General features: G+C 33.6%; 5 protein-coding genes across 5 annotated transcripts; all 5 read right to left on the bottom strand.

Moving 5' to 3' along the window:
- Positions 1–2,690: 2,690 nt before the first annotated feature.
- Positions 2,691–3,146, bottom strand: LOTGIDRAFT_116459 (hypothetical protein; the record flags this gene model as incomplete). Its single annotated transcript, XM_009055363.1, has 1 exon — positions 2,691–3,146. A coding segment is annotated over one exon (456 nt), but the record flags the coding sequence as incomplete, so codon positions are not given.
- Positions 3,147–9,929: 6,783 nt separating this feature from the next.
- Positions 9,930–10,565, bottom strand: LOTGIDRAFT_66582 (hypothetical protein; the record flags this gene model as incomplete). Its single annotated transcript, XM_009055232.1, has 1 exon — positions 9,930–10,565. A coding segment is annotated over one exon (636 nt), but the record flags the coding sequence as incomplete, so codon positions are not given.
- Positions 10,566–25,707: 15,142 nt separating this feature from the next.
- Positions 25,708–26,274, bottom strand: LOTGIDRAFT_84535 (hypothetical protein; the record flags this gene model as incomplete). The annotated part of the gene is made up of 1 exon (XM_009055239.1): positions 25,708–26,274. A coding segment is annotated over one exon (567 nt), but the record flags the coding sequence as incomplete, so codon positions are not given.
- A 280-nt stretch (positions 26,275–26,554) lies between these two features.
- LOTGIDRAFT_89386 (hypothetical protein) lies at positions 26,555–28,040 on the bottom strand (the record flags this gene model as incomplete). The annotated part of the gene is made up of 2 exons (XM_009055244.1): positions 26,555–26,676; positions 27,941–28,040. Coding segments are annotated over 2 exons (222 nt in total), but the record flags the coding sequence as incomplete, so codon positions are not given.
- A 14,315-nt stretch (positions 28,041–42,355) lies between these two features.
- On the bottom strand, positions 42,356–60,192 carry LOTGIDRAFT_160309 (hypothetical protein; the record flags this gene model as incomplete). Its single annotated transcript, XM_009055362.1, has 5 exons — positions 42,356–42,696; positions 44,489–44,636; positions 56,015–56,016; positions 57,737–58,030; positions 60,180–60,192. The coding sequence occupies 5 exons, from the start codon at positions 60,190–60,192 to the stop codon at positions 42,356–42,358; spliced, it is 798 nt and encodes a 265-aa protein (XP_009053610.1).
- Between the last annotated feature and the right edge of the window lie 11,897 nt (positions 60,193–72,089).

Here is a 72,089-nt window from a genome sequence, read left to right as displayed (position 1 = left end):
ACTGTATCTGCAACAATGAAGACCTACTGGAAGACTTTATCGTCGACAAATGAAGACTGGAAAACTGTTTCTGTCAACAATGAATAATTATATATCAAGAATGGAGACTGGAAAGACTGTATCTGCAACAATGAAGACCTACTGGAAGACTTTATCGTCGACAAATGAAGACTGGAAAACTGTTTCTGTCAACAATGAATAATTATATATCAAGAATGGAGACTGGAAAGACTGTATCTGCAACAATGAAGACCTACTGGAAAAACTTTATCGTCGACAAATGAAGACTGGAAAACTGTTTCTGTCAACAATGAATAATTATATATCAAGAATGGAGACTGGAAAGACTGTATCTGCAACAATGAAGACCTACTGGAAAAACTTTATCGTCGACAAATGAAGACTGGAAAACTGTTTCTGTCAACAATGAATAATTATATATCAAGAATGGAGACTGGAAAGACTGTATCTGCAACAATGAAGACCTACTGGAAGACTTTATCGTCGACAAATGAAGACTGGAAAACTGTTTCTGTCAACAATGAATAATTATATATCAAGAATGGAGACTGGAAATACTGTATCTGCAACAATGAAGACCTACTGGAAGACTTTATCGTCGACAAATGAAGACTGGAAAACTGTTTCTGTCAACAATGAATAATTATATATCAAGAATGGAGACTGGAAAGACTGTATCTGCAACAATGAAGACCTACTGGAAGACTTTATCGTCGACAAATGAAGACTGGAAAACTGTTTCTGTCAACAATGAATAATTATATATCAAGAATGGAGACTGGAAAGACTGTATCTGCAACAATGAAGACCTACTGGAAAAACTTTATCGTCGACAAATGAAGACTGGAAAACTGTTTCTGTCAACAATGAATAATTATATATCAAGAATGAAGACTGGAAAGACTGTATCTGCAACAATGAAGACCTACTGGAAGACTTTATCGTCGACAAATGAAGACTGGAAAACTGTTTCTGTCAACAATGAATAATTATATATCAAGAATGGAGACTGGAAAGACTGTATCTGCAACAATGAAGACCTACTGGAAAGACTTTATCGTCGACAAATGAAGACCTACTGGAAAGACTGTTTCTTTCAACAATGAAAACGCGAACGATTGTATGTTTCTTTCAACAATTTGTATAAGACAAACTGCCGAGGGATCACGAACATATACTGTAGCACACGGAAACTCTGATTTTGTTTTCACCCTAAGACATTTTTCCATTCCAGCCCCACAAGCAAGGGAAAATCACCTAAATGTAAGGAAAGCTAGTCAAACATTAGTCGATTCTGGGAGTGTATAAAGTATCTCAAACAAGATTCATTTGGTATTCACGTTATCATATATTATTATACAATAATATTATCTTGTTAGGCTTAAAAACAAATTTTATTTTTTGTAAAAAGAAAGAATATTATTGATAACCCTCTCATATCTTTATTATCGGAGTTAACACTTAGTCATAAATCATTGCAATATAAACAAACATACGATAAATCACTTCTTTAACAGCTTCATTTAGGATAATGGACTTCATTGAATGTTTAAAACTGACACATCCTGTTGCATTCGATTTCTAAATTCATTCACAACTAGATTAAAATACAGATCTGGAAATGGTGTCCTTATCTGCTTAGTACTAATATTACGATCTGAAGACATTTTTGACGGTAGAGTGCTTACACCTCATCCAATGAACGTGTTTCGTTAGAGTTTAACTAATGCTAGAGAAATTTTGGGATATTTAAGCATAGATGTGTAGTATAATAAAAGTTAATCTTGGGTTTATATACATTATTAAGCTGATCGAGACTTAAATTAAAGAAGGATTAATTTATAAAATTGGCTTTCGCTTTAAAACAACAATCGCCAATAGATTCACTTCCTTAGCCTTTCTTACAATCAAACCATATCAATATATTATCCAAATATGCTCATTAATCGCTCCGTACTGTCACTTTAAGTCAAGAGATATGAAGTAACATGCTTGCAATTTCCCGAAACACAAACTGATTTGGCAGCGATAATTTCGTCATATTACTTCATACATAAATAAGGACCTTATCATCTGTCGAAATTATTATGTTTTTTGATTTGATTTGCATATAGATTTGATGTCTAAATTAAAATTGTCTGAGATGTCTTTCTCTGAATCAACATAGTTGACGTGGATAAGACAAAGCATAAACCTTGAAAGTTCCGCTAGTGCTCTGAAATATATCTCACTGTTTAATGTCTGCTCCAGCAAGTTTTCATGTCAAAAGTTACTTTTGCATTTATCCTGAAAAACCAAATTTAACAAGTGCTTTATGTTCTAAAACCCAGTGATACCTCGTAAAACAAAACTTATTGGTCAAGATATAAGAGTCATTTTAGGCTCATACTCGTCTCTTTCTTGAAACCAGCAATATTGTCTGGTAAAATGAAAAGGGTATCGTGTTTTCCAAATGACCCAGCGAGATGAGATATTCTGTAATATTATTATCTCAATCGAAGAAAGATTGTGTGATTTATTTCTGAATTCTCAGCGAAGTCGTAAATCTTGGAGCCAAATATTTTAAAGTTGCAGTATTAATAGCACTTATCCCTGTTATTTTGGAGCTCGATTATATTTTGTTCCTACTGCTTGATACGATATGTTCATGGTTTTGATCGAGAAATGTTTTAACCGCACGAAACCTTTCTATGATAAAGTGTACAAAGCAAAAGAATTATATGATTATAGGTACATGGCAACAAAATTATATGATAATGGGTACATGGCAAAAGAATTATATGATAATGGGTACATGGCAACAAAATTATATGATAATGGGTACATGGCAAAAGAATTATATGATAATGGGTACATGGCAAAAGAATTATATGATAATAGGTACATGGCAAAAGAATTATATGATAATGGGTACATGGCAAAAGAATTATATGATAATGGGTACATGGCAAAAGAATTATATGATAATGGGTACATGGCAAAAGAATTATATGATAATGGGTATATGGCAAAAGAATTATATGATAATGGGTACATGGCAACACAATTATATGATAATGGGTACAAGGCAATAAAATTATATGATAATGGGTACATGGCATAAGAATCGAAAATGATGAAACTATGTCACGATAGCCTGGCTTTAGTTGAAACAGCTACTAGGAAGTCTGAAGGCATTAAGCAATAAAACATATCTTTAATTTCAATTGAAATATTCTGCCTGTCTGTTTTATGTATCTCAACATATAATTAGTCCGGAGACTTTTTAAATATTTACTCAGTCAGATTAAAACTAACAAGATAAATAACTTTTATCATACATCCAATATATAATATAATCTGAAACTCATTTCTTGTCATAAAGTTCTATACATGTTAAAATGCAATTTAATGGAATAGAGTTTTACGTCTCATTTTTCTGCACCCGGGAGACGATCAAAGCTTTTAGTGTGCAATGAGGGACATTGTGCCAATACAGCGGTATTATCGTAATCTTTAGTCCAATTCGAACTGTCGGGGTATCTTTGACATGTTCAGCCTTACGCACAAGGGGCCCCTTGTTTACCGTCAAATACTTCCCATTTCCTACTTGGCATTCGACCGTCCGTCATGTCTGCTCTGACCTCCCTTCGTCCAGATGTAGGATTGGTTTAATTTTGACTAAAAGTAGTCGGTTTGTTATTATTCATACAGGTCAAGGGTCACCCAAAAATAAACGACCACACTGTTAAAAATTGTGTAAATCTGTTAACGTCGAACTGGAATGAACATCGAATCATCAATGTTTCTTGTTGGTACGAAAGAAGCCACTCTTCGTCTAATTTTGATGAAATTTGGTACAGGCGTGTAGAATTTTCCCTTCAAAATCAAACTGCGTTCGACATAAATGAAACATTCTGTTTACGTTGTTGTGACAAATGAATTTGAGTTATTGCCCTTGATGTAATAAAAATCAACGCGAGATGTGTTTAGTTTTCGGAATCACACTGATATGCTCACAAATCTTAAACGAGTTCAGTTATTCTTTTCTTTGCGTTTGAGTTATTGGCCTTGACTTACCTAAAATACACTTAAGAGAATTGTTCTTTTTATGGACGACAGTATCCTCAACCGATTTCAACTCTCATTATGATAATTACTGCTGGAAAAACAATTCGATTTTTTTAACCGCTGCTGTCTGTGGGCGTATGTTATAATGTCTAACAAGGTATATTCATTTTAAAGTCTGTACATTTTGGGAGATGTTATTATTTCAGATTGATTCTTTTGGTATTTTTATGGTCCAAAAGTATTGTACTCGTATCCTGTGAAATTAAGTATAGAATATAGGATAGAATGATATTCAAAATGAACGATCAGTATAAACCGGCAGTTAAAGTCTGTTATTTTAAAAAAAGCATATTAATAATCACATTTGATAAAAAAAGGAAATCCAATTTATTTAACGCTGACAGAAGTACATTACCTTGTAACTATAAACACTGGTATTTTTGCGACAGAAAATGAACTGTGTCTGATTTTGACGTATCTGACCTTTTCATGCAGCAAATCTGTATAAAGAATTCAGCTTTTATAAAAAATTGACGAAGTATCTCCATATCCAAACACTGAAAGTTGGTCATTTGTTGCTCCTGAATTTTTCAATTATGTTAATACCTGTGTAAGCATAACAACAATTGAATTTATGTAATATGTGGTAAAAAATATATCGATATTTATAAACTGACTGCTTTGAGAATCCTTATTACAAAGAGTTTGATTCTTTAATATCTTTTAGCTTGTCACTTAAGATGTTTCAATTTTGACAGAAAAACATCGTAATTAGTTTCATGTCTTGCTTCTTTGATTGTTAGGCTCTAAAAATATACACATGTTTTAAAGGCAAATATAGAATAATTGATCTGATATCAATATCGTTGTCATGATATTACTCGAGTTTTTAGAGAAAAATATACAGTATGTTATGTAGATAAATAGTGTTTATGTTTGTGTTTATAAATTATGTTTATTTATTTACCTAGTTATTTTATGTTCTATACCAGTCTAATTCAAATTAGACCTAACTTCCGTTCGTATTTTATTAGTTTCGTTTTCCTTCATATCTCCTCGATAGTTGAATTATCCTCAATATATTGCTCTTTATTTCAAAATAGAAGTTCAAAATAGCTAAAAATCCATTTTAAGTCAGAAAAAAACAATATTGGGATATTTTACGGAATGTAGATCTGTTTTTAAAAGGAATATAGCAAGTTCGTCATTTTCAATACCTATTTTGATATTCAGAACATGGACGTATGGACTTATGTTGTATGTTTCGGACTACAATTTCTAAAGTGTTTTTCTGTAAGCTTTCGTAGAAGATAGACTTATGGTCTAATATCTATCAACAATAATATATAAAATCCTTTTAAGAAAATAATCATACATTGCTTCAAAGCAATTTTTGGTAATTGACTTGTTGAGTGATATATATTACCGAATAAAGCCAAACTGTATGTGAATTGTCTACATTGTAGCCATTGTGTACTTTCGATATTTGTTCTTTGGGGAGTTTTTTTATATACCGAATTTATATGGAAATTAACTGTTTGAAAAAAGTTGAAAGACCCAACTATTAAACTAAAACCCCTTGTGATATTAGACTAAGACCCAACTATTAAACTAAGACCCAACTATTAAACTAAGACTCCTTGTGATATTAGACTAAGACCCAACTAATAAACTAAGACTCCTTGTGATATTAAACTAAGACCCAACTATTAAACTAAGACCCCTTGTGATATAAAACTAAGACCCAACTATTAAACTAAAACCCCTTGTGATATTAGACTAAGACCCAACTAATAAACTAAGACCCAACTATTAAACTAAGACCCCTTGTGATATAAAACTAAGACCCAACTAATAAACTAAGACTCCTTGTGATATTAGACTAAGACCCAACTAATAAACTAAGACCCCTTGTGATATTAGACTAAGACCCAACTATTAAACGAAGACCCCCTGTGATATAAAACTAAGGCAAAACTATTTAACCAAAATGTTAGGACGGTACTAAATTTCTATCTCATGTTTAACCTGCAACATTTTTTCTCGTTGTACACTAAATGATGCTGCAATTCAATTTCTTTAGAACGTTATCTGGGTAAATCGCTCTAAATGTCTAGATAGAAATATCTAATTAAAATATGATTACATTTTCATATTTCTATTATTTATTAAAGATAACATGTATACGGAGACCACACATGAGATCAGATGATACAAGGCACTGTTGGTATTGTAAATAATGACATGTCTGGCGCTTGTCAAAAGTAAATTGCTCAATCCAATTTAAATGCAGATTTGGATGTTTGGTATATCTGCAGGTTACTACAATTGTCATGAATGCTCTGACGATATTCTTTGATTTAAATTGAATTCTGAGCTCAAAAGTTGTCATTATTTATTTGAACTATTCAAAAAACATTGTTAAACAATGGTTTGACATAAAAGCCTTGATACTCAAGATATATACTAATCATTTTGGTGCTCCACTTTACAAAATAAGATGTTTCAAGAGAATAAACAAAGGCAATGATGTAAGGTATATTAAAAATTTATAGAAATACATCAGTTTTATCATTGGTATTGACATAATGGCGAATAAAGTTCCGTTGTATATTTTACTGCTGTCATAAAATATGCCTGTGTGCTCAAAGGCTGGTAAAAGTCACATTTTCTAATTGTAAATAGATAGTGCTTCTACAGGAGGATTGGTAAAAGGACCATCATGTAGACCAGATCCTTGAGAAGCCAAAATTTTATCCTTGTAAAGAAGGTTGCTACGTTCTTTTGTATAACTTTTTAAACCAAGAAGGTTATACGATGTTCAAATGGCTTGAAATGTCTGTCTTAATAATAATAGTAATAATAATAATAATAATAACAATGTCTTTATTACAAAAGGTTACAAAAATTAGCCCATACAATATCGATGAGCATCAAGATAAGTACCCAGTGAGTGAGTGAGGAAAAAGAAGAATAAAAAAAAATAAAAAATTTAGAATGTACATATTTCATCAAAAAACACGAGAAGGTGTCAATAAACTTGACAATTAAAGTGTAATAATACTTTGTCTTAAAAATTCTACTTCCATAGGGACAATTGGTTTCTTAAAGATGTAAAATTTAAATGTAATAGAAAGCCTAGCTCCAAAAGAAAGCAATTGGATGTCATAAAGTATGCGGCCAACAAATAACAATGAAACCCTTTTTGCAATTCTTTGGCTAAACAAAGGTAATAGGTAAATAATCATTTCATTTTGGTATTCACACCATCATTGTTGCACGTTTCATAACCCAGAGTTTATAATGTTGATTTTATAATAACGATCATTGTCATTCTTTGTTGAAATTGAAATTGCAAGCCAAGCGTCCTTTAATAGTAAATTTCAGCTGTTGTTGGACTGCAAATAAGGTTTTTAATGTCGTTTAATCGAAAATTGTTCAATTTAATTGAAGGCTTTATAGAGTTTTGGCTTTTCAATTGAAGAAAATTACACGTTTGAATTGAAGTATAATTTATCTTTATTGGTGTATTTCTGATTATTTTCTCTCAGAGTTTTTACACACACGAATAATGTGAATATATTGCTTGCTGAACACCGGTTTATTTTTTCCTCTTATACTTAATCAACTTTAAAAGACCAAGCAAATGTAATCTCTTCTGAGAAGCCTGCAAACATAGAAAGCAATACATATGACTACAGCAAAGATATACATGAAAGGTAACGGAAAGATAGGTCGGATTTTGAAGCAATTATGTAGACGATTGTATATCATAATTTAAAGTCTTACCGTGTGCCATGTTGAAATTTATTTGCTTAACTTCTGATCAACTGGATACGTGGAATATCTCATTCAAAAACCTGTCAATCTCTGAACGAAAATCCAGATTACAATCAACCGTTTTAAAAGAATATAATCACACGAATTCTCGTAAGATTTAATATTTGAAAGAGTATTACCATAGTTGATACACAGACAAGTCAAAACTTATGTATTATAGTTAACCGAGTCATCTATTATGTCGTTGTTAATCTATTAAAAATGACGTCGACTTCTCGACACAAAAAGTACTTACAATGTCTTGAACATTTCTTAGAAATCCATTCATATTAGTGATAAAATACCCTACCATATTTCTATATGACTCTACAATTGATATATTGAGCATTATTACATAATGAAAATTCTTTTTTAATGGTTATATTCTATGTAAAAAAAAAAAGATTAAGGGAGATAAGTTATGATTTATGCAAAGAGCCGTGCCCAGTAAATGAAGACTTTAGTAGAATTTCATATAAATTCATATTATAAATTTGCTGTGAATGAGATAGGCGCTTGCAAGCATGGAAAAGTTGATCAGAACCAATTTTGTTGAGAATCTGTTTGCATCATTCAGAAACGTTTCCAATTTTTGTTCGGATTGGAAGTAAATCGAGACCTCGTGTGTCCAGTCTCTTCTCGACAGTTCGAATTCAAGATAGGAATTTGTCATGTCCCTGTCCAAAATGTCCTTTATTGCAGAATGCGTTATAAACCGACCATAAACTGCAAATTTTCACACTAAATTTCACATTAAAGTTAGTTTATTTTGTATATTGACATGGACAGTGGGCTAATTTGTGCATCATTTGAATTACTAGTTTTTTTATATTTGGAAAGAAAAGCCCATGAGCCCTTCTCCCAATTCAGGATTTAATAATAATTTAGGGAGGATATTCAGCAAAAAAGACTTTTCTGTAACTCACGAGTCATGTCCCATTTCGAGATCATTTCAATCCCATGAATTTATTTTATTATTCCTAATTAATATCATACCAGGGTAGGGTTAGAATAATTTTGCTATTAGACTTTCAAAATTGTACTGTCATGGGTTATCTCCCTTATATTAGAAAATTGAATCCGATGGAATACCTTTTTACCAATCTTTTTAAAGAAGTGTGTTATACAATAATATATTCTCTTGTGTTTTCTGTTACATGTGCTCTCAGCTTGTAAGTACCGTTCAAACCTTAATCTTATTAAATAAAATATACTCGTCTTTGCTTTTGATATCTAAAGGTTTGTGGTATAATATTCTGATTCGCAGTGTCGGACTGGCCAGCTCTACTTCCAGATCCTTGTGTCTTTATTGCGGAAGGGATGATCCCTTTGGGTTTTTTAATTAACGCGTTTTACTTAGTACGAAAATTTCAAAATAGTAGGGAAGCGTCTCTCGACCAATAATCAGACTGCTTCATCGGTTTAAGAAATAGTCTGGATCCTGCAGTTTAATTGGCTATACTAGGCCGCTCTATAATTTGAATAGGATGTGATGTGCACTGCGAACTGAGCAGCTCTGGATCCTCGGACCAATGGGTTTCCAACTCATCGTTTATATGCTACTGACTCTAAAGATATTTCAGAGTTTTTAATGTAGTTTAATCGAAAATTGTCCAGGCTTTGAGTTTTCAATTGAAAAAGAATACACGTTTATTTCGGGGTATTTTTATTGATGTATTTATTTATTTCTTATTTTCTCTTAGAGTTGTTACACAATCGAATAATGTGAATATATTGCTTGCTGAACACCGGTTTATTTTATTCTTATACTTAATCATCTCATTCTGGATTCTGAGAGGCCTGCATTCCAAAAAAAAGAAAAATACATACGACTATACAAATGATACTGAGTTGTTTTTCAAGAAATTGTCAATCTGCGATAAAAGTTCTGGAGAGACACGATCTAATACTGTTTTATTTTCAAAATCACGAATGTAGATATCGGCACCATGGTTTAGTAATAATTTAAACATCTCAAAGGCTTCGGAATCTGATCGGCGTGCTATTTTATGGACTGCCGTTTCTTCTTGCTTATTTCGTGACACCGTATTAGGATCTGCGCCGTATTTTAGGAGTGCCTCAACACAGGAGATGTTTCCTTCAGCAACTGCTTCCTGAAGAGCAGTCAAACCAAATCTATTGAAATGTTCAATATCTGACTTCACCTCAAGCAGTAACTGAAGTATGGTGCTACTGTTCGCTACATATTCCTGACAAGCAAACATCAAGGCTGTCATCCCATCATCGTCATCTTCAATAGTAACATCAGCCCCTTCCAATAACAATGATCTTACTGCTTCCACATTCCCTGCCTTAGTAGCCAGGTGAAGAGGGGTTAGACCAGACTTATCCTGTGTGTCAATATTTTTTTTGTTACTGCCAAGAAGCAACTTGATGACCTGTGAAACGCCGTGACTGCAATGACGAATTTCATGAAGCGGCGTCTTTCCTTCATCATCTTGAATATCTGTCCTCGCACCGCTCTTCAGTAAAATTTCTATAATTCTTTGATGCTTTTCATCACCTATATATTCCACAGTATAGTGCAAAGCAGTTCTTTTCTTATTGTCACATTTGTTAACAAATTCTGTTTTATCCCCACATTTATTCAGAAAAAACTCAACAGCCTCATATTTCTGTTCAATACACGCAGTATGTAGTGGGGTACGACCGTTGATATCAGAATCTTCTTTAATGAGCCATATCAAGTATTCAAATTGTAACATGAATTCCAGGCATCTTATACCCCGTCTCTCTGCTAGCAAATGGAATACATTACTGGCTTGAGGGTCCACATTCATGTAGTTCAATTCATTTAATATTAGGACCTTTAACTTTTTATTAACTGTGTCATCATCATTGTTTTCTGAAAAGATTGTCACTTGATATGGTGATCTACCTTTCTCATCAGTGGGCTCATCGTGTGGCTGAAGGTACTGCATTGCACATCGTAAACATTCGATATCACCATCCCAACAAATCTTAGTAATCAAACGTTTCGTTAAAACGTGCGATTGTTGCTTTGAAAATTCTGGCAATATATGTGCCAGGAATGAACCATAGCGTAAACACTTGTATTTTAAAACCGCATCGACGGTTCTGTGAGTGACAGAAATGTCTTTTCGGATACATTTTACAATGCTTCTTAAATCGTCTTTTGTTAGTGATTTAGTGAGAACTTCATCAAGATATATTAGCTCCATGATAACATCCAAGGAACACCATTCAAACGCTATTTTCCCATATTTATCAAACGCCTTCTTCAATGTGATAAATTCAACCACAGGTTCTACGAAAGAAAACTTGTTATTCTTTTCTGATTTTAGAAAGGTACCTCCAAACATTTCACAGCATGATTTTGGATCAATGTTTTTTATACCAGAAAATACAGTGCATAGCTGTTCGAAGCGTCTTTTATTTTCAGAGTCTTGTAAGGTAACATCAACTTGGCCCCCCATAAAAAGCACAAAGGACAAAACCTCGGATTCCTTTTGATACGACGATAACATTTCATCCATGTATTTTTCAACAGAATCTAACGGCAGTTTGAAAGTTGCTCTAAAGTCAGCTGATCTCAATGATTGGCTCCAGAACAGAAAACCAAAGTTTGAAGAAAGTTTACATGCTTCCTCTATGAATTTTGTGCCGCTTCCATCCCGCGGTACTTTTTTGTGGTTAGCTAAAATCTGTCGTTTGAATTCTTCATCCATGGTATATTCGTATAGTCGAATTATGTTCTTAAAAAAGGGTTTGTTTCCGAAAGTCGTCTTACATGCATTGTAAACCAGAGAATTCATAGTGAACACAATGCCCAATTTCTTAGACTCTACCAATTTACTAATGGTTTCAAACTTTCGAAGCCAATTTTCACCTGCTTCTGACGTGTATTTATGTATAGCAAACATGTTATCCAATATCAATACACATTTATTAACCTTTTTCAGTTCCATTCGAATTTCGTCTAATTGTGTAGATTCTGTGACCCATACGATGTCGAAATCATTAACTTTCTTAAACTGATGCAGAATTTGAGCTATCAATGTCGACTTTCCGGTATTTGGACCCCCAATGATACCAAGGCATAAATCGTCTATGAACATTCTGTTTCCATTTTTATACGCTGCTGTTGGTATAAATTTCGATTCGTCTTTAAAAGTATGTTTTTTTATAAAATCTTCGGCCTCTACTGAAAAAAAGAATTTAAGCAAAATATAAACAATGGAATATTTTTAGCCATATTGATGAAATCTCATACGGTATCGCAGAGTGACAATCTCAGTATGATTGTCCGGAAATCTGACGAACACAATTGAAAAAAGATTGGAAGATTTCTTACTGGAACTTTAGTCTACTGAATTTAAGTGCTAGCAGAATATCTGTGAACGTTCACAATATTGTAACTGCAAATGATCAATCAGATGACAGTGACGCTTAAAAAGCGGATAATATTAACTTACTTATACGATCTTCCAGAGATTTGGAATATTGCTTTTTCAACCTATTCCTTTTACCTGGAAAAATAATATCAGACATTAGTGTTGACTTGATAATCCAATCGTCCGGGTAAGGTGTCGCTTCAAGTCTTATTATATTAACGGTTCCTAGTATCGATCAAGGTGAAGGTCTAGGAGAATACAACATGAAGTATTGGTACTATACTAGTCCCATGCCTTTGAGTCGCCAAAAATTGACCTCTTAGTGCTCGATGAATCAGAAAATAATTGCGGTAGGTAGGCCTCGTCAGCATATTTACATCTGAATGAATGACAAATAATATTCTACAACTTCGACAGACGAAGTGAAATGTTGTCTCGAGATGGGCAATAGTGTACAGTGATGGACATTTTGCCAGGAGATCGATTCTGTTTGATTTTTTGGTAGTATTTGAAAGTAAAAAGTAAGTTTACTCGAGGGGTTTCCGGTAGTAGGAATATCTTCTCTGTTAACTGATTGTTGTTTAAATAAGACCAAGTCCTGTGCTGTAATGATAAGGAAACTGTAAGTCAGTAGACAATGGATACATTTAAACTGTAAGTCAATGGGCCGTGGATACATTACACATCGCTACCTTACATTTTCAAATAAAGTGAAGTTTTATCGTGTTTCACTTTATTTTTGAGTTACTTCCCTTTCAAAAATCTATACTGTACAGATAAATCTATACTGCTGCAATAAATTACTTCCAAAGATGTATTTTTCAACTAATACGGACCACGCTGAAAGGTAGGGGAACTACAAGTCGGTTTTCAACCTGGGGGTAATTTTGAAATATTTGGGGGTAATGAGATGCTTTGAAGGCAAGCATAACAGTTTTGGACGATTATAATAAGACGCTCTACTTGGTGGACACACAACAAAAAACCCTCTGCAATTTGGCACCAGGACAAAAAAAAAAAAAAAAAAAACACCACCCATATATATATTATTATATGCTTAAGAAAACGCGAAATTAGATTTATAAGGGGAAGAGGGGTAAGAGTAAGGATTTTAGTGAGCATTCTTACCATGGGCCATGTTGAATTTTTTTTTTAACTTCTGATCAACTGGATACGAGGAATGTTATCTCTGAAAGAAAATCTGGATTTCAATCAACAGTTAAGAATATACGCATATAATGCTTGTTCTCTTAAGAATTTCTTCTGTTTTGGGGGATTTTGGAGTAAACCTAGAAAATACACATTTTTTTAACAGACATGAAGATATTATGAGGATTTAGATAATCCTAGGATTTTCAAGTTGCTTTTTGTCAATATTATATAGGTCCTAAATACTGACTATCGTCCTTAAGGAAGTAGATACTTGAAACCCTTATGACTTGAGAGATAGAATTCTTGTGTGATTTTCTGGAAACGCGACACAGACAAGTGAAAAAGCTAGTACAAATTTTCTATTGTAAGCCTGATTTATTGTTTTGGTTACTAACTAAATATCAATTATGTCGTTGTGAATTCATTCAAAATGGCGTCGACATCTCAAACCGAAACTGAAAGTAGCCTTTCAATTGAAGATATCGTCACGAAAATTGTTGAAATTGAATAATATTTTAATATTTTCTAACATAATTCAGATCTTCCTGTATAAAGCCTGCTAATTGCTGTTAATGTCAACTTGACATGTGTATTATGGCGAGGCACATCACCAATAACTTACACACGTATAGAATCGACTACACTTGAACCGGTGGCTGACAAAGAAACATCAATAGAGGGTTTCATATTAATACAAAACTTACCTACTATAGGTTAGCTGGAATTGTTCAATATTCAGTGTGTTAATTGTCTAGAAACTTTAGTTATTTACATAAACCTGTACGTAACTCAGTACTCACAATGTCTTCTGTGTATAGTATTTCTTAGAAATCCATTCAGGTAGAAGCCTGGCCTATACACGAGTACACTATGTAGTGAGTGACGCGATATAAAAATAGGACACAGTGCAGTATAATAGTGATATAATAATGCTATGTTACAAAGATAAGGGGAGATAAGTTATGATAGTAAATATAGAAATAGCACGAATAGCAGTAGTCGTTTACTTAAATACATATACAAAAATTCTGTTGTGCTACAGGTTGTGTAAGTCTAATAAGCCTACCCTTAACAGTTGGAAATCGCAAAAGTAGAAGGCTATCTGGCGCAAATGTTGCAATTGCGAGACATAGCTGCACATTTAAAGTACTGATTTTTTAACGATTGAGCAAGTGTTTTCTGATTATTTGTGTTGAACTGTCTGATTGACTCTTAGCTTCAAGGTGTTTCCATCATGAAACGGTCAACGGGCGATCCTTATGATTTTGGCAATAAATGATTAGGTTATTGGCGTTTGGAGCCGTCTATGGTTATGCGCGAGAAATGTTCGTGTTGGTAGGCTTCATGTATATTGGAAATTATTAAAATTAACAAATTTACAATGTAATAATATGTTTATTTCAATACAAGGACCAAGCACAATTCGTTGAAATATTGATATGTTAAAGGTAGTAGCTCAAGTCAGATATCCATTAGCCTGCAATGTAAAAAAAAATATGTGATTGCAAAGCAGATTTGTTTTTTTTTTCAAATATATTTTCCATTTAGGAAAATTCATTAAGAAAGTATAACATCTGATAGATGCACATTTCCGATGCAAAATAGATGTAGACACAGGTTCGTAGATTCATTTCCCATCTGGAGCAACAAAATAGAATGTAAATTTGGTAAGGAACAATCAATTCGTGGAAGTACTTACAAGTTTTACATTTATGTGGACATTTAACACTGCTTGAAAGTTGTTTACATTGTTCTGTGACATCGTCACTTCGTATAAACAGGTCACAAATATAAACATCAGCCTTATTACAGTCACCTACAATGTACCGTAAATACAATTGAGAAATCTAAAAGCCTTCTGTTCTTCCGAGATACATTGTGCTACAAGGCGTGTTCTTTAAAGATCCATCCAAAATCTAACACGAAAATACATGAAATGTTCCTGTAGGTTCAACGCATTGTAGCGTACCGTGTAGCCTTTGTGTCCTGAAAATTCTTTTCGTTGCTTTTTGTGTGGCCCCAGAGCAATAATGTTGATTGATTGACTGTTAACCTAGTTCGGGCTGTCTTCGCGCAAGAATTCGAAATTACATATTCATATGGTCAACTAGGGTCAATGTCAGACTCCCATTTTATAGAAAGTGTTTAAAGCCATTCACTATTATTATTGCAGAGGATCACTGTGATCAAAGCGTTGTTTTAGTACAAATAATTACAATATTTACCCATTGGTTTGCACGAACAATCGTCCTCCATCAACAACTCTCCAGTATTACACACTGTATTTGGGCATTCTGTAAATAATCATTAAAGCGTACATCCAAATACAGTAAAATGAGGTTGTTGAAATTTTACGTGACTTCGATCGCTTTCTTCGGATAAGGCCAAGATGCATTAAGTTTTAAGCATATAGTTAGTAGCATGTTTTCGGTAATCATTTAGAATCATGGTCATATATATGTTTGGCTAAACCTCGAACGTACAGTGCAGCTTTATCTTTTGCAATTTCTATAGAGATAAAAGATCATTCCCTTACTTTCTGGACATAGACCACAGAAATCTGGACAAAAGGTTTTGACTGGTTCAGGACATGTTGTAGGTGTAAAGGTCTGATGGGGACAGAATGCTTCATCTCTAGTAGTACATCTATCTAAAAATATCAGCCTTATCATTTCAAATTTAAAAGTGTTATATAGTCATAAAGTATAATTACAAATGGATGTAACTTGTATACTGCAAGGTAAAAATAATAACTGCCTATTTATTATGGTTTGTTAGTTCTTCAAAATGAATTAAAATGGTTTTTGTGAAGGGTGATTTAGAGCTAAATGGTGTAATTTTATGATTGATAGTTTGATTACAAAACTTGTTATAATAAATGGTATTTCACATTTAATAGTGTCTGCTAATTTGTATATGAAAAATGACGGGAAAAAGATAGCGAGGTTCCTAAACACTTTGCAGTAAATATGTTGCATTATTTTATAATCATTTTGGAAATTACAGAAAAATTCCTTTTGCTTTTTCAAAGTGACCTATTCAACACAAGACCCATCAATATCAGGAACATCAATAAATCACTTACTAAGCTCACACTCTCGTCCATAAAATGGTAACGGACAGTCACAGGAGCAGTTACTCATGGCCAAGATTCCACCATTTTTACACACTTTTGAACAAACAGGAGCTGTAAAATGTTTTTAATTGGATAAGTGCTGGTCTTCCAACAGAGCATGCCATCACACAAAAAAAAATCGCCACTTTTCATTATGAAATACTTACTCTCTTATGATTGGTATACTTCCTCTTGTGAAATGTTGTTTTGCATTTCGTGTTTACGTTATATTTTTCAATAGTCTACAGTGCCGCTAATTGACAAGAGTGGGTGAGTAACACAAATCTGGAACCGAAACCGCTGAGTAACAATTACAAAACTGCATGAATAATACAAAGCACAATAATACCTGCACAATGACCACAGCTGTTTGGACATATGCTGGCACCATTCTGGCTAAAACAGAACTCATTAGGGTATCCACTTGCAAAAAATAATGCACAGATTTGGTTGTCTATAACGTTACAATCAACTGCAAATAAATATTATTGAAAAATACGTTATGCCACATTCTAGGTAAAATAAATGATATGAAATTTCTCCTCCTACGATTAAGAGTGAATAAAGTCGATGAAGAAATGGGGACATTCGTCCTATAGGTTTTGAAAAATTCAAACCTTTTAGTTCTAACATGATCTATGTCTGGAGTCAAAGGAAAGTGTCGATGCCAAAATTATGACTTACCATTTAATGGTACACAGCCACAAGAATGGCTATTAAGATATTCACCAGATGGACATGTCTTTCCATTACAAGCTACAATAAGAAAAAGGCAAACGAAAATCATTCTTTTTTAAATGCTGCATTAGATATTACGATTCGTCTAAATGTATAAGTGAAAATTTTTTCTAAGCATTACTTTATTCATTGTATTAAAGTTTTCAATGAACAGAAACATATATAGCTTGTTTACTATGAATTGAAAATAGAAAATATTGCCATGACCCAGCCGCCAACTGCATTCGAAGAAATTCAGAAATTCCCATCGAATTTTTGAAAAAAAAAGTCATGTGTGAAGGCACAAAAATGAAAAAAAAATGTATCGTTAGCAAAAATTTAGCAATCTGAGAAAAAAAATAAGAAAAATGAAATGAAATAGAAAATATAAAGATACGGAAAATAGCAACAAATTAAACAAATTAAACCTAAAAGTCATTGGCCAAGAATAACATAACGCAGATGGACAAAAAAAAAAAAAAAATGATCGAGAGACCGCACTGATAGCAATCAAGGAAAGGGACAAAAGTTTCATCAAAATGAAAACAGTTAGAATAGAGGCATATACATATTCCGAAAGAGAAAAACGATCACATATAGAAGAAAAAAAAACACGAAAGACCCATACTCCCGAAATAAACTGAAGACAAGAGCAAACGTAACCAAGTACTGTAATAAAGGCTTACCCGTCGTAGAAGTATTAAATACCACTTGCTAACGTATAACGTATGTATCGGACTTCAAACGTTTAAAATGTACAAAATGTGAATATTTGGGATAATTTGAATTCAAAACGGGCCAACCCCAAGGTGTGTGTTAAGAGCGAGGAATGCGGACCGATCTTTTTTTTTTTCAACTTCTATTGTCAAGGCAACTTTAACATATGTAGACCGTAGAAGACAGGGCCTCGGCAATTGACAAAATTCTGTGAACACAACTGCTTGTAAAAGCGCTTTTATTGGGAAAGTGGCATTCATATTTCTATATAATTAGCTCTACAAATTTGATGACAAGTCTAAGCGTTTACAACCCAAATTTATTTCTTCAACTACAGTACAGAAATATTATGAGAAATTCAGATTGCATGACAGAAAATTGATGATAATGGATAAGGTCATCTCAACATTATCCATAGATAGACATTTGACAGACAGGACCCCAGTAGCCTCTTGGACAGCGGCATCTACAGGTACGAGGATCAAGTTGACCATTATTCCTACACACTAGCGGGCACTGCTGGACTGTAACAGGAAATTATGGTATATAAAAATAATGTGCAAGCAAATGTTCAGAATTAATATTAAGGTAATATCAACATGCCATGAACTAGTTTTGTTAGTAAATATTTGTTAATTTGTTAGCAAAAGATTATTGTGAAAAACTTTGTTAATATGAATGCTTTTGAAATGAGAGAAGAATATTAACAACAGGAAATGAATACTCTTTGTTTACAATTGTTTAGTAAATGATTTCTAGTGTTAATGTTAGTAAATATTAGCATACCCTTGTTAAAATTAAATTTGTATCGCAAAAAATCAAGCGTGAACTCGAATTTCCCGCAATCAAAAATCTAGATAAAAAGAAACTTTACCTGGACCGGGGCAAAGACCACATTTCCGTGGACAGATACTTTTCAGAGCATCGTTACATTGTGCTGGCTGTACTTGTAAGTATTGGCAGAATGGTAATTGTTGTCCGGCACACCTATCTGGAAGAGAACAATGCAGATTGTTTCAGTGGTTGTTTAAGGGCTTAAAACTCCTTCAAAGAATAGTGTTTTACGACCAAATTTGGCCGAAATTTTATACAGGTAGAGTTAGTATATTTGTTTTCAGACACTATACTTTAACCGATAACCGTTTAAAATATCAACCAGATTTGTTTCGGTAAGCAAGTTTAGAATAAGGCGTTGTTGTGTGCATGTACTTCACGAAACAAAATAATATTTGCAACGTTTGAAAGAAAACCAGTAAAACATCAACCATTTCCTTTATTTCGGATGACCTAAATAATTCTCGAAAAAACATACACACAGAGTTATAATCCTTAATTTAAAACTGACATATCAAATAGAAACATTCAACCAACAACCACCGTCAAAAACTGAAGGTTGTGCATCACCTTTTTCTGCAAACAAATCTCGAGCAATTTCGACTTTTTGGAAAGGTTAAAGAAAGAAAAACAAACATGAAAATTTTATTCGATACTTCGGTTTAATAAAATTGTTAATTGTATTCTATGGCACAAGAATGGCTATCTATATCAAACCATCTTTTAATATTTAATACCAACAAATACAACAGAACTAAATAGGGTTTAATGAATAATGAAAAATAACAAACAACTACACATCTATTGACCACCATATTAAATAGTAACTTGCCAAAACTGCAGGTTATTCCAGCGTATCTATGAAGACAATTGCATTTACATCCCGACTGAGACAAAGATCCTCCGTTTTTACATATAATACCACATGTAGTCGGGTTAGCTTTAAATAGAAAAATATTAAACCGATATTACATTTTGCATTAATAACCATCGATGATATTATATCAAAAATAAATCCTGAACACTGGTAATCAAAAGGAGTAACGACTTTCAGTTCATGATAGCACACACGGTAATGCCGGAAAAAGTCAAACCAAATAGTTAGGCTACATCAAATACAAAAACAGATAAAACTAAAAAAAAAAAAATAATTAAAAAAAAAACACCCAAAAACTGCAATGCGGCGAAGCAATATTTTTTAAAAGAAATAATTGTATTGAAATATTTTTTTTTAAACTACAACCAACTATCCACTTCCATCAACAAAACAACAAAACACAAACGACATAGCCAGTGTATCTAAAACGAGTCACAACATTAAGATGATTCAGATTAAAACAGACAAAACATAAACCGACAAACAACACAAAACTTGCCGATCTCACAGCGGTTTCCAGAGTAACCTAAACCACAGCTGCATGTACAAGTTGAGGTGTCCATTAGACCACCATTGTAACACAAAATACCATTACAGGTTCCTAGCGGGGCTGTCGAAAAAAAACCATCACATACTTTCAAGCAGAAAATCTTATGAATTTTATGTTAAATATTTCTGGATGATTTTTGGTAGCATGGCGCCCAACCTACGATACACATATTGCCTTCTACTATATTTATTTGCCATTTGCAGATAAATAATCGGCTCCATTTAGCTATATCTCAAATAACTTAATGGTTACTTAATATAATGAGAATGAGGCTTGACTCAATGGAAGTTTTTTTTTTACGGTCTTAATGTCTTAAAGCCAGATATGTTAAAAAATTAAAGGGTTACACCATATGCAAGAATAGATGTAAATTCCATTTAACATTGTTCCTCCATTAAATATGGCAGATATGAATAGACATTTTCAGTTATCATTGGAATGATACGATATAAATAATATTTACATTGACCCGCCACCAAAACTTAAGTTATTAACTTGCCTGTTTCACATCGAGTGCCTGTGTAGCCATTCAAACAATTACATTTACAAGCCACGGCGTCAAGTTGACCATTTTGTGCGCAAGTTAAACTACACTGGGGAACTGGAGCTGTTAATGTTATACCATAATCGATTATAATGGTTAAGTGAAGAAAGAGATTTTATGATATTCTTTAATGTCCAAATGTGTATTTATATACGATATGTTTTGATGGATTCTATTTTATTTTGGGCATTATCTTAGATTTCTTTTTTAGACCATAGCATCATTAATTTACATTACAATTCTTGCAAAATTTACACAAATTACTTTTCATTCTCAGAGATCCCATCACCGACTTTATAATGACTTGCCTGTTCCACATCGAGTTCCTGTGTATCCATTCAAACAATTACATTTACAAGCCACGGCGTCGAGTTGACCATTTTGTGTGCAAGTTAAACTACACTGAGGAATTGGAGCTGTTAAGGGAAATAAGGTTTCACATATATAATATTAGTTCAAGTAAAATAAAAATTTATATCATTGTTATTTTTAACAGATAAATGAATTTAATATTCGAAATTTTTAGACACTTTTTACAGATCAGTCGAATCTGTGCTTTTAAAAATGTCAATGAACATAGAAAATATGTCATTATTTTTAATTGATTAAAAAAATTTACTCGCATAAAAACCAACATTTTGTAAAAGACTTAACTTGCCCATCACCACCATAATGACTATTTGCCTTGAAATGTTTGATCGAGTAAGAAAAAAAATATGTCTACGATTGATTTAGAATTATTGTCAGCAAGCTCATCATTAATATTGTGTCAATTTTGTGCGCATGTTAAACTACACTGGGGAACTTTAGCTGTTAAAGAGTGAAAAAAAAGACACTGTTTCGTCAATTTACACAGAAACTATATCATTAAAATAGTTTTAATTGGGTCAGCCCTTCACTTACTTTATAATGAGTTGCCTGTTGCACATCGATTGACCGTGTACCCATTGAAACAATTACTGAGCGCAATTTAGATACTGCACTGGAGCTTTTAAAGTTTTAGCATTAAACGCCACGTGAATTCACATAGTAAAAATTTATATTTGTCATTAAATTATTATCAATTTATTAAAAAATTATTATCCGCAAAAGAAAACTAATCAAGAAAAAGTCCCATCACCGACTGTATAATGACTTGCCTGTTCCACATCGAGTTCCTGTGTACCCATTGACACAATTACATTTACAAGCCACGGCATCAAGTTGACCATTTTGTGAGCAAGTTAAACTACACTGAGGAACAGGAGCTGTTAAAATATGTTAAGCAATAAATTCAAAAGAGGTGAAATATACCGTTTTAAGTCATACTTTTCTACATTTTGAATTAAATTTTTAGAAGAAATGAATTGTTATTGATGATTAATTGTTATAAAATCACAACAGTTTATCGTTTGTGAGTGATAACATTGTAACAATATTTTATCAAACTCGAATGACTTTTCCAAGTCGGTTTCAAAACGTTTCTTAATGCCCCTTGGGGTAAATTTATTAACCATAGTATTAAAGGAATAGGTTGTCATAAATACCAAACACCCAAGCATAAATATTACCCATTATACCACAGAAAGTAAGGGACATAAATAACCAGGAATCACCGACACCAAATATACAAAATGTTTTTTACACGAACAGTAACTTAAATCATAAACAAAAACAAACGTAACATATGATATGATGGTGATAAACATTCAACCACAAAACAAAACAAAATTTTATATTTTAATATTAAAAGTGCTCCCTATAAACCAAATTTAAAGTGATATTTAAACTTTTCTAAAAGCAGAAGTGAAAAGTGCAGACCCCATATACCATACTGAAGTGATTCTCAACACAGAAACTTGCCAATATCACATTGTGTTCCCGTGTATCCATTTAAACAATTACAGACACAGTTTGTTGAATCCAATTGTCCATTAGTAGCACATGTTAATGAACATGACGGACCTAGAATTTTGAGTAGAAAATTTAATTTGTAGAAATGTTAAAGCGTTCTTTTAGTGATAATATCATGGAAAATAATGAATTTACATTTTTGTTTGTATATTGTTACCAGGGTGACGAAGATAAATGGCAAAACCATGAATCAAAATCGTGGTTACTTTTCTTTTTAAGTGATATTGTTTTTGTTGCCTTTTCGAATGGATATAATATAAGTTTCAACTAAAAATAAATTTAAACCATCGTATTTCAAGACTGTTTGGTTTAATAAGAAAAAAACCTTTACCATACTCCAAATTTCTACTGAAATCTCCAACATTGGTATTTTAATCAATACAGTTATTTAGAAGACGGTTTGATTTGATACATAGATTTGAAAAAAATAAATCAAACGATAACATAGATTTGAAAAAGGCGACCTTGGTCACATAAAGCGGTTTGAGAACTACTTGAAAATTAATAAAGATGTAAGGTGATCCCCGAGTCACGCCTTACAACTTTTTATTTCTAAGAATTATTTTACATAGAATGTCTTTCGTAAAAACTTGAATTTGAGCATGATCTGTTAATCACGTCTTTACAGTAAATAGGTAACCTTGAATCCAAAATCCAAAATATTTTATCATTTAAGGAGAGGAAGAGTCGAACATAAAATTTAGCGTATAATGTGTTCACAAATCACACAATAGATTATATATAAAAAACATATGCATTTTGGGGTGTTTTTATGTTCATTTGATGTGAACAACATTCAGTTTTACGTTAACCTTGAATTAAAATGTTTCAAAAAATATAAATATATCACAGACACCTTAAACATGTTTAAAACACCTAATATTCACTTGAACACTCCACCCTTTTCCTCAGTCGACCCAGATGTAAATGGCTACAGCTAAAATCGGCAAGATCAATGTCAATAGGTCTTGTCAAGTTGGGACCGGAAAACAAGCTATTGGTAACATAATAGAATATTACGGTTGTTCCTCCCACTTACTACAATATATTCTAGCGAGAAAAATCTAGCCAGTTCTTTGGCGAACTTGTTGGTAACGATATAGGGTTTAACCATTTTAATGAATCCATCATGACGTTTCTAGAAATTTTACAATTTCCCCGTGTGTCAATAGCTATGATTAGATTAGACTTAATTTACGAAGTTGTACCCCAGATTCGTTGGGCTAAATACCTTCGTACTATTTTTTTAAAAAAACGACGGATCTATCTGACCTCTTCTATAGAAACGATGATAAAAATACATGCAACTATAAGCGTAATTATAACATACCAAGTTGACAAAGGTCACCAGAATATTGTTTTGGACAGTTACACCGACATTTTCCAGTGGATGAATCGCTTTTCCCCCCATTTTGGCATCTCTTATTGCAACCTCCTGTTGGCATGCCAAATAGATAAACATTGTATATAATTTATGACAGTTGTTCCTTAGGTAGTATTTATATTACGTTAAGTAATAACAGTATTCAACTGTATTATTTCCTATTACACAATTTTTTAAATATATTATGTTGTTTCGAATGGTAGAAAACGAGAAAAAAATGCTTAGTTTCACAATAGACTGTTTAGCGAATTTTAGGAATTTAAGATTGAAACATGCATTTGAGATAATTGTTAAACATCTCAGACACACATACCATGCAATGAGATATATGTCGAAACCATGCACGACCGTGGAATGTCAAGTATTATTCAGATTTAGGCTTAATTCACTGAGACATTACCCTGGTCTGTCCTATAATGTTTTTGGCATATTTAATTTCGGTTGACGGCGATGCCTCGTAGTCATTTTAGTTCTCGACAAAAAAAAATAATTCTTCGATCAAAAACATAACTATTGCATAGATATTCCTACCGCAAAGTTTTATAGTATAGATTTACAGAAGCGATTACATAAACCGATTTTCCTTTCACCAGCGTTTGATATAAGAAATATCTGACATTGAAGTAAATATTGAATCCTTTTAGTCTTTTGGAGAAAGATGATAATAGACCAACAAATACACAAATCTTATTTTGTGAATGTCCTCACATGCTCTCATTAATGAAATGAATGGAGTTTTACGTCCTATTTTGCTCTCATTAATGCTCTCAACATTAACTAATATACATGATTCCGCCACTATGGTAATACTTCCGGTTGTATTGATCTAAGATAACCGCGTTTCAAATACAGATAACAGACAAATAAATTGATTACCAGCCAAATTGACCATAAAATACAAAATGGTAATTGGAACATTGGCCCACGCTTCACAAAATATCTGACGATCATAAGCTATGTTAAGTCTTTTTAAAGCGATATAGCAATAATTGTTTTCTTCGGATACATTTCAAGCATCAAAATGTGACGGCAGTGTAAACCTGACCGATCGTGATAATGATTTTAATAATGGTTGCTGATATGGAGAGCTGGAATTGAGTTCTATCCGTCGGCAGAGTTAACGTCTATATTCATTAATTATATTCACTTTTATGCTTTACATTTTGATCTTAATTTGTTTTCGTATTTATTCTAATATACACACACACAAAAATATGATGTACAAACGAACCTGTAAAACAAATGCACTTGGGCGCAGTAAAATAAAAAGCTAATACAATGTATTTATATATACATGAGATGAGTATAAGATTAGAAAGAAAGGTGCTTGGGGATAATATAAATAAGGTGATATGTAATAATGAAAACAGGTGATTTGGAATAATAGAAACAAGGTGAAGTGGGATTTGGGATAATAGAAACAAGGTGAAGTGGGATAATAGAAACAAGGTGCAGTGGGATAATAGAAACAAGGTGAAGTGGGATATGGGATAATAGAAACAAGGTGAAGTGGGATATGGGATAATAGAAACAAGGTGAAGTGGGATAATAGAAACAAGGTGCAGTGGGATATGGGATAATAGAAACAAGGTGCAGTGGGATAATAGAAACAAGGTGAAGTGGGATATGGGATAATAGAAACAATGTGAAGTGGTATATGGGATAATAGAAACGAGGTGATATGGGATAATAGAAACAAGGTGAAGTGGTATATGGGATAATAGAAACAAGGTGAAGTGGGATATGGGATAATAGAAACAAGGTGATATTGGATAATAGAAACAAGGTGAAGTGGGATATGGGATAATAGAAACAATGTGAAGTGGGATATGGGATAATAGAAACAAGGTGCAGTGGTATATGGGATAATAGAAACAAGGTGAAGTGGGATATGGGATAATAGAAACGAGGTGATATGGGATAATAGAAACAAGGTGAAGTGGTATATGGGATAATAGAAACAATGTGAAGTGGTATATGGGATAATAGAAACAAGGTGATATGGGATAATAGAAACAATGTGAAGTGGTATATGGGATAATAGAAACGAGGTGATATGGGATAATAGAAACAAGGTGAAGTGGTATATGGGATAATAGAAACAAGGTGAAGTGGGATATGGGATAATAGAAACAAGGTGATATTGGATAATAGAAACAAGGTGAAGTGGGATATGGGATAATAGAAACAAGGTGATTTGGGATAATAGAAACAAGGTGAAGTGGTATATGGGATAATAGAAACAAGGTGAAGTGGTATATGGGATAATAGAAACAAGGTGAAGTGGGATATTGGATAATAGAAACAATGTGAAGTGGGATATTGGATAATAGAAACAGGGTGATTTGGGATAATATAAATAATGTGTTTGGGATAGTAGAAACTAGGTAATTTGAGATAACAAGAATTAGGTGATTTGGAACAACATAACCAAGGTGAATAGGGATAGAATTAACAAGGAGATTTGGGATGCAAACGGGCGTTACAAGGACAACCATAAACAACCTTACCGGTTTTACAGAGTCCACACATGTAGGGACAATCTGTTGGAACATTGCTGAATTTCGAACAATATTCTGGAGGCCATTGAGTTCTACAAAATTGGCCATCCTCAGCTGGGCAGTTCACTGATAGTAAAAGTAAACATTCATATAACATTAGTAAATACTTAAAAAAAAAAGTTGACCAGACATAACATACGCTCACTAGCAGCTGTTTTCTGAATCTTAAATAGGTAGTCAAACTACTGCTATTTTCCAACCTTTCAAAAAAAAAACAAAACAAAGAGTAAAACCGTGTCATCACGAAATGGATTATTTCCCAATCCGTCGAATTTTAATAACTTTAAATGGCATTTATGTCTTATCAGCTTCCAGCAGCGATCACTGCTGATTTTTTGATTTGTTTTTTTTTTTTTTTTTTTTTAAGATTCTATAATACGTCTTAATTTATCATTTCAATGTAATCGTTGGTGTGCATCATCGACTGACCATCAAAATCAAGCATCATTTTTTCAATATTTTGTTACATTGTGGAAGACTAAATCTTGTTTGGATGATACGATCTACTAAACAGTAGCCGGCTTATTTGTTCTGGACGATAAGTATGATGCTGAAGCCATCTGTTTGTAAATATACCCTCATGGGAATGATAACCATCTGTTCAGTAGTGGTGTGAGTGTATATTTATCCAAGCTCTTCATTCGGAGGTTATGCATTTAAAGGACCATTTATGGTCATATATACGAGTTAAAATATTGAGGGTAAAACATGAAATTTTGAAGTGTTGAATGAAGCACCATATGAAAGCAAAGTATAAAAATCTTTGCATAGGGCTTATGACTCAAATAATCATAAACCTTATATTTGAAACTCCTTTTAAATGGCTTCTTTGAGAAATTTTATTAATAATAATTTTAAAGAAGAAACTTCCTTTTAAGAGTAATTTAATTCTTCTATTAGTCAAATATATTTCAAGAATGCCACAGTACAAACTAGTGAATTAAATGTTGAATTATACTCTTTTTTCAAGTACCATACATTATGTTACGAAGAGTACAAGGGGGTATTATGCCTACCGTATTCAATTGAAACTGTAGACCACTTCATATAAATAACACATCAAGAAACGGGAAGTAGCTTTAATATTTGAAATTGTCAATATTTGTATAAACTGTTGCTAAGAATTTCTATGTTCTTTTTTAAATTTGCACAGAGAACTTCACATGCGTTTCATCTCATTCATATTTTAAACAATAGAAACATTGGCAGTTGCTTTACAAATAGTATTGATACAATTAGGTTATGTAACAACACATGAAATTTGCTCAGACTTCTTTGGCTTTAGAAAAAATCCAAAGGAAATATAATATTTGAATTAAAAAATACATACGTTGGTCACAGGTGGTTCCTTTGTATAGACCATCACATGAACATGTACATGTCTTCAAATCAATCGTACCTTTATTCAAACATATTAATCCATTACAATCTGAAAAAAAAACCATGAACATAGATGATACAAGTATTAATATTTGTTACATCCGATCCGATCAACTTTCGCTATAGATTAATGTTAAAGAATGTGATATTAAGGGGTTCGGCATATTTTGGGATTATGCATTTTGTAAAGTTACATAAGCTTTCTGTGGAGATTATTAATCTTAAGATGCCTTCTTGAACGACTGCCGTATTTTACATACTGAGATATTTTCAGTTGCTTTGGAAATATCAAATTTTTACGTTTAACTTCCTTGCAGTTTATTTAAACTGTAACGCTTTATTGTATTACGAGTGAATTTTATTTTTATTTCGATTCTTTTCCGATTTCTATCTGTTTGAGATCTACCAAGTTCAAGAATCTTGCTTTTCCCTTTCCAAACAGCTTTCTCGTAATCAATGCTATAAGTTATACTTTAGTTCAAACTAACCACAAAGAGTTCGAGTTGTGTCTCTGTGGTTGGGACACTGGTCACCGTTTCCAGTCTCGTAAGGTGCTTTCATTTCATCCATCATCTGGCTGAAAATTTTAAAAGAAAAGACGCTAGATTAATGTAACTGCAGAATTTAAGAATTAAAATTAATGCATTTTCGAATTTTATATCGAGAAAGTGTCTGATGTAACCCAGGAGGATCAGATACTCAAGCTCAGAGCAATAATGGCAATAAGTATACACGATTCCATTATAACCGTAATTCTATCACCATCTATTCATATAATCAAATTAAATCTTATGGAGCCAGAGACATTAAGTCGTTCTCGAATTCGTTTGATGAAGTGTTTGATTTTATCCCGGAATATCTGATTCTCTAACGTTGATCAATATTTGCAATATTTTAGAATATACTATTCTATTTTGTCTAAAATTCGCCATATATTGATATAATAAATATGAGTCTTATTGAGCCAGATCTGTCCTCTGGGAAGTCATTGTAAACTTAAATGTACTTTAAAGTTTAATATCTCTACTTACGCTTTAGCATAATCGCATACATAATAAGGCTTGGAGTTACACATCGCCTTACCACAACCAATTCTGGCCACTTTTGCATTTACAACCTAGACATGAAATAATCGTTGCAATTAACATAAACAAGTTGCCACAAAGTGTCAAAGTTGGCAATTTACATAGAAATGTCTCTTTTAATATTCATGGACCATTATGATTGAACTTTTATTTATTATAATATTTTGTTTTTCTATATGTTCATTGAGTGCTTGGCTACTTCGGTCGATACCCGGTCACCCGGTTCTGAATTCTGACTCATGGAGATATTCGCTGATATCTCCAATGAATTTGTCTGAATGATCCTCATAAAAACCTTTCAGTGCATTTTAAGTGTGTCTTTTCCAACGACCGGTCGTTTTGACCTGAGTCAAATATAGCTTTGAAACATCCTACAGACAGTTGTGCGGGACATACTGCCATGAAAGCAAAAGATCATCATACTTCAAGAACATGAGTTATTACCTGGGTATAATGTCCAATCACAGCACCACTTTTAGTAGCACCAACACCATATTGAAAATCTGATACTTCGTCATACCAGGCTTGAACGGCATCTTCAAATGTTGCAAAACCATTGGCTGCATTTTGTCCAATAGGCACGCCCGGCAAAGCTGCAATATGTTAAGAATGATATGCTATGAATTGACCCAACAGACTGAAGGTAAATTAAAATCTTAGGGCATTGTTAAGAATTGACGGCTTACAATGGTATTTAAACTACACGCACTCTGTCCTCATATGATTTATGCAGCTCAAAAGCAATGAACTCACAAACGATTTTGATTTATCACTGATGATCTGTTAAAGAGATAATCATAAGGTTTGTCTTGTAGCGGAGGCAATTTAAATGTTTTCACCAACTACTCCAAAGAGTCAAAGCTTTTATGATAAATAACAAAAATGACTCACTTTTAACGCTCCTAAAGTTAGCATCTGATTCATGAGCCGTACTTCCACTGCCGCATTGACGAACCCATTTTGATGCAACCTTTGCGATTTCGTCATCCCAAACCTACACGAAAAATTGATAAGCGGACTTAAATTTGTCAAACGATGTTGTTTTTTAACCTCTTATGTACATCGGATATACTACTGCACCATTCCAATGATTTTAATTCTACTAAAACTAAGCAAAGTTCATTTACAATTAATTGACCCCGGGTCTGGCAAATAGATATTTTGCATTGACGTCCGTCAAATGTCAATGCTTAGTGTTCATTTTGTTATAAATTTCAACAAAACTTTTTTAAATTGGAATTTTTACCGTGCTAAGTTCTAAGCACAAGAGGCATTGGTAGTAGGCTATAGTTGAAATAGTACAAGGACGTCATTGCCTCACTGTTAGAGGAAATCGTTCTTATACCAATTCTTAAGAAAAAACTTGAAGTCGAAAAAATACTGCCAACGAATATAATATTCTATTTAAACACCATGCTTACTATTTTCTGCATATTTGTGGCCTGCGGTTGCCCATTTCCTTGTACAGCTCGCAGTTGATTGTGCTGATCAACGATAGCTTGTTTTTCTGCTTCTGATAATGCAACTGCTGTTCCTTTATCAGTTAAACACATAGAATGTTGTGGACTGATGGTGTAATAAGCTTGTTCACATGTCTAAAAGGAATATAATCAGAAATAATCCAGGTAAAAATATTACAGATTAGATGTATAGCAAAAATATTATTGGCCATGTAAACTCTTTCAAAGTTTTTAAAAAAAAACATTCCCGAAAGAAAAATAGGAGGTATAATTTTATGAAGGTCTTTATTTCTTGGTACATTTTTCTCGTTCAAACTGACATTAGTCAAAAAAGAAAATAAAAACATCTAGTTCCCAAAATGCGAAAAGGCCTCAACGCATAATGTAATCAAGACTGAAAATATGCTTACTGCTCGTTTGCTTCTGAGATGGGCTTCCTCACCTGGAAAATTAAAACGAAAGCAAATGCTTCATCTGGTAATCTTTTTTTTCTAAATTAACAAAAATTATTCTATTGTTGGGCATCGCAAACAATGAAGTTTTTTCCTTATAAATTGTCTAACTTTTGATTATCACGATCCATATAAACAGTTTCTAAATTTTATCGGAAGCACCTCCATGCAACATTTAATAGGAAAGTACTTTCTCATCGCCGAATCTTTGCAAATAGATAATTCAAAAAATCTTATTTGCTAAAAGTAAAATAAAAACATAAAAACTAACCGTAAACATTTGCAACCAACGTCCCACAAAGTAAGAAAAAAATTGAGAAATTTGAACACGGCATGTTGCAAGTAGCACTGCTGAAACCTTGTCTGTTCTGAGGATGTAGTAAAAATACTCTTATTAAGTTGTTATCTATTCAAATTATCAAATGAGAGGGATGGATTTAAACAGTTGGTGTCACGTATTATTGTGTATTTTATATCGGTCATTATTTCTACTACACAATGGGGCCAATTTGTTTATCGAAGGAATTTACTATATCTTTTTTATTTATTTTATTGTGAGACCATTTCTTTTCATAAGGAAATATCAGACAGAGAGTAGATAAAGGTTAGGTGGTGGGGTTAGGGAAACTGGCAATATCTATAAGGATTTTTCTCTTTTTTTTCTATGAACTCACCTACTTGTCAATTTTACAATGTAACACTACATGCGTTGCTCTTTCTGTACCCAGATGATGCTCGTTGCCAAATTGTGACTTTGAAATCGTTCGAAATGGGCGTCTTAAATCACTGGTGCCTCTTGCTTTCAGTGACAGATTTGTATAAAACCAGACAGACAACATCATGTGCAATGTAGGAAATTCACCATGACTCATTATCAAGGCATACTTCTGTAAATAAGGATCTTTGATGTGCACATCCTGTAGCTTACGGTGTCTATCATCCCTATCATGAGCGAATTGACGCTTTTTCCATTGCAGCTTCCAAACCACATTACTGATATCTGGAAACCACCCGGATTAGAATTATTTGGGGATACAGATTCGTCCTCTATTCTGATAAACCACAACGACGGTTTTTTAGTCAGCGGTTCGGTGGTGACAATAATAGTTTTCTATAATGTTTATCATGTTCAGTTTTCCAACATGTTCAGTTTTCTATCATGTTCATTGTTTAGTTATCTATGATGTTCAGTTTTCTATCTTGTTAAGGTTTCTTTCATGTTTAGATGTTAATCATGTTTAGTTTTCTATGTTCTTTTTTCTACCATGTTTAGTTTTCTGATATTGCTTATCATCTACAATACTAACTTCTTATAAAGTAATTTTTCCATTGATAAACACTATTACTGATTAGCTTGGCAAACAAGGTACGGATGGGGACCTGTCATTTTTGTGAAGCTTTTTAACAAGTTTTTTATGCTATATATGTACTACATACTTCAACTGGATGTAAATTAATGCATCAAATATAGTCACCAAAGGAACAGTTTGTAACCTGCGGGATGTAGGCTGTCGAACAAAAGCGTTTCTTCACAAGTATGCTGCTCGACTCATTAAGAAATAACATTATTTTTCTTAATAATGTCCTTTCTACAGACGAAAATGTACCTTTTAAAAAAAACTAAACAATTGACGACAAGTACCCTAGAGTTTTGACAAGAAAGAAAGAGGAAAATGTAAGAGACATTGTGTAAAAATGTAAACATAAAAAAGTCGACATGCCTGTTATTCTGGTATATCGGAGATTAAACTGGAATAACTCTAAAGGCTCTGAGAATTCTGAAAGCAACTGGTTATAACTGGAAGATGGCTGACCTGAGCACATCGACGACAGAAAATGGAAATTGTCAGTTGCCCCGTGTATAATCTTCCATCTGGTAACGGTTCTTGTGGTCGATCTAAAACCATCCAGTTTACCTTTGAGTGGTAGAGACTCGAGCAGAAATATAAATTAAAATTAATCCTAGGATTTGTGCCTTCAGATAATGCTGTCCCACCCAAGTTTTATTTCTTTGTTGCAAAGGGCTTCGCAAATTGAATGGTGCATACGATAACGACGTCAGTCTTCTTGACATTACAAGGACCTCAGACGTATGGCAAGCTATCGAATGCTAATCGGTACTAATGAACTCTATAAATGACACATCCAATGGCCAAATTTTGAATTTGATGTAAGACAACTTGGCGAACTGTTTTTCATAATTGTATCATCAGTTTAAAAAGTAACCCAAAGCGAAGGTACATCTGAGCGTCATTTGATATACTGTGATAAACCACAGCTGTGCCCTATTGGCAAACAAATTTTAACACAAATTCTTGTATCACAAAGAGAAACAACCTTGCTAATTGTAGAGACTGAAAAATAAGAGTAGAAGTGCGTGACCCTAGACAAATGGCTGAAAATGAATACGTTTAGAGAACACTGTTTTGGCATTGATTTATCTACAGATTTTATTTCGAGAGCCTGGACTTGTTAATAAATACTATTGGAAGAATAACACGTGATATCACGTTTAAACTAAATAGAATACACATCAACTCATAAACACCAGAGTCGTATTACTGTAAAAAAACAAATCTTCATCAGCTTAGTACACGCTTACTTCTGGTTTTACACGATCGGGATGTTAAAGACATAATTTGATCATTCCCCGTGTGTTCACTTAAGAATATCATCATGATCGTTATAATGATATTCTTAAGGTCGATAACTCGTGGAATATTTGGCCGAAATTGGTAAAATTCGTACTGCTATGTAATACATGTACAGTGTGTTCATCGGTTAGAACACCCTCCCCCCCCCCCCCCTCCCCTCCCCTCCCCCAGAAAAAAGAATCTCACAAAGCCCACTCGAAAGGATCATGGATGAGCTGAGAGTTAGTAAATCCTATTTGATGTAAATACATTTCTGAATGTTTCCTCGCCTTGTTTTAAAGGTAAATCCACTTGCCTGCCATGATCTGACAAAACTGTTATGCATCTCAGGTTCTCATCCATCCAACCATCCATTGTTCTGTTCGCTGTGAGGAATTCTGGGATAATCAGTGTTAAACATTGCCTTTTAATATGACCACTTTTAGTTTTTGATTTCTTAGTATGTTATATGACAAATGTTGATGCTATTGTGAATGAACATCTCGTGAAAGATTTTGTCAGCTCAAAGTAACATGGCGTAGATTGCAGTGAATAACGAAGCGAAATATCTGTATTTTAATTAGAATCGAACCCGTCCATTAGTTTGTAATCAAAGTAATAATAGACTATACGCAGCTGTGTAATATCCAAAATGATTCCAGTTATTATTTTCTATCCAATAACTGCCAGATGATATAAGCTTGCTGATTAAATAGATAATTAATAATCAACTTATGAGTTATTTCTGTGCTTAATGCTGAAAAGCGGCTTTCTTCTTCGTCATATCGAGCTTATTGTTGGTTGCGCCGGTCTTAAACGATACGTACCTGAGTTTGAAGATAATGTTTTGACGCAGTATTATCTATTTTGAAAGAGCTACAATTGATGTAATCACACCGAATATTTAGAAAATATAGAAAAAACAAATATTATTCTGCCTTATTTTTGAAACTTGACAATTGTAATTTCGTATTTGTCGGTTGGCTATTTTTTTTCCCTTGTTGAAAAGTGTAAGACTTGATATTCCTCATCAAGTGAACGCACGATCAGTTTGTCACTTCACTAGGTAATAATAAATTAATTATAATAAATGAGGCAATCGTTGTTGTTATATATCATTAACTTTCTGTTTATGAGCTTTCCAATCACTGATTCATGATATTTATGTATATGAATACAGTAAATCTTTACATATACCTTTCTAAAAATATTTTGATAATAGTTATATCGCCCTCAGATGTATTAGTTTCGATATTCTCATAAAGAAAAGAGCGCAGACAGTCGATTTTATGTGCTAATTTCTAATGTATATCATAAAAGCCAAGACTTCAGACTTACGTTTCTTTTCATGATTCTTTGATAAGGTTCTCTTTTTTTTAAATGAAAGTAAAATATAATGGTTGAACTAAAATACACAATAAGCAAAAAGAAATTGTCAGAATTTGTCATTTATGACACTAAAATATTTTTGGGTAAGGTCATCGGTTACATATGAATTTTATGTCTACTCGTAATTTGTGTTTTTAAAATTATGTCGAAGTTTATTACAGTTCTGACATTTATCCCGTTGTCTATGAAATGCAAATGACCATAAAAAGAAAAAAATAATTTGAAAGAGGTGTTTATGGCTTTAAAAAAAGCTGAGAATGTTTTTACATGAAAGTTATTGCATTTTCTTTTCGATCTCAGAAGGCTATTGGGTAATTTTTAACACTTGTTGTACCTTGCCAATCTATAGGATATATTTGAAATATTTCTTGTGAAATAATAAAAAAAAAAATATGTATATATTATCAATATAGAGCCGGTTTCTAAACCGAGGATTACTCTTCTACTGACATATCTGGATAAAACTAAACTTGACTTTATAATACTAAAACAACCATTTATATAATGTTGATGGTCACAATGTAAATTCCTGTTTTATGACACCGGAACGATCCACCGATCATTTATTGATCATATAAGCCATATTAAGCGTAGGAAAAGAGCAGAGTACGGCGTTACATTCATTTCATTTCATTGAGTATTTATTTGGAAACGTTTTTTTTGTACAGTAGGATGTTTAATTGTACAGACTGGTACTTTTTCTCAATATCATACATGTATTCAAATTCAAATGATCAGGGGTTTTTTGTCCAATGGTACATGTATTTAGTTGTTGACATCTGCTTCCAGCTTTAGTTGATGTATTCATGCTAATCATTGGAGTGTCATTAATTACGATTACCGTTAAAGCTTCACCTGGGTTTAAAAATCAATAGACGCGAAGAATGGTGTTTCTTCACAACAAAGCTCTTTTTTTCAGGACTTAGACTGGATCTGAAGAATAAGAGAGGTTATTTGGCTAACAATATTAGATATGAACAACACTACTGGGGTGGCAAGTAGGGCCGGAATTTTCGGGTCGCTTTTATCCTTACCTGTGGTGATTTTAAACGGATTAACATTTATCTGGATGATTCAGTTTAGACACATATGTAAGAAACAAAAAGTGTTATTTATAGGGCATCTTTCGGCTGATTTGTTTGTGGGTTGTTTCACACTAATTGAGGCCCAGTCCTCCTTTTATGGCCGGAGTACTATCGAGCTTTGTTATGTTAATTGTTATGTCGGTCATACCTTTGGCATTATTACAAGTCTAATGGCCGTTTTGCAAACGGCAGATAAGTTTTTTATTTTGAAGTTTACGTACTGGTACACCGCATGGGTAACATGGCAGAAGGTTTTAATTATCGTGATTATCGTATACATCTGTAGTGTCGCCGCAGTTTTGAGTATATATTTCGTTGAATTTGATGCCAATGTTATTTGCTCAGCGGTGACAATCCTTGGCAAAGTAGGTTCTGTATTTCTAACCATCATGTATATTTTTTGTATATTTGTGATAACAGTGATGTGGATTTTCATTGGAAAAACTGTGAAAAGGCATAAGCGATGTATAAATGATACGGTATTGAGACAGACTGTGATGGCCGGCAAAATAAAATATGCGTTGACCATAGGTATCATCATGTGCCTTTATGGAGTATGCTATTTGCCTTCAGTTGTATATTTATGTCTAGTACTTCAACACTGGGACACCCGTGAACTGTACGTCCAGAATAATCCGACCACTGTTTTCATTATTTTTATTCTTGCTAACAGCCTGTTAAATCCTGTCGTCTATATTTGGAGATTGGGATTCTACAGGAATTCGTGTGTCACTAAGTTGCAAGAGCTGTTTTACAGATGTTCTTCAGTAAACCATCTGGTAAATGTACAACCAGTATATTCAGTACCAGCTGTTAGGGTTAGGAGGCTGAACAGTGGGCTTTAAACTGGCCAAACCCTCTTGGTGCATTATGGTCGGTGGGGATAACTTCCATGGAATATAACTGCCATATGTTATAACTTGAGATATACATTTCGTTGCTATTCATTTCTGTTTCAAACTGTGTGTATCTTAAATGAAAATAAAGAGAACGCTTTTCGATTTTTCTAAGATTGGATCTTGGTCAAACTTGAAAGGATATTTTCAATCAAGATTTTGCTCTAAAGATTTTGCTCTACTAACTTAATCTTACGTTCGTAGATTATGACTTCAGCTCAAATCAAGTGCTAAAGTGAGCTAGTATATATGTTGCTGTCTTTTTTTCGACATATACAATAAATTAAGCCTCGGGCTATACTTTCTCTTATTACTATTGGTCGATTATATGGAAATATATCCGTAGCTATTGCATTACTTTTTAACTACTTTTGTTACATAAAATGAATATATATAGATATATTTTACTGAATCATTTAGAACAGGATCGTCGATATTTGTTTGTCTATGGTCATTTTTATGAAAAAAAGTATTTGTATTTGACTAATGGACTATTGACAGCATGGGTTTGTTGCTGGTTGGTTCGTAACTTTAAACTGTCGTATCAAGTTTTAGTAGCCACAGTCCTGGTATACCAGTAGCATTGCTAATTTCGAAGTGTAATTCTGTAACAAATTGTGAATCTATGTATGTGAATTTGCTGTTATTGCTTATGTTGTACTCACATTTCTTAAAAATATAACTATATTTTACTTTACTATAACATCTTTTTTTGCCCAATATAACTTCACATCAAAAGCCACAATTTGCTTGTTGCATTGCTCATTGCTTACATTACGAATACAATGCTTATTTGTTCACCAAAGTGATCTTCTCTGTTTTGCTGGGGCTCAGTGAGGTACACTCTTGCTCGCTAACCTGAAGGTCCAGGATTCAATCAACCTGTCTGACATGGAAGAAGCGTCTAGTCGTTCGGATGGACAATAAAATATGTGCTACAGGCTGTGCACTTTAAAGACCCCTCTACAGTTGGAAATCGAAAAAAGGAGCAGGCTAATGCCGCTGTCCTTGCAAAATTTCGCTCATTGCACCCTGCATGGCGTTGTCCGTTTTCATTAGGCCACTTGGTGCAGAAAAGTAGGACGTAAAACTCTGCTTTGCTTATAATTAAACCCGTGTCGATTAATATTTGTAATCTTTCAATGTTTTGCAACTCAAGTTGGTATTAAAAGCAAATTGGCAATACACACTTTCTCGCAATTGACAATCTTTTGGAGAACTTGATATTCCATGAAATGGTCGATTGGCGTTGGCATAAAATATATTAGTCGTTATAAGCCTCCTAGTGGTTACAAGCATCATATCCTATAAAATTTGGGTTCAAAGGCCCTCTCCCAGGCTGTAATTACATTAAATTGAAGTCAGTTGACATATTCAACTTTATGGCACCGTATGGAGTATAGATTTACTACTAATCTATACTCTTTGGTACCGGTACTTTGTCTTGAATGTATCTTTAGTTGTGGTCTTTATTATTTTACCAGAACAGAAAATAAATCAGTTCTTTCCCTTACATCTTTAGAATCCATGATCACGTCATAAACAACGTATTCTTTTTTAACGTTGCTTTGATGTCCTTGTGTGAACTGGTCATCTTAAAGAAAATAAAATTCGTTATTGGATCTCGGTCATAGGGTTTCATTTTACCTTGGAGCACTGTGGCCCACTGGCCCAAATTATTCGATTCTATTAGTCGTTTGGACATATCTATTTATTGCACCAGCCGCGTTCAGAAGGGGGCAGGAAAATAATACATAAAAATCATTTAAAAAGAAATAATGACAATAAAAGCGGTATCACAATGGTGAAATAGAAGTTTATTTGTATAGGACTGTGGAGCTATATTACCGTCACCAATGGTCTGTCTACAGTTATTTGTAAATACAGTATTTACACCACATGTACGAAACTTGGGAAAATGTTCAGTAGTCGCGCAAAGATGGACCCTGACCACTAAAACGTTTTATGCTAAAGATTACATACGAATTTAGTCCGTGCTATTTTTAGAAAACCTTTCTGCCTCTTTTGGATTTTTTGCATGCCCTTTTTTGACTTAATTTTGGTTTAGATTTGGAAATTGATGTCTGAAATTGCATTTTCTGACAGATTTTGTGTGGTAACAAAAAATTTATAGACAAGGGGATAATTCTAAAAAAAAATATTGTTTTGTGAGCAGTCAACTGGATCTTGATATCCCGGTAGTGGTTAACTTTCTTTTTGACTAGTTCAAGATTTTCATGGTCATGATATATTGAATATTGGCCAGGTTGTCTGGAAAATCAAAGTTAAAGAAGGGTGTGTTCGGTGTTTTAACATGGAAACAGATGGCAAATGAATTAGTGGTCCATGTTGATATAAATTTTTAAATATTTGACAGGAGTTATTTCCCTTGATGTTTGAATCGTATTTTATTTTAGTTCTTAGCGAAACTTGGTTATTATCAGACACCTAATAGGAACTCCCATCGAAAATGAATAAATATTTGATATTTGTATTATACCGTAAACATGTCGTGCTCTTGCTGTTCTGTCCATTTAAATACAGTTGCAAATAAGCATAAGTTAACTTGACTAGCAAAAGAATTTTTCTACTTCTGGTACAATATATATTTATTTATAAATAATATTGTGTGAAGAAAATCGTAATAAATGCGATATAGTTACGAAACGTGATATTTAATGTGGTATTTTTTATGTAATATTGTATGTTTTCAATCGCATTCAATTATGGGTTTTATCATAAAAGGTACTTAACAACATAATTAAAGAGTTTCAAGACGTAAGATCGATTTTGGTTTTAATTATGTAGCATATGTTCCTAACAGTATTTATCAGTAATTATTACATGATTACATGTCAAATAGCAATATTTCACAGAAAATACATTCATCAAAGATATACAACTGTGGTTAGTTAAAGCGATTTGGTAGTGTTACATAATGATGATACATATTTATGGTGAGGCTTTCTGCTCACTGCCAGAAAATAAGTCGCCACATTTGTATCCCTATCGTTAGCTTATAGCGTGTGTACAGTACGTAGGTCGTCCAGGGTGGTAGAGATAGCATGGAATAAAGGCTCAATGAGTTTAAAATGTTGCGAAACTTTGAATATGAAAAAGGTTGTAGGTCGGATATGACATTTAACTGAGGCTTAAGGTACGTAAAAAATCTTCCAAGAAGAAGAATCTTTGCAAAAGTTCACTCAGTGCACACGTCATTGCGGTAGTCATTGTCTGAGTCAGTCAAGTAGTTCGTCGAACTCACATTTCATTTATTCAGAACTGATTAAAACATTGTTGTCGAAGTTAAGCAAGAAATGTATGCTTTCCGACGATTAGAAGGAAGAAAAAGCAAGTAAAATAATTATCAGTAAGCCGATTTCATGACTGTAGCGCGGTATGCAGGCAACCGCATGATAGTTTCGGATATATGAAAATTGTGTGGGATTTTATGCTTCCTTTATGATTGACATTAGCCATCATAATCATTATCTGGTTATCATCGTTCGCTTGATATGAAAGGACATGTCAATTATGTTGCATTATATTTTTTTCGGTGTCAATTTACTACTGAAATCTGGTATTTACATCAAAATTACGTGTTGTCATAATTTGTTCAGGTTAAGTTCATAATATTAAAACTACGTTATTAACATGACAAATCTTGTTTTTACTCATCGATCTATGGTTTCACCAATCTGTGTTATAATTACATAGTTTGCTACAGATAGTCTTCTGGTTTATATATTCGATTAAGTGTTTTTGGTTCCAGGCGAAAATTGATAAAGAGACGGCTAATGCCACTGTCCATCATTGCATACGTCATAACATTCACTTTTAATTCCAGTTCGAATTAATCTTCTATTTATAGTCCATCAAAATCACAAGAATTAGCAGGACCTTGCAGAGAAGGATCCTTATAACCGAAGCAGTTATCATGTATAATGGTTTCTAAGGGCGTTGCTCTTTTATATATAAAGAATACAACAACAACAAATTTTATTATACAAAATAATCTGTACATAATACATCATGGTTAATATTAATCTTTTTACATCCGAATTTACTTTTCCTTCTAGTCTTTGAATATTTTTGTCTTCATCAATTATTAGGAAAGTTATGTGATATTATTTTTGTTTTTCTTCCAAAATTTTAACCATCACAATAAAAGTAGAATTTTTGTAGAGTCTGCTCTTTATTTCAGTTTTTTTATGAACTGCCATGTTTTAAATTGGTCCTATTTCGAGAATGATTCATAAATAGTGTACACATAATCAATATCACTAACAAAAACTATTGCGTCACATACAAACTGTACACATCTAGGTACAAAATCAATGAAAAAATCGTGTAGATTCATTTAGTTTAATTCTGAATAACCTTAGTTAACCTTTTGTGTATACGCAATCGTTCGGGTTGACGCATTAGTTCAAATTTACCATATGTACAAAGCGTGAACTTGACCTATAGGTGACGTTAACGTTAGCTGTTATAATATACAATCCATTATATATTTTTCTGTACCACAGTTACAATTCATGATACACAATCCGTTTTACAGTCTCTGTTGAAACTCAATCATTTAAACACCGTCTGTTGTCCTACAAACAATTATACACCATCTCATGTACCACAATCTGTCATACACAATCACGATACAATCCATATACACATCTGTTTTACCACAATGGTACCACATTCATAGTACACTACATTATACACAATCTGTTTTACCAAGATCTATTAGACACAATCATTGTACAACCAATTAAGCCCAATCTGATGTACTACGATACATTATACACAGTCTGCTTTACCACATTCATGGTTCAATACATTATACACAATCTGATGCATCACATTATTATACATTATCTGCCTTACCACGATCACACCCCGTCTTCATTAGCCCACATGGTGCAGAAAAGTAGGGCGTAAAACTCCATTCATTTCATTTCATTTACCACGATCACGATACAATCCATTTACACATCTGCTGTTCCACAACTATTATACACAATCTGATGTACTACGATCGTGTTTTACCTAGGTCCTGATACAATTCATTATATCTGTTTTACCACTAACAAACCATTATACAACCGTGAGCATGATTTATATACCTTATTCGTTAAATTACCACACAGCGACATCACAATTGTACAATGATAGGAAATATCCAATACACATATATTCATGAATAAGGAAAGAAGACGGACGGACTTAGGAAACCAATGAGAAAGACAAGCACCATTCACGTCCTTCTGTAACACAATATTTTTAAATCTATATTTTGTACATTGTTTTCTAGAGGCACTCTTTTGAAGTTAAAATTATAACTGTACAATGTTGATGAATGATATGGTCACATTTCAGTCGTCACATCCTCCATGTGGATTGTGGGTAAAACTGGTGCCGTGTGCATTCGCTGCAAACGGTGCTTTTCGCGGGCTACCATAGTCAGTGATAACTTCCGACTGTATGTTTTGTATATAACGCTATCCTGAGCTCTCTTCACTACTTTGATAGTGTCCAAATTTTTCGGGTTGTGTTTAAAGCGTGGCTCCATTGGTTGAAGAATTCGGATGGAGTCCCACCGTCGCCAGAATACAACCACCGTCACAAACCAGAATATAACAATTAACGATATTATTATTACTTCCTCTATGTGGAGGGTATGCTTAATTGGAACGTACGCTCGATCATCTGCAAATAGAAAACAAACATTACTTGAATAGACAATCAATATGCAATTAGCTTGAAATAAGAGTACTTAACCCATCTTTAGAATGTTATGCCCTATTTATTATTCTTTCATTAATGGCATGACAACCGAATTTTACTGTATGCGGAAGTTTGATTTATGTTTACTATCAATATGAATGGAAATAACTTGGATGTCTGAGTGTACAAGTTGAGTTATAACTTAGAATTTTCCATTTGATATTTTGTATTATACACGATCTACATTATTATACGGTTCAGTCTATCGCGTCAGGCACAGGTCGAGTTATACCTTCGATTTTTCATTTGATATTTTGTATTAAACACTAGGTATATCATTATACGATTCAGTCTATCGTGTGTTAAATTGGTAATATAATTAGTCGAATTATACAACGAGCACAGATGCCCCAGACAAGGACATGGCAATTGGAATACATTTATAATGAAAAGTATACATCACGTTCAGCTAACTAAATCACGGCGATAGACATTTTCTGATTATATTGTACGCGGTGATTGGCAATCTATATTTATTTTCGATAGGACTTAACCATTTCTGGTGTATGAAATTCAGACTTGACGATTTGATTTGTAATAGTATAAGTATCTTCAATTTTAATACAATATCTCAGAGCAAGGTGAGACTGGAAGATGCTCAAAGATTCGATTCACTTTATGATTGGCTGTGGGCCGAGTCTGTGACTTTATAAGCGAGCATGTGATTGGCTCTGGATCGAACCTGTGACTTTGTAAGCGAGCAGGTGCTTGGTTCTGGATCGAACTTGGGACTTTGTAAGCGAACAAGTGCTTGGCTCGAGATCGAGCCTGTGACTTTATAAGCGAGCATGTGATTGGCTCTGGATCGAACCTGTGACTTTGTAAGCGAGCAGGTGCTTGGTTCTGGATCGAACTTGGGACTTTGTAAGCGAACAAGTGCTTGGCTCGAGATCGAGCCTGTGACTTTATAAGCGAGCATGTGATTGGCTCTGGATCGAACCTGTGACTTTGTAAGCGAGCAGGTGCTTGGTTCTGGATCGAACTTGGGACTTTGTAAGCGAACAAGTGCTTGGCTCGAGATCGAGCCTGTGACTTTATAAGCGAGCATGTGATTGGCTCTGGATCGAACCTGTGACTTTGTAAGCGAGCAGGTGCTTGGTTCTGGATCGAACTTGGGACTTTGTAAGCGAACAAGTGCTTGGCTCGAGATCGAGCCTGTGACTTTATAAGCGAGCATGTGATTTGCTCTGTATCGAACCTGTGACTTTGTAAGCGAGCAGGTGCTTGGCTCTGGATCTGTTGGTGCCATATGTTGGACCAGATCACTAGATACCAGAAATAGCCCTATATTCAAACAAGAGCTTCTCAACAAACCACACAAATGGTCTACTAAGGGTAACATAGTTACGGATAAAATCAATTGACATAATAAAATATAGCTGCAATGTAAACAATACCATATTGTCTATGAAAGAACTTCAATGTAATGTGCAGACCTTATCAAACGAGAATAATATAAGTGCTAACTGTTGTAGGTTACTTCAAGTCGTAACGAACACTGACACCCAAAGTCAATAATTTCCTGTACATCGAATAATAATAAGCAATAACATGCATACAAACTTGTATATCTCTACAATTAGTAGAATGACATACTTCCAAGCGATATGGTGCACAATTATGTGTCTTACAAGATACTCAAACGAAGTCCGTGGCATAGGTAACTTTTTTGGCCTTCCAGTGAAGTTGATTTTACAACCGGTTACCGAGTTACCGGCCTTGACAAAGTATTGACTCTGGTTAGCATAAAGTAGTGTCACAATGAATCTATTATACTTGGCTTGGAAACCGTCTTTACTCTGTACATTCTTATCAACATTGTAATCTCTTAATACCATCAGTACAAAACTTTCATTATTCATCTGAATAAATTGTTAAAATTAAAATGTCAAGCTTGTTGTTTGTAAATGTAAGTCTTTCAAACAAGGGCCTTGTTCGCAGGTTTTTCTTGTTTACATTGTTTTTAACTGAGTTTAAACATTTGTTCAGTTTTTTTTAATTACTTGAGACTGTATTGTTATGTTTCTATAAAATATACACGCGGCAGAACATGCAGCTTTCTCCCCGTTCTTATAACTAACTCAATTCTTAGCTAGTTTTTTTCTAGATTGTACTGTCATTGACAGCTGGGGCGAAAGAAATCATAATTGGGTTTAACTGGAAAACACGGACAATTTCAAATACTTCCCTTAGCCGCAGATGTGTCAGCAATCGACAAATTTTAATAAATTTCAAGGCTTAACTCAAGATGAGAAACAGGAAAAATATTTCATAAAGAACGCTTGAGCAGGTGGTTATGTCGTTTTTACTTCCTATCAAAAAAGGTTATGCTCATAATTATATTTCGCTCATTTGAATTGTGCATTATCATACACCTACAGATAATCATAACTCAATTTGCTTTAAACCATTACCTCTTTAGTGGTAACTATGTTTGTTACAATAGCAGATTTCGTTAGGCATATAGTTAGTGGTAACTATGTTTGTCACAATAGCAGATTTCGTTAGACATATAGTTAGTGGTAACTATGTTTGTCACAATAGCAGATTTCGTTAGACATATAGTTAGTGGTAACTATGTTTGTTACAATAGCAGATTTCGTTAGGCATATAGTTAGTGGTAACTATGTTTGTCACAATAGCAGATTTCGTTAGGCATATAGTTAGTGGTAACTATGTTTGTTACAATAGCAGATTTCGTTAGACATATAGTTAGTGGTAACTATGTTACAATAGCAGATTTTGTTAGACATATAGTTAGTGGTAACTATGTTTGTTACAATAGCAGATTTCGTTAGACATATAGTTAGTGGTAACTATGTTTGTTACAATAGCAGATTTCGTTAGGCATATAGTTAGTGGTAACTATGTTTGTCACAATAGCAGATTTCGTTAGGCATATAGTTAGTGGTAACTATGTTACAATAGCAGATTTCGTTAGGCATATAGTCAGTGGTAACTATGTTTGTCACAATAGCAGATTTCGTTAGGCATATAGTTAGTGGTAACTATGTTACAATAGCAGATTTCGTTAGGCATATAGTTAGTGGTAACTATGTTTGTCACAATAGCAGATTTCGTTAGGCAATTAGTTAGTGGTAACTATGTTTGTTACAATAGCAGATTTCGTTAGGCATATAGTTAGTGGTAACTATGTTACAATAGCAGATTTCGTTAGGCATATAGTTAGTGGTAACTATGTTTGTTACAATAGCAGATTTCGTTAGGCATATAGTTAGTGGTAACTATGTTTGTCACAATAGCAGATTTCGTTAGGCAATTAGTTAGTGGTAACTATGTTACAATAGCAGATTTCGTTAGGCATATAGTTAGTGGTAACTATGTTTGTTACAATAGCAGATTTCGTTAGGCAATTAGTTAGTGGTAACTATGTTACAATAGCAGATTTCGTTAGGCATATAGTTAGTGGTAACTATGTTTGTCACAATAGCAGATTTCGTTAGGCAATTAGTTAGTGGTAACTATGTTTGTTACAATAGCAGATTTCGTTAGGCATATAGTTAGTGGTAACTATGTTTGTTACAATAGCAGATTTCGTTAGGCATATAGTTAGTAGTTACTATGTTTGTTACAATAGCAGATTTCGTTAGACAGATATTTAATCGACCCATTAACGAATCCCTCATTGACATCCATTTAATGAAGTTCAACTTAATATCTAAGAAATAAAGAAATACAATTTTTTAATTGTCATCTGAAAAAAATCAATAAACGCATTACCAAAGTTCTGTTTACTTTAATATAAAACCAATTATATACAGAAGCCTTGATTTGACCTTTAATTAACAAAGCAAAAAAAAATCTTTTTTAATATTAAATTGTGTTAAGAGCCAACAAAAATATTCCATTATGTAGGTTAAAAGCCCTTCGGCAAATGCTAGAAAGCCAGAGTTCCCAAACTCTTTAGACTCGGAAGAGTATTTTTCGACTTCTCTGTAGCAGCCTTGCCCACATTAAGGGTTAATATCATTATTGAAAATGTTCAAGGTACTTTGCAAGTACATCCTGTGGTGTTTAGTGGAACATGTAGCTGGTACCATTTACCCCTTTTTTGGAAAAGGGGACGATAAAACATTTTGAGAAGAAGGACGTATGAATTCAATACTCCAGTTCCTCGAAAAGCAATCTGTATTTCATTTTCTTTCATTTGACTGTTTTTATTAGTTAATCAGTTGATATTAACTTATTTACCGCTCAACGACACCTACAGACGCACTTTATATATATATATTTGTAACCCCCCCCCCCCCCCATACTGTCTCCCCCCATACTGTCTCTTTTTAACTCGATCTCTATTATAACATTGTTATAACAACAACAACAAATCCTGTCGATGTCTTTGATGTATTTCATCATATCTATATTTAGTTCAGCAGGTGTTCAATATGCATGCTTAGTAACATGTAAGGTTGTAGACAGGGGGCGGGGGCAGGGGGGTTGGTGTGGCAACTCGGAGTAAGTCAAATATAGTCAGATTGGTCTGTATGGGAGAGGAGTTAGGAGGGAAAAAAGGAAAATGGCAGTGCGTGCGCTGTATCTAATCATTTGGGTTTCTTGGTTGGTTCTGGGGTTTTCGGTTCTCTCTGTTGTTGATTCATTCTAATCTCTGTTTAAGTATGGAGTCAGGAGGCCACCAAAGCTGGCTCGCTCACATATTGCTCACGCCAATTAAGGAAAATAATGTTACATACCAGACACACGTTAATTATATCGTATTTTGATTGAATGAATGTTGCGGACCTCATCTCCAACGCTGAAGGTCGTTTAGTATGTTAAGTCAGAGAATGGAAATTATAAGCATGAAGCATGCTGTTTCTTGTTTTTACCAAATCTTAATGATTGCAATTATCGAACAACAAATTGAAATGGAACATCTTAGGGAATATTTAATACATAGGTTTTGTTCATCGTTTGGGAAGGAAATATGCCTTTTTAAGCTCCTAATGTTTGAAAATTGTCAAGTGACACATGTGACCTGTAAATATACTCGACAATTGAAAATTGAATGCCGACCGCCTAACGTTGTCCTCCTGATCCAACCAATAAAACCAAAAAAAGTAGATGTAAATTTCTAATATTTACAAAAGCATATCGGGTTGAATTCCAGACTTCACAGTATGTATAGAGAAAGCAATGTTAAACATGTTACAGATATAACCACACATGACATAAAAAAAATTATAAATTTTATGTGTGCATTAAACTCATAACCTGGTTGAATATCCGCCAAATTCTTTATTGCTTTACTCGTGATGTATAGTTTAAAGATATATTATTCTAATATTTGGCTTTACATCAGAATTTAGTGATAAAATGTGAGAAAAGTTAATTGTGTTCGAGAAACCTTGCTCCCACAAAGACTGACTTGCAGGATATTTGAATTTTAAAAAGGTTCTCTTAATTTACAAACGTTAGCTGTATTTCTTGGTAAAGTACATGTGAAAGTCGAAATATCGTTAGGGTAAAACGGCATGTACGTCTATACCAATCATATTAACATTTCCGCGCAAAATATTCTAATAAATTCAGAATATGACAGTGAGTGGAAAAGTTATTTTGCTTAGTGACTCTGGTACAGATCTCGATAGTTCTATAACAGCCTCCTGGTCTTGCTTCATCCTCGCAATTCGACCCGACCAGATCTAACGAAAAATCAACAACCAAACCAACAACACCGAATCATCCAATTTGATCCAATCCAACTACCAACTACACTACCTAGTTTGCGATATCAGCATCCGCTGGAAGCGAACGTTAACTTGTCATCTACCTACCTACCATCATCCTCGTACAATTGCCCAGAGGGTGACCTTTTAGTGTGAGTCAGGAAAATATTCAGTGGACCTCCCGCGTTTGTTTACCTTGTAAAATTTACGCTTGAATATTCCTCCTTAAAATACAAATTAGTATTTACAATTTCAGAACGGTAAGAGGAAATGGCAATTAAGATTTTAAAAGCCCTTTCAAGATACTTGATAGCTATAATAAGAATCTCTAATTAATGATGCTATAATAAAATATGCCATAAGAAAGCACATGCGTTCGTCTCTCGACAAAAATAACTTTTTGATAAACATAAACAATTTTCAGCCACAGGCTTTCCATGTATACCTTTCTGACCTTTCGGAAAGAGAACCAGATCATATCTCATGGACATCTCAGAATATTGGTAGAAAGTGACGTCATAAGTGGAATCATGGTTTATTCGAACTGATATCATTGACGTTTGCAGTAATAAATTTCATATGCGAAGTCTGAATATATTTTTTTATTTCCGATGACGGAATATTGTCCTGCAGCAATTTTTCTCCATTTCTGACGTCAGTTACGAATGTCTATTTTAGTCTATTTCTGACACATGATCAGCAATGCACATAAATATCTGCCAAAAAAAAACAGATTTGACCATCCGGCTATTTTCAAAGGCATCATGAAATTTGCAAGTAATCCATATGAATTCGTGTAAAAATGCTCGCTCTTCTTAGTCATGCACTTTACGTCATTTTTTTGGAGACTAATTCAATTTTCAACCGTCAGTATTTTTGTGATGAACCGTATGTATCACACGTGACCTACCTCTTTAGTCACATCTAAGTACCATTTTCATCTCTGCAGCTCATGTTTATTTTATGTATTCCACGGATTGAATATGCAATTTTAATAGTATTGTTTTTCTTATTAGAAAAAGTGGTATAAGTGGTCTAATTGTGGTTTCATTAAAGGCTCTGAGAGTTTTATTCCATTTAAGAAATGAGATAGATGTCTAAAAGAACATTAAGGTGCGAATCCGGGAATTTATTTGTTAACTGACTGGTTTTCGTATTGAAAGATCTTTCATGTGGAAAACGTTCTGTCTGAACGATTCACGTCTATTCTGGTGATCGTTAAAGGATTGTCATTTGATTCATTCGATCTGTGATGTATTGGTCTGATATTGAATATTGTAAGTCCTATGTTAATGGAACATGAGTTTTATTATACCCTTCGAACAGCATCAAGTGCATTGAATACCGGAAAGGAATTCAAAGGTATAATCCCGATTATGCCGTTGAAGCTGCAATATATTCTTCAGGAGCATCTTACTATAGATGGAGCATATGTATCAGGTCTCAACCTTCCACAATAGCCACGCTACGCCAATGGAGAGACTGTCTTGTTTTGCATAATAAAAACATCAAAATTAATCATTATTAACCAAGTTGACTCTCATTAAGCAATAACGTAAGTACACCGTAAAAAGTAAAATTTTAATATATAAACATGTATTATCCAGGACCTAAGATTAGACTGAAATCAAATATCTTTTGTTTATGTCCTTAGAAATTTAATAAAGACTTTGGTTTCATCTCAAAGTAATTAACTTTGTACAGTCTGAATGTGTTAATAGAATAACATCTCGTGAGACTAAATAAGCAACAGTGGCACCGCCATTTTGAAAGAAGTTAACTAGCCATTTTACGCCTTAAGGGACATTTTTGTCTTGAACAACATAAGGCTGTGAAATTTAACACGACATTATTGTAGATATTTACTCTAGTCTCAGTCTGATTCCGTAACGGCCATATTTAATAGTTTCGTCTGTAAAGTAGGTGACAAAATGACGTCATAACTTTTCTCCTTTGTACTTTTAATGGTTAAATGGAGTGATTTATTTTCAGAGCAAAAACTTTTCTAAGTTATGAACATCTTGTTCAATAAAAGTTCTATCGAATCTCTAGTTCAATTCTTTAATAAATTGAAAGTTTTATCCACAATCCTAGGCAGCTTTGTAATACAGCAACAACCATGCTGTTCTGAACCCACATGCAAACATGAATTTTAGACGTGATTATGACCTCTCTTCCAGGAGTCGGAAGAGCAAATACAAATGCGATTGTGTTTAGTAATCCATATTTGCAATATCTGAATTTGCAGCACCGTGATTTTTGGTGTCTCGTACCGTGTGCTTTTTTCTCTTCGTGACCCTTTTTGGCTTCTCTACCGTATACCATACTTTCGTGTTCGGAAGAGTACCCGGTGTATTCGCATCTAAATCATCATTAAGCCGATTCACAGGTGACATGATATTAAACTTCCATTCTTAGTCGAGGTAATTTAATTAGCAAGATGAAAATTGGATTCCGTCTCAAGACGTATCAAGATTTAATTTATCTCTATGTCTTCTTAATTATCTCAATACACAATAAATTTGTTTTTATGATAAATGGCTAGATTTCCAGACTAGTTGACAAAAACCATAAAATTAGTTGGCATTTTCATTCAATCCAGATCAGCAGTAGAAATTCATGTTAAGGAACACATTTACTCAAAGGGTAGCCGAGGCCATCTCTAGCCTTGCTCTGTCAAAGGGGTCGATGACTGATGTGCCATGACATCAAAATTCTATAATAGGTTTCGGATACAGGTCTGATTACACTGTACTGGATTCTGGTATTTTCTTAATTCCATTGGACCAATATTTTGATATAGTGACATTTCGCTTTACTCAAAATATTTTGATTTAAAAATAAATTCGGAAGAACTTCGCGCTGCTACTACTCCGGACAATCATCAAGGCCGGTTCCGGCATAAGGTGTCTGGTGTACGAATGGAGCAAAATAAGATATTTGGTGCTATGCAGATTAAGAAAAACAAGATTAAGATCAACAGAAAAATAGCATGGAATTAATTCATCTAGCCTATTTTACTTTATCCAACTGTAGTACCATGGCCCTGGACTGTTCCATGTCCAGCATGCGGTGGTTCTTTAGCATTTACTTTATACTTTTACGCACCTGTTGGCTGATGATAGTTTACGGTATTACATATTATAAACTAAAGCAATCATGAAAGCCCGTTGTGGCATAAGGTGTGTGATCTAGTTGCTATGCAAGGATAACAAACAGATTAAGGAAAAGGAAAATAACGTTTACCCAACGTCTTAGCAAATGAGCAGGAAAGTAGGTTGGCAAACTTTAATCACCTTGTGCTGTAGTTTGTCAGATTTGAAGTTTGTGATACTGAATAATAATTCCATTTGGTATAATACGTATTTTACGTTTGTTATTCAATCTCCATATGTTATTCATCCCTGGGGCTTACTTGTGCAGTTGCAGGCTATCCACCATATTAACTGAAATTGATTTAGCCTCCTTTGAATATAGCTGTAAGTCTTGTATAATTCCATTCTAGCATCAACCTGATTATACACAATCCATACAGATAAATCCAATTAATCCTTTCTAGCGTAATTTGTTTTCCATGTTCCAAACTAACAGATTTAATCTTACAGTAAAACCCATAAAACTAGATTTTTTGTTGATGAAAATCCATTTATTATGGCCTTCACATAAATTTCCACCTCAAAGGAATGCAATCTCTTAACGATTCATTGAATATATAAAAATATGTATACAGAGCGACTGAAGGCGGATTGTCTTAATTGACTGGAACACATCTCATGCTGCAGACACGTGTCTCTGATAAACTATCCTCATCACGCTTTGAAGTGGATGTTAACTTTTCAATAATGGTCTTTAGACGCATGAGCAAATAATGCGGACTCTACAGACCTTGATTAGGTAGTGTAATAAGATGGTCTCTTTGGGTCAACCTTTGCTGGTTCAGCTGTCATAATTGCTTCAAAGAAGAATTGACGGATGATCAACTTCATGAGTTGTTATGATCTGTGGAATTCGGAGGACCTGATCATCATATAAAAGACTGTAGACATTTTCTGTGTGTTATGTTATTAGAATGGAAGAGAGTAAATTGAGGATTGCAGAGAACATTTGTATTATCATTATTAACAAGATGACAGAATTCCTCATCTGTTTGTATATCTAATAGTGACACAATCAACAAGATAAGAAATTTTAGGCAGTAGAAAAGAACATAAAAAGTTGCATGATTAAGAAGATAAAATAATGCTAGTGTATTCAATCGCAAATGTAAGAATAGAATATTTGGATTACAAATAACTACCGTTGAGGATTTTGACATCAACGCGACAAGAGAATACGATGCGGTGTACAAATTTTAGTCACTGGAACGAAAACTGAAAATTGTGCATTCTGAGAACTTCAACGAGATCAACAGAAAGCTTGTACATGTTTAATCAATTACATTACATGAACTTCCGTCATGATCAACAAAATAACAGAAAGCCTGATCTGCTTACATTTACAACACACACGTTTTAGATGAAAACTTTGGATTACGGAGAAATCTTCATGATCAACAAGATAATAGAATACCTGATTTTCTTGTACATGTTTGATCCCTAAGAAAGCTATGGATTACAGAGACGGCTATTCTACAAGATATTAAAATAGGACCCGATACGTTAAGAGCTATAAAGATGAACATAATAGATAGCCAATATCTACAAGCAATATAACAATAATTTGATAAGTTAATGTAGAATTCTATAATTGATTTATTTGAACAAAACTATGATATTAGTTAATTGATATGGGAATTGATACTACACTCTAATGTATATAACAATATTGGTCTACGATGCACAGTAAAAAACTGTTCCAGTCTGCAGCTTTCAAATATATCTCGTTCTATATCAGATCTGTATGATCATTATGGTCTAACTAGACGTCTACATTTGTTTTGCAAAATGATGCAGTTAGCTTGAATCAAGCTTTGGTCTATATATGAAGATTTAAGACTCCATATTAGGTCACGCCAAATCTATCGAAAAGAACCAAAAAATAAAATTTGCACATTTTATTATAAGAATGCCTGTTTGATTTACTGAAGAAAGAAATGCAATGTGCGGGGCATTGGCAAAGACAATTGACAGAAGAAGAGCACCCAGCACGTTGAAGCCATCAGAGATAGATCTTCACTGCAGTCCTGTAGGAAATCAACCAATCCTTCTCTACCAGTACTCAGAGAACTAAAAAAAAAATGTACGGATTTTGAAGCTGATATGCTTGCCTGAAGACGACATGGGACTGCGTCATGACAGTTGCATCAGCCTTGTCTTTATCGTATTTATACTGTCGACCTATCTTAACGTTCACTGCTAATAGCACACTTACGATAAGATATGTACCAGTATAAAGTGATAATGACCCGTATTAGTGACTCATTATGAAGTTGAAAGTTAGGTTAATTGGACATCTAATTAATACTTTTCCAGAATACTTACATATAACATAACATTAATGCTCTCCCTTGTTAAATTTTTAAATGGTCGAGTGTGCATTGAAAGTTGTGGATTGCAGATAGCATTAGCAGTATCAACACGATAATAGAATACCCCATCAGTGCTTACAATTTAAGTCGAAGTCGCTGAAATTTAGTCAGATACAGAACAAGAAGATTAAAAAATATCTGCTTATACAAGTTTTATCCAATTAAGATACAAGCTTTAGATTGCTTATAAGTAATAAGATTCATGGTATATCTCGTATTTCATACCAAAACTAATAAATCATACACGATGTTATGTTATTTATTCCTTTATACCTTTATACCTTATACCTTTATTCCGTCATTGTTTGCGTTATTGGAATAAATTCTAAAAATCATTTCTAAAATACAAGAATGCTGGACTGCAAAGTTTTGTAGAAATTCCGGACTATGCAACTTTTCATGAGCCAACACATTTGCCGAATATCCCATAATCATTTACAGTTTAGAAGATGAGGTATTTAGCCATCCATACGCCGACCGATATTCGGATCCAAGAAAACCATTTATTCTTACTAATGTAGTAACGTATACCATACTTCTTGTAATCAAGGTTCCTCCTCGAAGCATAACCATTTATGAGGAGAAAAAAACTCCATTTCAATTCAAGCGATTTGTAATTAATGAAATATAATATCGACAGTGAATATCGTTGAAAAAATTCTAGTTCCTCTGAATAGCAAATTGACAATAACAGTCAATGTATTTCCAATGTTCGTCAAGGCGTAAAGAGCAATTTCCTTAAACATCATGTTCCTTCGTGATATGGGACTATAGTTAACAAAATAAACCACTTGTCAAAATCAATCGAATTATATTTATACAACCAACCACACGAAAACGCAGCATTTTTTTTCGTGATAAATTCCAAAGTGTTCATCCGATTAAAATGAAACTAAGTACTCTTAATTCAATTAACTCGATTTTTGAGCAAATATTATAGAGATGCGTTGCTGAAGATTTTTTAGTTATTGTCATAACATAAGTATTTTCTTAGCTCAACAGATGCTAGAGTTGATAACGGTACCAACCAAATTAAAAAAAAAAATTCACAATTTGATTTCATAAAAAGCCAAATTTTAATCCGATTTCTTCATTGCCGCATTTGTCTCCTATCGCGGAAGCTATCTTCTGCAATAGCATTACACGTGATGCATAATAAGAACGTCAAACTTCGATCTAATGCTGAATGACACTTTAAACACAGTCGGTATTAATAGGATAATTGCGCTATCAACATGGTAGTGATATTACGACATAATGCATATAATTTGTAGTTGAATAATGTCATATAATATAGACTTAGTCCACAATAAAGTCATGTGGGCTTAATATGCCACTTATATGAATTATAATCGGGCAGTCAGTTCAAAACTAAAAACATTTCATTGCGATTGCAAGCCAAGATTCGACACGATACAATAAAACTGGAAATTTAAAATCTGTATTTAACAACTATTTATCATAACATAATTTTACCCTGCATAATGAACAAACTGACTTCAATGCATAAAACTTTGTGGACATGTACACTTGCCTATTATGTCGTCCGTCCGTCAACATTTTCTTGTAAACGCTCTAAAAACTAGATTTTTTGATGGAATCAAATGAAATTCGGTAAGTGTATACATATTCATCAAACAAAGATCAAGTTCGAATTTGAGCTATGTTCGACCGTTCGAAGCAGAGTTATTGCCCTTGCCCCAAAATCTTGAATATGCTATTACTCTCTTAGTTTTCAATCGATTTTGATGAAACTTAAAATGGATGTTTCGTTTTTACCATCCGCATGCCGTGGTGGGCATATATGGCTGTGGTCCACTATCTTATATATTCTTATAACACACAATATTGTATTGATTTCTGGAAATTTTTGCAATGCCGCAATTCTCTTATTGAGATTGCAAGCCAAGGTTATAATAAATCTTTTAAAATCTAGAATCTAAGAACTTTATCATTAAATTGATCATTATGAATATCAATCATTCTATTTGACATCATCATTAAAATCATCATTATTTTACCTTACCTCTACATATGGAAAAACATCATTAGTGTATACACTTCATTAAACACAATGAATAACTGATGTCGAGATAATATGAACATGGTGCTAATGAACATTTGGTAATTGATTTGATTCAGTGAGGTGACACTTTTCCATATCCAATCGTAATTATGTATCTTCATTATTCAATTGATTTTCTCTTTGGACTTTATCATGGATCTATATTATTCAATGGACTTATTTATCGGATTTCATTTTCGTAAATTTCAATACATGGTAACTGAATTTGGTTATCGGACTTTTACAATGTGACTAATTGGACTTATAATTCGCTGGTTTTTTTAATGGACTTATTTTTCGTATATCCGACTTGGTTATCGTATCATTTTACAATTCATTACTGTTATGATACATCATTTACTTATTTTATCAAATTGTTTATCGGATTTCATGATTGTATAATTCGAAATATCGATGTATTATTATTGTTAAAAGCTTTATATTTTTTATAAATACTGTATTTTACCAAAGGCATAAATGATAAAGCTTCGAAGACCATAAATATTTAATGTAATAACCTAACTGACCGCAAAACCAAGCACGCCGAACGAAATTTAATATAGGAAATAAGTAGGTATTTAATAATACAGAAATTCTATGGAAATCAATGAAATCATACTTCAAACTTGAATAAGAGGGCTTGATTTGGTTTTCGTATCCTTGGAGAAATCACTACATGAAGAATATTGATATACGTTTACCGAAACCCAATATTCTAACCATTTATTACCATGACATAATATAATCATAATAAAAGAGCATCCTTAACTCAAAAGCCCCTGAAAAAATGTTGTTTTAAAAATAGTATTTCACAACCCAGAGAATTAGATTTAGCATTCTTTTAAAATCCTGACTGTCTTATTTGTTAAGAGAATGGTAAATTCTTTAAGGCACAAATCATTCAAACCCATCAGCACGGAGACAATTTCATTGTTATAACATAATGGATGGTCGAATATGACACAAAATCGAAAAAGCTATTTCATATTACCCATTAAAATATCGAGGAAGACACCCTTGAGCTGCTCCCTATGCTATCATCATTCAACAGATTCAATAAAGCCATTATCATAATTTGTCTTTCCGCTATTACATTTTTTTATATTGGCAATAGACATTTGGAAATATATTTTTTTCTGTGACATAGTTGGTCTGTCAATCTTAATAGGATATATTCTTCGACGACGGACTGTAGCGCATTAGATCAGAGCGTTGGAATCGTTACAAGACGTCATTTGTTTATTCATGTTTAACAAATGTTGGCCGTAGGTTATTTGCGACTTGTAAATATGTGCGGATAATCAGGGACAAAGTGGTCGCCAGGAGCCTCAGACGTAAACCTTGTAACAGGAGAGTGTTTGTTTTCTCTCTTAGACTATTTCTAGAATTGCAGCCGTGTTTTCAGTTTCCAAACAATTGTTTTTTTTTCACATGAAAATTGCCTGTAGTTGGTGATAACAAAACGATGCTCAATAGCGAAACAATCCATCAAGGCAATGATCATTGTGAATTTTGTTTTCACGGTTAAAGATCCAGAGGTAATCATTATTGCTTTTCACTGACTATAATATGTTGGAAATAAGATACTGTTTGAACCCTTAACAATTATTGTAAAAATCGATTTGCGGAAAATGGAAAGATGACAGTAAATATTTAAAGTAAGAAACTAAGCGTAGAGCTTACCTCCTCTGGTGGTGAACTCGACGAGGTTACTGGTATTGGTAGTAGTACCTTCACGATCTATAGACACCATGAAGACTTGGTAGGATTGGAATGGTATTAACCCTTTGAGGGTTACCTGTCTACTATATACATCAATACCGTAGGTGACACTATATTTACCCGTCGGGGCCAATAACCATTCATAAGTTACTTCAAATCGACGCACTTTACTTTTAGAACCAATGTAAATCCAAATAAGTCTAGCACGTGTAGTTCCTATGGCTACCACTGTTAGATTCTTTGGTGGTAATACATCTGGAAAAAAATATAATAAAACCATACAAGAAGATAAGAAAAGAATTTAATGTTTGTCCTTCATATCACCATAGCCAATCTTTAATACTAATAAAACATTGTCTTTTATTATATTCCAGTACGGATCATAGATTAAATCTAGATCAATAATTCTAAACAATCTTAGCTATTGAAGTACACAATCAATCGTGACAGAACGACGACATTACAAATATGTAAACCTAAGCTAACCTAGATTCCGGTCAATTTAACCGCAAAATCTAATCGCATTAACGCTTCAAATTGGCGCCCAATACCCTGCAGCAACAAGAAATACAATATGTGGTCATTTAACACATTTTACTCCAGGACAATTTCCAGTTACGTCAAAGACTATACTTAGCCCCGGGTTTATTACATCCCAAGGAAATAACCGACCTTTGCCTATCCAGATCGCAACCCACAGTTAAGTACAAAATATATCGACAAAATTAACGAGGCAACGTACAGTTAAAATACGATGAAATCAATGAAGCAACCCACAGTTAATTACAAAATAATTTCAAAATCAACAAGGCAACCCACAGTTAATTACAAAATAATTTCAAAATCAACAAGGCAACCCACAGTTAATTACAAAATAATTTCAAAATCAACAAGGCAACCCACAGTTAATTACAAAGTAACATTATAACCAACTTCGCGACGTACAGTTAAGAACACAAAATCTACGAGGCAAATCCTCAGTACAAAATGACGAGTAATCAAGTCAGTCTGGCTGGGTATCATTCTAGGGTTATCCAATATATGAATGGGTGTACAGAATGACTATCACCGACAAGCGAGGCTAAAACTGTTAAAAGATTCATTTAAAATATGGAAATAAAATCAATGGATGGTACTGCACTGAGTCCCCGGTGTCTAATTCAGTTCAACACTTGCGTCTTACCCTGACGACATCGGAGTTGGTCCTGTTATATGGTTTGATCCCTTTCACCGACCCAGGATCCCTCTCTTATGAACTATGATATCGAAGCAGGAAGACCTGATTGGATTTACCAACCCTTTCGGATAATCCACGTAGCTGACAATGATTCTTTGGTATATGTTTTAGAAGTTATAAAGTTGGAATAAGGGGGGACCACAATAAATCTTTCTAATTACTAAAAGTAATATAAGAAAACGTACTTCAGTGCACATCGTTTAAAAATCACATTCATACTCACCGCAGAGAAACCAACATTCACTAAGAATATCACTTAATCATAATATGTAAATAAAACTGCATTGAAAACTAGACATCCACTTTCACTGTCATTTAAATTGCTTGTCAAACGTATGGCGTAGAACACAAGAAGTTATAGACGTGGACACGCTCGCAATGATAGTTTTATGAAAAGTTGAAGATTTCCCACTTAAATTAACCACAATGTAACAACGTCAACGTCAAACTGTGAGTGTCAATAAACCAGTTTTCAGTCTATCTAATGAAGACACATAATGTCATTAATGGTGAAAGCAACTGCAGTCGGTCGATTTAATTAGTTTTTCTATAATCTAGTTTTCTATTAGTAACTTATGTCTAATATTACCATAGTATACAACTTCGATGTATTTTAGATCATAATTGCATGTATCTGATTATAGTCATTTAGTTGGACTCATTTTATTAATGGCAATCGATTCATAATCTTAAATGTCTGGTCGAACTGAATGGGCCATTCATTTTGCCTCCATAATGACATGTATTAACTCATTAACCCTTTTCAATGGCAGATCCATGCCGTTTTTGCTGTTTAATAATAAACTATTTGTTTTACATGGGTCAGAATTAGGCCCAATACACAAGGACATGGTCCTGTCTAACATTCAGTCCATGGAGGCAAACATAGACTCTTTATTTTACATGGGTCAGAATTGGGCCCAATACACAAGGACATGGTCCTGTCTAACATTCAGTCCATGGGAACAAACATAGACTCTTTATTTTACATGGGTCAGAATTGGGCCCAATACACAAGGACATGGTCCTGTCTAACATTCAGTCCATGGGAACAAACATAGACTCTTTATTTTACATGGGTCAGAATTAGGCACAAGGACATGGTCCTGTCTAACATTCAGTCCATGGAGGCAATATAACGAATGAATGAAAAAAAATACATAATACCTCGGATGGACATGTTTCAATAGACAAATATGGTATTATAACATAAAAAAAAATATTCTTTTAAAGAACAGGCGAGTAAGACAAGGATCTAATCGGGTTCCTGATTATGATTGCCACCATCACAAATACCATTTGACTTGAAAATTGTAAAGTCACAATCTGGTAATTCTCTATTGAATCCCGTAAATGGAAAACCCCTTGACAATACGCACATAGACGTATAACAAAAGCTGACCATACGAATTGATTAACTGAATGACCATTGTTACTTCTAATAACACTAAGAGGATAATCTGAGATTAAATGACAATACTAGTCGATTATCGCATTGATATCATTCTGATTGCGAACCAACCACAATTTAGATTGCCATTATTACAGAAAGCCTGTGGTACTTCGTGGAAGGAACCTTTGAAACCAGGACACTGAATGTCCAATCGCTCGAAAAGGATCACCACGACTGGCCTACAAAAAGATGTTCGCGTGATCCAATGATCTTGTCTGAAGACCAACTCTTTCAAAAGTGATCTTATCGTTTCATAGGAAACTGAAATACTAAATTTGAATTAAATGGAAGCCTACTCTATTTGTAGTAATCTTCACCGTGCCCAGTATGTAAAACACGAGGAAGCGGTTTCTTGTCCAGACGACTAAACGGCAGATACACCCCACTCATGCAATGCAGGTGTCTACCCCAATGTTTTGATCTTTGATCGTAGTTGAAGTCGACACAAGACTATATCACCTAACACCATTCTATTTTATAACTAGAATGCAATTAATAGAATTCTTACACAAAACCATCAATAATTTCATATCTGTTCATCATCAAGTTGGACTAATTTGACATCCGAGTGATTTGTTGTCAGGTTTGACTTGTCAGATATAACACTATATAACAATGAAATAGTAATTTATATTCCCATCATTAAAGGAGTGCGATATCATAACGAAGTAATTATTTACTTGTACTTACTGTACAAAGCTAGATTATTGAAGGATTGTTAAAATCATGTTTGTGGAAGCTTTGTACAAAGGTAGAAATTATTGTAGAAAAGTGATTATATTGATTATCAGAAAAATTTCACCGATTTACAGCGGCAGACCATGCTAGAAGGTGACACTGCAGTACCTTCAGTTGATACTACAATGCTAAAATAATAAAATGTCTGAAACAGAAACTGACAGGATACATGTAGGAATGAGAGATAATAACCTATCGAAAATTATTCACATTTAATAACATTTTTGATACACTAAAATTTTAGATTCTCCAAGAGATCTCTCGTGTACACCTCGTGTTATTCGTGAATACTCCACAAATGCAATAGTACCATAAGTTATGTATCCGGAGATATAGACAATCCTGAGGTAACTGTATTCGTTTATAACCGAGATATATTTTCAACAAAGGCCTTACCAACTCAGAAGTAGGATAAACCCTTTCCTAAAGTTTCATTCTAAGTTCTGCAGTGTCTCCATCATTTGGCAATCCTAAACCTCAAGCAGGAAGGCCAACCTGCGTTCATCATCCAAAGCAAAGTCTCTGAGTTGGATAGTTTGTATCCGTCCAGCAATGAAACCCAAGTTCTAGATTCAACAAATATATCAGACTGCAATATTCCTTTAATTAACCTTTATGAAATGTCGGATTAAATATAAGATATCTTTAGGATATGTCTTTTACATCGCTTCTTATAAGTAGATAACCAAGATCAAAGTCTGACATTTGATATTTGAAAGGGCAAAAAGTATTATTCCGTTTTCAATTTGTTGGAATCGTATAGGTCAGAGTGTCTTAGATGCCGACAATAACGAAGATATACCTCTTCTATAATTGCTATAATAACAGTATATGGGCGTATACTGCAATTTTATTCCGGGGAAGGAAGGGTTTGATTCTATCAAATGAACAGGTCTAGGTCGAAATGAGAGTTTAGAAATAGGTTTCAGGAAAATTCCGCTAAATAGTGGATCAGCTTTCATTAAAATTTATCATGATCACAAATCAAGATTGAAGCAATGCAATTTATAGGCTCTATTTCCTACCCACGAAACATGGCACGATGAACAGTAACAACGAAATGCACATTCATTGTAACATACTGCGTGTTTTTCAAATGAAGTTGGTGTAATCTGGAAAAGTAATGGTTCCCCTTGCTTCGTATTTTCTTTTAATTATATGAAAACTTTTAATTAACCTAGGGCAAAAATCTTCCAGCAAGCAATAGTAGACTGTAGATCACCCGTGGTGAGACAAAGTTCTGATTTGAAAATACCTAGAAGACGATTTCCATTCGTATTAATCAATACTTAAAAATGGTTTCAATGATGATTTTGAATGGCAGAGTAAATCTCTTTATCATTTTGGATATTTCAATTATTTCCGGTTGCTTCTCGAACGTCAACAACTTCAGATTTGAAGGGAGGATTCTATTAATATTTTGATATTGATGTATCGATGCATTCAATCACAAGAGATATAGCTCTATTGCACGATACTGGGGCATTTAAATTGATTGCGTTATCTAGAAATTGAACGGCTGAAAAAGCTTAAAACTTCCAATGCGCTTTTATAGAATCGTAAGCCGAATATAATTCTCAAGAATTGATAGGTGATGTTCATTTTTAGCTGTGTAGGTAGAGAAACATGATAAACTACTATCTGGTCCTTTTCTCTCGTTCTCTTAAACTCTTAATATGTACACGTATATTGTTCCTTAAAATCACTATACGTTGAGCCGAAATAACATTTGATCCGGTCTTTTTATATCACTATATTTGACCTTGTTCTTCAATATCACTATATTATGTACTTTTTGTATCACTATATAGGTCCTTGTCCTTTATGTGTATATCACCTATTATAAAACCATGGATTCCTTTCAGGTTAATGTCGACATTAAACTTCAATTCCATTAATACATAAAACCATTTTAACTCAAATGTACCACATTTGACACTGATTATAGAGTTTTTATTCGTCGATAAATCCTTTTCAACTTAATCTGACAGAAATGGCACGAAAGGCTATAAACATGACTATAAATATGTAGTGAGTAGTAACCATGATATACGAATTAACAAGTTGCAACATTAGAATGTTTCATGCCTCAGGGATAATCTGATTTTTAATTTGTTGGAACTGTGTTATGGAGTTTTGGGGGGTTGGTTGCGTGGTGGACATTCTCTAGCCTGACGGTGACATACATTACAAAATATTCTACATTACCAGATGATTAAATGTTAGGTTTTGCCCCACCCCTTTCATATTGTCCTTTGATCTAGACCACTGCCTTAATTTTCTGTGGAGGCACATTTCAGATTCAAATTCGGGTAGCTTGTGGTAATTTCAGTATCTTGTAGGAATCGCTTTGATTCTTTCCTGAGATGTAAAATCTCAGGGAAACAATCACTTGATTGATACCAGTAGCAGGAATGTATGTTTCTTGTCCACGTATGACTTGTGGCGTGAATGATATGATTAAGCAAGAATAGTTCAGACAAAAATAAACTGAAGTTATTTCTTCCTTTTTCTTCCTTTCTTTAATTAAACCAATTTTCTTCTTTCGAAATCAAATGTCACAAGTTTTAGTAAAAGCTGCCAACAATTAAATGTATTTGATTTAAAGCAATCTCACGCTGTGGTCACGGGTTTGTGGATATTTATCTTGCTGACTTCAGTAATATTTCGAATAGAGGTTACTCTTTCATTGTACAGGTATGATCTGAATGTATGAGCAACTTGAGCTCACTGTATCGTCAACAAGAACATTCTGCAGAACGTAAACACACCAAATTTGCTTTCAATTTTCCAAACAATTGAATTTTCTTCTATGTAAGAATTATAGGGAATTGTGGTTTCTCCTCATTTGGAGAGTTATTTAGAATGTTATTTAAATTTGAGAGTATGGATAGCTTGTTGCTAAACAATGGAATATATGCATCAATAATTGTTTTCCTTGTTTATTAGCTATAATACTTCAATTCTTGTTGTTCTATTTTATTGGGTTGATTAGGTTTAAAAAATCAGAAATGTCAAGATTGGTGTAAATTTTACAGCTCGCCGATCATGCTCAAGGTTTCTCAGACAACATAATAATGCGTTAAATATTTTTTGAGTGCAGGGCGCTGCGACCTGGTATCATGTGTATCTTTACTTTGAGGCCATAGCACGAACCAAATTAAAATTAGGCAAAGAGACTGGGTGGATTGAAAATTGAGAAAATACACGTTGTTTCACGAGTTAGGCATTTGCCTCCGTCTCCTTCGACCTTATTTCGAAATAATATTTTGTGTCTGGTAATATGAGAATGTTAAGTTTATTCATTTTTTGTTGTAAATGAGTATAGGTATATCAGAATATCGCAACAAACGACAATGGTAGTTACTTTACAAGTTTCTCTGAAGCTGTGCAGTTTTTCTCAATAAATTTCGCAATAAAACCAACACGAGAATAAGAAACCCCATATTACTCACTGGGTGAACTGTGTAATCACGTCCTTCTTCTCGTATTATTTAAAATGTGTTCTTTTGCACAACTGATCAACAATGTTTTTCTTTTAAATCAAAAATTCTTTTCTAAATCAACAATGTTTTTCTTTTAAATCAACAATTCTTTTCTAAATCAACAATGTTTTTCTTTTAAATCAACAATTCTTTTTTAAATCAGCATTTCTTTTCTAAACCACTGGTACCACCAGTTCTGACAGCACACAATAAATAAAAAAAAATATCAATATAATTTCTCGTTGGTTCAAAATATATACTGAAAATTTGAATAATACCAGTATTGATCCTTTTTGAAAGAGTTTCAAATTTGTTCAGACAGCATTATCTCATCAGAAATTTAGAAAAAATGCTAGACCTAATGATGTTGATACCAAACAATTGTTTGAAAATAGTATGTCTTTGGTCAATATTTTTAAGACTTATATTCAGACGTATTAGCGTTATGAAGTTTTCCTCTTTTTTTTTAACATAGACCATCAGAAAAGGTCATGTTTTATTCTATAATTTCAATAATTTTAGTAAGACTCACGTCTTTCATGATTTCTAAAAGGAATATTTTCTATAGAAGGAAGTCAGTCCGCCTTGTTATATCAAAAAAAAAAATTAAATACCGGACAAAAGCTCTGTATCTTCAGGAAAGTGTTGTATTTTTTCACCGAAGTTCATCATTTTATGGAGAAGAACCCCCTCAGATGTGAAATTCACTGTAAGCATTTCGGGCATAAAATGTTTAACCATAGCTCATGAATTATCAACCAAGTATCAAAACTAGTCTCTGTTGAAGACAAGCAGGTCGGATCAGTTGTAAGGGAAAATCTCGGTCAATACATAAAACTGTTCCAGGACAGTGCTGGTGTCCTCTCATCGTAAACCGACTAGTTTGTTCAATTGAGAGCAGAAAAGTAAGACGTAAATCCGCTTTAAGATTAAACCATTTTTGCCTCTATGCAAATTATGTACCTTGTTTTCGCGAAAAAAAGGTATTTAAGTGGGAAAACAAGAGTATACGTCAATAGAAATTCTCTTCTTGAATATTTAAAATCGATCAACAGATAGACAAGGGGAATCGAGCTGTAGAAGATTATACATTTTTTTTCCTCGAGGGATCTACGATCGAAACATTGATTGTATTGTCTTGACAAGGCATCTATTCCTGCAATCTATAATAGTAAGAGACAAATTAACCGATAAGTAAACACTTTCAAGAAAACTAAATCAAACTAGAGAGCTTTCTAAAAGCCATTGATTAAATTATTGACAATGTTTTGTGTTTCCCTTCAATTTACTTGATAAAATATGTTTTTTTTCCCTGTAAGTTGCAAGAGCAGAGAGATCTGTTGTCAACAATAATTTTGTTTTTTAAATAAATTGTCATAAAAATAATAAAGCATATAATTCCTGTCATAGAAATAGTAATTATTGGCTCAAAGTTAGAATTTCCCACGAACCAAATAAGATTTTCTTTAACCTCCTACCAGAGTCATTTCCGTTTTGTTTTTTTTACTCCACTTCGTCATTTAAGACGTTTGAAAACATTTTAAAAGAATCATCAAGTACATGACAAACGAGCTTTGGATTGAACCACAAAAAATATGTCAACGTTTCATAAGGTTATCATTTACTAACTTAATAAAGATAATTGTTACCCCACTGTTGGTAATTGTCATTTCGAACTAAATACCACGACATTTACAAAACATTTATCTACAAACCAAAATAGCTTTTCAATCAACGATATTCCACTCTCAATAAAACAAAAAGCTTTTACAAATTATGGTCGAAAGAGCCTTTAAGAGCTACTAATGTAACCCTTTGTTATCAGTTTTTATGGCTCCCAAGTTGCATTAATGGTATACATAGAACGTTTAAAATAAAAACTCAATTGACTTGCAAACAAAACAATCTAGTTTCGTAAATGCCACGGTTTGAATTGTATGTTCTGATGTTAATTTGAATAAGAGAGAAGGACCATCGATAGCTATGTAAATTATTAACCACCTGGACAACATTCATTGGAAAACAGCAAAAGGGTTGGGGAAGAGGTGCTGGATAGGCTGTCGTCCTATCGATTCAATGTTTTCAAAGATGTGTCGATTTCAAGCACAGGACTGTTTTTTTTGGGGTTACGTGATCTACAAGATAAACGATCTTTTTTCCTGATAGATACTTTTTACTGAATCATCTTTGTTCTAGGATTGTTCCATTTACATTTGCGGCATAGCTTGAGGAAAACCGAAAATGATTTACTAAAATAACTTCTAGTTCAATATTAATGTTTTCCTAGCATGACATCTGTGTTTGTTTCCTTGTTCATCACGGGTATCTCTGAACTAATAATGTATATTGAAATATTTATAGACCAATAATGTGGGTGGAATTGCTAATGTGGGTTTCAGTATTGTTAGCAAGTTTATATCTAGAACTCTTATACACTAACATAATTCATGTTCGTGTTGTTTGAGTTGATAGGTATCGGGCGTAGAAGCACCTTCGGTGTCTATACAAATTGCTCAAACAGGTAATAGGTAGCATTACAATGCAAACGAAGTAGCTATATAAATTATCATGACTAATAATTATAGTAATGTAATGAAACTTTATTGAAAAATGACTCTGTAAAAGGATGTTGCACGTAAACGTTAGATAATGATATGCTGTTATAATGGAATATAATTATATATATAGTAAATTCTAGGGAATATTATCCATTGTGTGGTCTACACATCACTAAACAACACATGGCCTATTATCACTTCATGAGGAACTCGAACATCTACATACATTAAATTCATTAAAATTACACACGTGTGTTTTTCTATACATTAAATTCTCATTCAGAATATATCTGTATTTCTTCGCTCTTATAAGTGGAAAAGTAATTCGTTTATGTTTGCCGTGATGAAAATCATGACTTAAGTATTATTCTTTATTTTTAAATAATTATTTCTGAAATACAAGTCAATGAAACATATCACGAAAATATAATGTTCCTGTCCAGAAATTACACATAATACAAAATAGCTCAACACACGTTCATAGTACAAATGCATGAATACAACGTGTACAATTGGTGCTGAAGGATTTTTATGATGTTGATGATGATGTTACGAGAATGATGTTAGTCATTGTTGGGACTATGACAGAATGTTCTGGATGATGAAAAAACTAATTTGATGATGCTGCTGTTATTATTATAATGATGACGACGATAATGATAATATTGATATTAATGATCATAATGACGAATGCTGTGTACTTAAGTGTTATTGCAGACCATTATGACTACACTGCTGCAGATGATGATCAGAGGTTCACGATGTCTTGGTGACCTTTCTAGAGCGCTCATGATGACGTTATACACCAGTAGCAATAACTTTGAAGACGATAATGGTTACGATGATAATGAATGATTGATTAATCGTAGATGTTAATCGTGTATGACATCGATATCAATGATGATAATGAATGATGTACGCGTTGACGATGAAGATCTTTAAAATATAGACAATTATGAAGAAGAAGACACAAGGGTCGTGAAAATCAGGCTCATATCAGATGTCAATACAAATTATATAGGTTTAACGCCAACTCAAACAAGAAGTCTTTTGTCAGCTTCAGACTGTCATCAATAATTAAATGATTTCAAAAGGAAAATGTGAAAATTGAAATGTTGAATATGTCTGTGGCATTTACGATTCCAATAAAAATGTTCTACTGTACGATACTTTTGTTTTTCGAACTAGTGGAAATTTAATTGCAAAGGGTATTGATTATGTCAAATAAAATAACTTTTAAGTTCTGTTGTTCTGCACCTAAGTGGACCAAGACGTCGTGGTTCCTCATATCAATGGAATATAGTGCAGTTTTAAAACTGCCTTGTTTTACAATAATGGTTAGGATCAGGTTCCGTTTCTCAAAAATTCAAAACTTGCACGTTAAGTGAAGAAAAACGTTATTTTTGACTTTATCAAATCGTTAAACGACTAAACTTGTACGTTAATTTACGATATTTTGAGAAACGGGGTCTAGACCTGTACCTAATGGAAGAGCAAACCCTGAAAAATGAATTGCCCCAATGAAAACATTTTGACAACCGACCAATTCCATGACACCTTAAAACCATTGCCCCAAGTCAGGTCTGGCTAGGGGCCTGGTTGGGATCAGCATGTTTATTATGACAGATATTATATCAGGGCACCTTCGTCATTTCACCGATATCTAACTTCTGAGTTTACATCACGAAGTATGCGGGTCCTCGGTGTATGTGTTTTACATCTTTTCATCCTAAGCCAAAATATTGAGAAAAATATACCTATCTCTACCTATACTTAAACCATGCGTGACTGTAAATTCGTGCGTGTGCTCACGATATCGCAATTCATCACTCCTCCATGCTAATGTACTCAAACCATATTTAATTGATTTTACCCGAGAATAAATGGTCCAATAGCAATTCAACCCAAATAAAAAATCAATGCTCGTTTCAATTAATATTCAATTACATGTTATAAACAACTGTAAATCATATTAATAATACATCCTTGTTTCCTTTTATTATTACACATAAAGCAGAATTATTCATATGGTGTTGTCGAGCACGTAATTATCTTTGTTTGTCTGTTCTTATTTGTGGGTTGAAAAATCTTGATTGTTGTTTTGACATTTCTGTAGTTCTTATATGATTCCAAGGATTGTGCTTAAAAGTCAGGTGCTTTTTAGACTAGATATAGTTAAATAATATGGAATTTTCTTTCATGAAAAATGTCAGTGAAGAGATTTCTTATACACTTTTATTACTAATGACATTCTCTTTAAATCAGATAACAGATTATTTGTGTTTCTAGAAGGTGACTCATTGAATTGACTAGTCAGATACCTAAAATTTACGTTGGCTAAGAACACTTGGCTTCCTCCATCCTGGCTGTCATCAGAGTATTTCTTATGACTTCGTCGCATAGCTACTCCAGACTTTCGTCAGATTATAGATACATGTAGTATGCTTTTGTAAAAAAGGCCTTTTTTGTCAGACATCAAAGCGTGGCTGTCATCAGATAGAAGTTTTAGTTTTGATCCAATAACATTATCTAGATTACTGCTCCAGGAGCTCGTCAGACAGCTGCCTTTCGCTCGTCAGATATTCACTATCCACTTTCGGCTTTTCTCATGTACTTATGCCTGGCATTCACCGGATACAATTGGCTTTTGTCAAATAACTACCCATGAACTAGATACATTTTACATCTCATTACGTAGTCAATTGTGGTCTCCACCAGATACCTGCCTTTTACTTTTAATTCGTCAGAAATCGCTTTGTAATTCTTATGTTGGCGTATATTCCGTCTTAGTTTGGCTAGTCATCGCGTTAATTGTTTTATCAGAAAGCAATTCTCAACCCTCCTCGGTTAATGGTCTGTGAGAGATTTATATCTTAACTAGTAACGGTACCAGGTGCGGTTATAATTCAGAACTATAGATACACAACAGTAAAGGCAATTGTCATCGGACACGTAACTCGTGTATTCGCTTCTATTATTTACATTATCGTACCACGTCTCTTCCCACCTTTATTCCAAGACACCAACAAGAATTCTTCGTATTCGAACGGGTCTTCGTCATCAATATCAAGCAATATTCTAATATCAATCTGAATTAACCATGTCACCGCTCACATCACATACGTACAAAAATATAGACATACACAAACAACGAAAATATTCTTACCTGTTCGATGAAACGCAGAACACAGGTTGACTACTTCACGAATAACAGATCCATAAATATTGATATTATAATTACAATTGACATAGTAATACGATATTTAAAATCCATTTATTTGTACGATATATATCAGACTTGTCAGCTCTGCTCGCGTGTTATTCATTATGTTACTCGCGTCCAATACCACAGAACCAGTATACAGCAAATTATTTATTCATTTCAAGATAACCGATACTGTAATGTTTTCGAGAGTTATCAAGCGTTTCCGGAACAGAGCTCTTCATACTAAAAGGATTGTCAAGCAGCTATTTAGCCCTTTATTTACGTCGCTTCTGCATGCCTAGAAAATTGCCTGAAGTGTTGTGTACATACTTGGTACTTTCAAAATCCATATTCAAGTCTTGTGATGTCGGTTAAAAGTGAAAGTTTGCTATGTTTGATATGTATTTCAAATTCTTCACAAAGAGTACATCAATTCTTCACGAAGGGTATATTCAAATTCTTCACCAAGGCTAAAATTCGTCTGTTTTTGGAATAAGTTGTAAATAAAGGATTGCTCTCTCTCTGTTGGCATTTGAGAAAAACCAAAATCGACTTCACAAAATTCAAACACATGGAACCATGATTAAATCACAGTTGCTGTTTATGAACACGAGGCATTACCTAATAAAAATTGTCTTTTCTGTTGACGGTTTGTCGCATTGTCACATGCGAACCACTGAACGCATGTCAACCTCTCGCTGATCCATATCTCTTGTACATTTCTATTTTCAAGGATCTTGTCATAATTTTCAGAGACCAACTTTATTTTGAAGTAAATTCAGAGACATTCAACATTTCAAATGGTCTGAATGCCAAACGTTATCGTGAGATCATGCAAAGCTACGTCTAAATTGTCAGAAGCTTACTGTGAATGCCAAACATCAGTTTGAAGTTATTCCATTGGCTTTTAAGAACAAAGGCATATAATGTTAATGAAGTTCTGTCTCTACTGAATTAAATTACGCAATGTTTTCAAAACTTTTCCATAACCGATTCAATTTACTACTACTTGAATTTAAAGGTGAAATGAAACATCCATTACAGACCACTTCAGTTAAATTTGACACATTATTTCACCTGTCTGCAAGCACTACATGTACTTCGTCAGCAGTTTAACCTTTTCATAGATTTTTGTCTGGATGAAAAGGTAAAATCAACATGATGTAAGTGGTTTGGATCTTCAGTTTGTTTATTCTTAAATGTGATTATTTGATTTCTGAAGTGAATTACGTGCTACTTGTGGTGTAAGATATTTTGCCGACAAAGACACACCGGCCTACTCATTTTTGACAATAGTCCTACCGAAGAATCATTATTTTGATTTTCAGATTGGATTGTAATAAACCAAAATCAGTTTCATAACATGATATTCCGGGAATACTTCTGTAAGTGTCTTTAAACATGCATAACCTACCGGACAGTCGTTTATTGCAGCTCCAACTTTATCTCTAACAGACGAAAATGAGTATCCGAAGGTTCTACTTTGTCCATCACTTGAAATTGAAGTTAACTCTTATTCAAAATGTAAGGACTGAATATATAACAATATTGGCATGCGTTATGGCAGAGAGGATATGGCCTTTTATGAGGAAAGAGAAGTAGATTATACTTGAAGCATCTGATAAATAGCATTCATAT

Source organism: Lottia gigantea, assembly GCF_000327385.1.
Source record: "Lottia gigantea unplaced genomic scaffold LOTGIsca_24, whole genome shotgun sequence".
In the NCBI taxonomy this organism is placed as follows: Eukaryota; Metazoa; Mollusca; class Gastropoda; family Lottiidae; genus Lottia; species Lottia gigantea.
This window is presented reverse-complemented; position numbering and strand designations above follow the sequence as displayed.